Source organism: Silene latifolia, chromosome 6 (assembly GCF_048544455.1).
Source record: "Silene latifolia isolate original U9 population chromosome 6, ASM4854445v1, whole genome shotgun sequence".
Classification (NCBI taxonomy): domain Eukaryota; kingdom Viridiplantae; phylum Streptophyta; class Magnoliopsida; order Caryophyllales; family Caryophyllaceae; genus Silene; species Silene latifolia.
The window spans coordinates 10,736,997-10,805,125 of NC_133531.1; the positions used below are offsets into that span (position 1 = coordinate 10,736,997).

A 68,129-nucleotide genomic window follows, 5' to 3' on the forward strand; every position below is an offset into this window, starting at 1 on the left:
GACCAATTTGACCAACTACACTCAATCAACCTTAATTAATCAATTGTTTTCCTCTTACGAGGGCACTCTTTCCTTGCATTCGCGTCGAGCATTCACTAGTCGATTCTTAGTTCATCTCGTTTCGTCAACATGTAAGTCTGAGGGTGTATAATCCTCTTTTATTTATTGTATTTTTGTACTTTTAATTATCGTATCATTAATGTAAGATTTACGTCGAAAGTACCATTAAAACCGATTTCTAAAACCGTCTTTCAAACTCTTTTTTACGGATTTTCAGTAGACTGACAGTCGAGAAAAGACGCAGCAACTGCTGCGCCTCTTCGAAGGAGCGCAGTTCCTGCTGCGCCTCTTCGTGAGGCTGCCGCAGTTCCTGCTTCTTTTCTTCTTCCTCCGTCCTCTGTAATTCGTCCCTGTTTTACTTATTTCCGTATGTTTCTCTTTAATTCGTTCACCATGATAGTTTAATAATTCACATGTATATTATTCATCATTAATATGTTTAATTCGTTTAAGTCCGACTTAAATCCCAAGTAATTCATATTTGCGGGTTTTCGTCATTAATATTCAATTCGGGTTTTAGAGATTCAATTCGTTCATATTGAGTTTCTGGGATTCATCGTTGATATAGTTTTCATCTGTTTAGTCATTAATTCGTCATGTTTCATCATGCTTAGTCTAATTAATTCGTTCGGTTAGTTTGTTAAGTCATTCATTAACATCGACCCTTCACATAATTAATTCGTTATATTTCCGTCTTACTCATGTTTATTGTTTTCATGACCATCATTCATGTGTAAATAACCTATTAAGCACTTTCATCTGAGTAATTGTATCAATCGATCCGTAAATTACCAATTAACATTAACGATTTGCAGTTCCGGCTTTACCCGAACTCACCCTTGAAGACGCAGAAGCTGTCGCGCTCTCTTCCAAAGGGCGCAAGTTCTTGCATTGCTGTTCGAGATGAATTCGCCTCGAACTCCGTTGTTGCTTGACCTAGTTTAATTAGCTACGTATTAACTGACTATTATCCGTAATATCACCTTCTGTTCTGTTCGTAATTCCTTCCTTTATTCCTTTTTCTCAAATCATCCGTTTTAAAGGTATTTTCGACATAAATCGCCTATTCCAATGTAATTATTGTAGTTTATATTTCATATTATTATTGTATTTTGTATCATTTGTATGTCTTCACATGTAAATGAACCTTAAATCCCAACTTCGACATTAATTGTTTGCTAATTATGTGTCAACCGACTTAGTCTAATTCTCACATGCTAGGATTAATCTACGGATGTTGCATTGCATGCATATAGCCGACGATATATCAAGTATAGACAACTTCCCTAATCATTAGTAGAGGCCGCTATCGAGGCGGGCGGGATTAGGTGTTCGATCAAAAGAGCTTCCTAATACGCACCCTCACCCCTTACCCGGATCTCCGAGAGCACCCGTGTTCATTGGCATCCACGAGAGTCATTCTAGACATAGAATGCTAAGGGTAACGATTGCTTAGTGTTCATGTCACTACTTTGTGTCTTGACATGACACGAGGTATTCGAACGGTTCCAATTTCCCATAAAAATTGGTGGCGACTCCATACAAAATGCAAACGCTTGTCCCGTTTCTCACCAAGCGCCCCCGTGGGCGGCCCGCTGTCCACAAATACATTATGCCAAACTATCTGTTCTCAACTGAAATGTAAATAAATACTAAACTACAGCGGAAGACTCTATCGTCATGTCGTGGCCATCCACTATCCCAAATATCATCTCTATACTGTTCAATATCCGCTCACCATCCCCGAATGGATCACCGCAGGTTTACAAAACAACACCGGGTCGCATACTAATCACACAATCAATATAGATAACAACAATAAGACAAACAGACAAATTTGAATGTCACACACACACACACACACACACCACCAACTCCCATCGTCCCAATATCGACCGTCCACCTTTGGACCGGCCCGCCGCTGGGGGACCGCAGCCGTTCCCACCTAAGCCCCGCTCATCGTACGAGCGATAACCCCGTCCATTAATGTGCACATCCCCTTTCGTGGCGGGTTCCACGAAGGGCGAAACTAGGGCGTGAGATCACTCCCGCAAGTGACCCCACTCAGCCGAGAACGCATCTCGAGAACCATCAACAAACACAACCACAATCACAATCACAATCACAATCATCATATCAAACAACTAAATACAGCACATCACCAATATCCCATTATGGGACTAATACTGAGTAGGAAATCCTACCTGGAAAGCACAACACGCAGACGGTATCTACAAGTTTGTCTCAAAACGCCTCTTCTACGAATTCTCCTCCTAACATATAACACATAAAGACTACCAATTACTTACTATTCATAAAACCCCCAAATCCTAAATTAGGGTTTGACCAAACCTAGCAAAACATTATATAAATTATATTAAAAGCTTACCCTCGACGCAAGGAATCCAACGACACGAACTACGATACGAATCGACCGTCGAACTCCGGAATTGTTAAGGATGCGATTAGGAAGATGACTGACTGCTTTCTCTCTTAAACAGGTTTTAGGTTTTGGTAAAAGTGAATTAAAACAACGACGATTATGTTTAAATACCCTAATCGCATAATTAACAAAACCCGCGAAAAACTCCCCGTAAACCGGACACTCGATCGAGTACCCAAGGTACTCGATCGAGTACCCCCCTACTCGATCGAGTACCCTGACTACTCGATCGAGTACCCAACAGGTCGAAACTATTTTATTCCGCAATTTGCCCATACTGACAGAGTAAGGGCTACTCGATAGAGTACCCCAAGACATATAAATACTGAGTATTACAGTCTTCCCTCCTTAAAAGGAACTTCGTCCCCGAAGTTCAAACCACCACTAAACAAAGGTACTCCCATAAGCCTCCCGACTCGAAGGTCAAACAAAACACAACGTAAAACATGATACTAACCCCAACCTATCCCGACAACCTACCGACGCAACATATAAGAAGGTGTATATAGAACTCTTAAAAACTCTCGCGATCATCTCCTACCCCCCTAAAAGAAACAAGGTTACGTCCCCGTAACCATACATACCTGATAAAAAAGGAAAGGGTAACGCTCTTTCATTATATCCTCTGCCTCCCATGTAGCTTCCTCAGTCTCGTGGTTAGACCAAAGGATCTTAAGCAAAACTGTCTCACCACCCCTAGTCTTTCTAACCTTTCGGTCTCAGGATCTCGCTTAGGTACCTCAAGATATGATAAAGACTCATCAAGCTCTAAGTTCTCTGCCTCCAACACATGTGACGGGTCACTCACATACTTCCGCAGCTGCGATACATGAAACACATTATGCACTCTCTCCAACGCAGCCGGTAAAGCCAAACGATAAGCCACTTCCCCAACCCGCTCTAAGATCTCATAAGGCCCTATAAACTTCTGACTTAGCTTGCCTTTCTTCCCAAACCTCATAACCCCACGCATAGGAGACACTTTCAGAAGAACCTTGTCCCCAACCTGAAACTCTATGTCCCGACGATGTAGATCGCATAACTCTTACGTCGATCCCGGGTCGCTCTCATCCGTTCTCCGATCATCTTAACTGTTCCACCATCTCATGTACCATCTCTGGTCCTAAAACCACTTTGCCTCAAAGACTATCGTCCCAACAGATCGGACTCCTACATCTCCTCCCATACAAAGCCTCAAACGGTGCCATACCAATACTAGTGTGATAGCTGTTGTTGTAAGAAAACTCTATCAAGTCCAACCTCTGCTCCCGGCTACCACCAAAATCCATCACACAAGCTCGCAACATATCCTCAAGAGTCTTGATTGTTCTCTCGTCTGCCCGTCTGTTCATTGCGGCATGAAATCTTTTGTACTCATCTTCAAAGTTGTTCCCAACGATTCCTGCAACTCCTTCCAAAACCTTGATATAAACCTCGCATCTCTGTCAGACACTATGTCCTTAGGGACTCCATGTAACTTAAGCACGTTCTTTCGATAGGCCATAGCCAGTTGTGCCTTAGTCCATGTATCTTTCATTGGAACAAAGTGAGTGACTTGGTCGACGATCCACTATCACCCAAATCATATTGTTACCTTGTTGACTCTTCAGCAAACCCACAATGAAATCCATGGAAATGGATTCCCACTTCCACTCGGGCACCTCCAAAGACTGAACCTTACCTTGTGGTCTTCTCTGTTCCCCTTTAACTCTTTGGCATGTCAAACAACGGGACACAAACTCAATTTGTCTCTTTCTTCATCCCGAGGCCACCAAAACGTTTTCTTCAAATCCTTGTATAGCTTGTCTCCACCTGGATGAACTGAATATGGTGTGCAATGCGCTTCTGTCATGATTGTCTTTTTCAACTCCTCGTCATTAGGAACACACCACCTACCATCAAACCTCAATCTACCATCTGTATGAATGGAAACCAGGGACACTGTCCCTTTCTCTACTCCGACTCTCCACTCCACTATCTTAGGATCCAAAGCACGCTTATCCCGAATGTCATCATAAAACTCCATGTGTCTTTGTCATATCACCCATAGCATCTCCTTTCTGCATCATATGAATCCCAAAGCTCGCTACCTCATCCCTCAGCCTCATTAAAGATAGAGCTGTACACAAGGAATGTACACTCTTTCTACTCAAAGCATCAGCAACAACATTGGCCTTCCCTTCATGGTAGATGATTTCCATGTCGTAATCACCAATCAGCTCCATCCACCTCCTCTGTCTCATGTTCAACTCCTTCTGCGTGAAGATGTACTTGAGACTCTTGTGATCAGAAAATACCTTAAAGATTGCTCCATAAAGGTAGTGCCTCCAAATCTTAAGAGCAAACACCACTGCACCCAACTCCAGATCATGAGTAGGGTAGTTCTCCTCATAAGGCTTCAACTGCCTAGAAGCATAGGCAATCACTTTACCATTCTGCATCAACACACATCCCAACCCATTCTTCGAGGCATCTGTATAAACCTCGAAATTCTCGCTCCCTTCAGGCAATGCTAGGACAGGAGCTGTGGTCAAACGCTCCTTTAATGTTTGGAACGCCGTCTCACAACTCTCATCCCAACGAAACCTGTTCTCTTTCCTCATCAACGCCGTCATTGGTCTAGCTATCTTGGAGAAATCCTTCACGAACCGCCTGTAGTATCCAGCTAAACCAAGAAACTCCTCACCTCGGCAACATTCTTTGGTGCTTCCCACTTTGTCACTGCCTCAATCTTCGCCGGATCCACAGCTACCCCATCTTTAGAGATTACATGCCCCAGAAAGGCAACTTTCTCCAACCAGAACTCACACTTGGACAGCTTAGCATACAATTCATGATCCCTCAAAGTCTGCAACACGATCCTCAGATGCTCCTCATGCTCCTCCTTAGTCTTAGAGTAGACCAAGATGTCATCGATAAACACTACTACAAACTGATCCAAGAACTGTCTGAAGATCCTATTCATCAAATCCATAAACACCGCCAGGGCGCATTAGACAACCTAAATGGCATCACCACATACTCATAATGGCCATACCTCGACGTGAAAGCTGTCTTCGGTATGTCCACATCTCTAATCTTCACCGGATGGTACCCCGACCTCAAATCAATCTTAGAAAAGATCGTTGCACCGCTCAATCGATCAAACAGGTCATCTATCCTTGGCAAAGGATACTTGTTCTTTATCGTCACAGTTCGACTCCGGTAATCTATGCACGACCTCAAACTCCCATCTTTCTTCTTCACGAAAAGAACTGGTGCTCCCCAAGGCGATACACTTGGTCTAATGTATCCCTTCTCTATCAAATCATCCAACTGTCTCCTAAGTTCCTCCATCTCCTTAGGACCCATACGGTACGGTGCCTTAGAGATTGGCCCCGTCCCTGGCTTCAACTCAACGGTGAAATCTATCTCCCTCTTCGGTGGCAACCCGGAATCTCCTCGGAAAAACATCGCAAACTCTCCCCACCTTTGGTATCTCCTCAATCAGGGCTCTCTATCTGGTCATCTCTTACATGGCACGGGATCAAAGGACATCCTTCCTCGATACGACTTCAAAGTGACAGCTGCAATCAACTTAACTTTGGGTTTGACTAGAAACCCACGATAAGACACACTTACACCCTTAGGACCTCTAAGGGACACTCTCTTTTGATGACAGTCTATCTTAGCCTTATACTTTCCTAACCAATCCATCCCAACTATCATCTCAAAACCATTAAAAGGAAACTCTAGCAAGTCTACAGGGAAATCGACTTGCCCAACTATCAAAGATACATCTCTAAACAACCTCCCACACGATACAGACTCACCTGAAGGTATGAAAACTTGCTCCCTAACAGACTCATATACTCTCAAACCCAACTGTTTTACATGACTCGAAGACACAAACGACTGAGAAGCCCCCGAATCAAACAAAACAAACGTAGGAATACCATTAACAAGGAATGTACCGGTGATAATGTGCGCATCTTCCTCAGCTGCCTTCTTGTCCATCATGAACAACTTGCCACTAGTCTTCTGCCCACCTCCCTGGACAGTACTAGCTGATGCCGTCGGCTTAGCACCCGACCCTTGATTGTTATTGTTGTTCATCGGTGTCTTCTGATAAGAATTACCGCCGTTGCGGTTGCCTCCACTCTGGTAGCTCTGACCTCCCCGGTTTGGCCATGATCCAGCTGGTCTATTGCTCGCGAAGCTCTGCGCAGGTCTCTGAAAGGATCCTGGTGCACTTGTGCACTCATGTCTCTTGTGGCCTACGCCACCACAACCAAAGCAGGTCACTCCCCAACTATTGCTCGCACTCCCACGGCCTCGCCCAAAGGAAGTTCCAGCACTAAACCCAGACCCAGAAGAAAATCCCTTAGATTGATTGTGGTTGCCCTTCTTGAAAATAGATTATCGAGTGGGTTAGAGATCAGAAGGTCTGTTTGGTTCTGGAGTTTGGGTACTCGATCGAGTACATGGGGGCACTCTATCGAGTAGCCCGTTACTCGATCGAGTGGGTTTGGATACTCGATCGAGTAGGTTCTGGGCAGCGCGTTTTCGTGTTTTGAGGTTTAGTACGCGTGTTTATGTTTATCCCTTTCTTATATAGCTTCAAGATGCCGCCCAAGAGAAATGCTTTGTATGCGAGAGCTAAGCTTATGACTACGGACGACATCGTCAAGATGTTAGAGCACCAGGACGCTCATCGAGACCCCGAAGAGAGTGAATGAGGACAAGGATAAGAGTAAGGAGAAGGAGGTTGACCATGCTAAAGTCAGCCTCTATATTGCGAGGTTTAACCCGAAGGAGTACAAGGGAGTTGAGGAGCCTAACCATCTTGATAGTTGGCTGAGGGAGATGGAGAACATACTAGATTTAGTTCGCTGTCCTGATGAGATGAGAGTGGATCAGGCTGCATTCTATCTGAGGGAGGCAGCTGGCAAATGGTGGGATTCAGTGAAAGTGAGTGCCAAGGAGATATATACCAACTAGGGGTTACCTGCTATACCTTGGGAGGAGTTTCGTAGGGCTGTGAGGAAGGAGTTCGTACCAGAACATGTGAGGAGTAAGTTGAGAGAGGAGTTCGACAAGTTTAAGATGACGGCTGAGATGTCTGTGGCTGAGTACTACAGGCAGTTCAATGAGAAATCTAGATATGCTGAGGATATGGGTTTGAGTGAGGAGAATCTGGCTTTGAGGTTTGAGAGAGGGCTAACCACGAAAATTATGGATAAGTTACCCGTGGGAGTCCTTACTGTTGTGAAGGAAGCGTATGAGAGGGCTGGGAGAGCTGAGAGACTAGTGGAGATGGCTCAGGAGAGGTCAGGTGGAGAGAAGAGGAAGTCTGAGAGCGAGGGTGGTGGCCAATCTAATTTCAAGAAAGGCAACCACAATCAATCTAAGGGATTTTCTTCTGGGTCTGGGTTTAGTGGAACCGGAACTTTGGGCGAGGCCGTGGGAGTGTGAGCAATAGTTGGGGAGTGACCTGCTTTGGTTGTGGTGGCGTAGGCCACAAGAGACATGAGTGCACGAGTGCACCAGGATCCTTTCAGAGACCTGCGCAGAGCTTTGCGAGCAACAGACCAGCTGGATCATGGCCAAACCGGGGAGGTCAGAGCTACCAGAGTGGAGGCAACCGCAACGGCGGTAATTCTTATCAGAAGACACCGATGAACAACTACAACAATCAAGGGTCGGGTGCTAAGCCGACCGCATCAGCTAGTACTGTCCAGGGAGGTGGGCAGAAGACTAGTGGCAAGTTGTTCATGATGGACAAGAAGGCAGCTGAGGAAGATGCGCACGTTATCACCGGTACATTCCTTGTTAATGGTATTCCTACGTTTGTTTTGTTTGATTCGGGGGCTTCTCAGTCGTTTGTGTCTTCGAGTCATGTAAAACAGTTGGGTTTGAGAGTGTATGAGTCTGTTAGGGAGCAAGTTTTCATACCTTCAGGTGAGTCTGTATCGTGTGGGAGGTTGTTTAGAGATGTATCTTTGATAGTTGGGCAAGTCGATTTCCCTGTAGACTTGCTAGAGTTTCCTTTTAATGGTTTTGAGATGATAGTTGGGATGGATTGGTTAGGAAAGTATAAGGCTAAGATAGACTGTCATCAAAAGAAAGTGTCCCTAAGAGGTCCTAAGGGTGTAAGTGTGTCTTATCGTGGGTTTCTAGTCAAACCCAAAGTTAAGTTGATTGCAGCTGTCACTTTGAAGTCGTATCTGAGGAAGGGATGTCCTTTGATCCTGTGCCATGTGAGAGATGACCGGATAGAGAGCCCGGCAGTTGAGGAGATACCAGTGGTGGGAGAGTTTGCAGATGTTTTTCCAGAGGAGATTCCGGGGTTGCCACCGAAGAGGGAGATAGATTTCACCGTTGAGTTGAAGCCAGGGACGGGGCCAATCTCTAAGGCACGCATCGTATGGGTCCCAAGGAGATGGAGGAACTTAGGAGACAGTTGGATGATTTGATAGAGAAGGGATACATTAGACCAAGTGTATCGCCTTGGGGAGCACCAGTTCTTTTCGTGAAGAAGAAAGATGGGAGTTTGAGGCTGTGCATAGATTACCGGGAGCTGAACCGTGTGACGATAAAGAACAAGTATCCTTTGCCAAGGATAGATGACCTGTTTGATCAGTTGAGTGGTGCAACAGTCTTTTCTAAGATTGATTTGAGGTCGGGGTACCATCAGGTGAAGATTAGAGATGTGAACATACCGAAGACAGCTTTCACGTCGAGGTATGGCCATTATGAGTATGTGGTGATGCCATTTGGGTTGTCTAATGCGCCGGCAGTGTTTATGGATTTGATGAATAGGATCTTACGTTCTTGGATCGTTTGTAGTAGTGTTTATCGATGACATTTTGGTCTACTCTAAGACTAAGGAGGAGCATGAGGAGCATCTGAGGATCGTGTTGCAGACTTTGAGGGATCATGAGTTGTATGCTAAGCTGTCCAAGTGTGAGTTCTGGTTGGAGAAAGTTGCCTTTCTGGGGCATGTAATCTCTAAAGATGGGGTAGCTGTGGATCCGGCGAAGATTGAGGCAGTGACAAAGTGGGAAGCACCAAAGAATGTTGCCGAGGTGAGGAGTTTCTTGGGTTTAGCTGGATACTACAGGCGGTTCGTGAAGGATTTCTCCAAGATAGCTAGACCAATGACGGCGTTGATGAGGAAAGAGAACAGGTTTCGTTGGGATGAGAGTTGTGAGACGGCGTTCCAAACATTAAAGGAGCGTTTGACCACGACTCTGTCCTAGCATTGTGAAGGGAGCGAGAATTTCGAGGTTTATACAGATGCCTCGAAGAATGGGTTGGGATGTGTGTTGATGCAGAATGGTAAAGTGATTGCCTATGCTTCTAGGCAGTTGAAGCCTTATGAGGAGAACTACCCTACTCATGATCTGGAGTTGGGTGCAGTGGTGTTTGCTCTCAAGATTTGGAGGCACTACCTTTATGGAGCAATCTTTAAGGTATTTTCTGATCACAAGAGTCTCAAGTACATCTTCACGCAGAAGGAGTTGAACATGAGACAGAGGAGGTGGATGGAGCTGATTGGTGATTACGACATGGAAATCATCTACCATGAAGGGAAGGCCAATGTTGTTGCTGATGCTTTGAGTAGGAAGAGTGTACATTCTTGTGTACTGACTCTATCTTTGATGAGGCTGAGGGATGAGGTAGCGAGCTTTGGGATTCATATGATGCAGAAAGGAGATGCTATGGGTGATATGACAGTACACATGGAGTTTTATGATGACATTCGGGATAAGCAGGCTTTGGATCCTAAGATAGTGGAGTGGAGAGTCGGAGTAGAGAAAGGGACAAAGTGTCCCGGTTTTCCATTCATACAGATGGTAGCTTGAGGTTTGATGGTAGGTGGTGTGTTCCTAATGACGAGGAGTTGAAAAAGACAATCATGACAGAAGCGCATTGCACACCATATTCAGTTCATCCGGGTGTTGACAAGCTTTACAAGGATTTGAAGAAAACGTTTTGGTGGCCTGGGATGAAGAAAGAGACAGCTGAGTTTGTGTCCCGTTGTTTGACATGCCAGAGAGTTAAAGGGGAACAAAGAAGACCACAAGATAAGGTTCAGTCTTTGGAAGTGCCTGAGTGGAAGTGGGAATCCATTTCCATGGATTTCATTGTGGGTTTGCCGAAGAGTCAACAAGGTAACAATATGATTTGGGTGATAGTGGATCGTCTGACCAAGTCAGCTCACTTTGTTCCAATGAAAGATACATGGACTAAGGCACAATTGGCTATGGCCTATCGAAAGAACGTGCTTAAGTTACATGGAGTCCCTAAGGACATAGTGTCTGACAGAGATGCGAGGTTTATATCGAGGTTTTGGAAGGAGTTGCAGAATCGTTGGGAATGACTTTGAAGATGAGTACAAGATTTCATCCCCGCGATGACGGGCAGATCGAGAGAACTATCAAGACTCTTGAGGATATGTTGCGAGCTTGTGTGATGGATTTTGGTGGTAGCTGGGAGCAGAGGTTGGACTTGATAGAGTTTTCTTACAACAACAGCTATCACACCAGTATTGGTATGGCACCGTTTGAGGCTTTGTATGGGAGGAGATGTAGGAGTCCGATCTGTTGGGACGATAGTGCTGAGGCAGTGGTTTTAGGACCAGAGATGGTACATGAGATGGTGGAACAGATTAAGATGATCAGAGAACGGATGAGAGCAGCCCAGGATCGATAGAAGAGTTATGCAGATCTACATCGTCGGGACATAGAGTTTGAAGTTGGGGACAAGGTTCTTTCGAAAGTGTCTCCTATGCGTGGGGTTATGAGGTTTGGGAAGAAAGGCAAGCTAAGTCAGAAGTTTATAGGGCCTTATGAGATCTTAGAGCGAGTTGGGGAAGTGGCTTATCGTTTGGCTTTACCGGCTGCGTTGGAGAGAGTGCATAATGTGTTTCATGTATCGCAGCTGCGGAAGTATGTGAGTGACCCGTCACATGTGTTGGAGGCAGAGAACTTAGAGCTTGATGAGTCTTTATCATATCTTGAGGTACCTAAGCAGATCCTAGACCGAAAGGTTAGAAAGACTAGGGGTGGTGAGACAGTTTTGCTTAAGATCCTTTGGTCTAACCACGAGACTGAGGAAGCTACATGGGAGGCAGAGGATATCATGAAAGAGCGTTACCCTTTCCTTTTTGATCAGGTATGTATGGTTACGGGGACGTAACCTTGTTTCTTTTAGGGGGGTAGGAGATGATCGCGAGAGTTTTTAAGAGTTCTATATACACCTTCTTATATGTTGCGTCGGTAGGTTGTCGGGATAGGTTGGGGTTAGTATCATGTTTTACGTTGTGTTTTGTTTGACCTTCGAGTCGGGAGGCTTATGGGAGTACCTTTGTTTAGTGGTGGTTTGAACTTCGGGGACGAAGTTCCTTTTAAGGAGGGAAGACGGTAATACTCCGTATTTATATGTCTTGGGGTACTCTATCGAGTAGCCCTTACTCTGTCGAGTATGGGCAAGTTGCGGAATAAAATAGTTTCTGACCTGTTGGGTACTCGATCGAGTAGCTGGGGTACTCGATCGAGTAAGGGGGTACTCGATCGAGTACCTTGGGTACTCGATCGAGTGTCCGGTTTACGGGGAGTTTTTCGCGGGTTTTGTTAATTATGCGATTAGGGTATTTAAACATAATCGTCGTTGTTTTAATTCACTTTTACCAAAACCTAAAACCTTTTTAAGAGAGAAAGCGTCAAGTCATCTTCCTAATCGCATCCTTAACAATTCCGGAGTTCGGACGGTCGGTTCGTATCGTAGTTCGTGTCGTTGGATTCCTTGCGTCGAGGGTAAGCTTTTAATATAATTTATATAATGTTTTGCTAGGTTTGGTCAAACCCTAATTTAGGATTTGGGGTTTTGTGAATAGTAAGTAATTGGTAGTCTTTATGTGTTATATGTTAGGAGGAGAATTCGTAGAAGAGGCGTTTTGAGACAGCTGTAGATACCGTCTGCGTGTTGTGCTTTCCAGGTAGGATTTCCTACTCAGTATTAGTCCCATAATGGGATATTGGTGATGTCTTGTATTTGGTTGTTTGATATAATGATTGTGATTGTGATTGTGATTGTGGTTGTGTTTGTTGATGGTTCTCGAGATGCGTTCTCATTTGAGTGGGGTCACTTGCGGGAGTGATCTCACGCCCTAGTTTCGCCCTTCGTGGAACCCGCCACGAAAGGGGATGTGCACATTAATGGACGGGGTTATCGCTCGTACGATGAGCGGGGCTTAGGTGGGAACGGGCTGCGGTCCCCCATCGGGTGTGGTACGGGTCCAAAGTGGACGATCGATTGGGACGATGGGAGTTGGTGGTGTGTGTGTGTGTGTGATTCAATTTTGTCTGTTTGTCTTATTGTTGTTATCTATATTGATTGTGTGATTAGTACGACCGGTGTTGTTTTGTAAAACTGCGGTGATCCATTCGGGGATGGTGAGCAGATATTGAACAGGTATAGAGATGATACTGGGATATCTGGGATGGCCACGACATGACGATAGAGTCTTCCGCTGTAGTTTAGTATTTATTTACATTTGATTGAGAACAGATAGTTTGGCATAATGTATTGTACTTTGGTTTGGTTTCGAGGATTGTACTTATTCATTAAATTACTTATAATAAATGTTGTTTCTGTTTTGTCTATTTGATTATCATACCTCGGGCAACCGAGATGGTGATGTCTTCATACCTGAGTGGTCCTGGTAAGGCACTCGGAGTATGGGGGTGTTACAAACTTTGTAACACCCCCATATTCAGAGGAGCCTTAACTAGGCCTTCCTTAGCATATAAGGGCGTTACCATCTCGGTTGCCCGAGGAAAGTAATTATCAAACGCCAATAAAAGAACTATTAAGTTGTGTTACAAGTGATTTAAACCAAAATACAACACAAAGGTACAACTCAAGGACTACTCGCTATGACCATCATAACTCGTGAAGACTCATCCCGCAGGAAACCACTATCAAAGATCATCAACACATGCTAAGACCGACTGCTCACCATAAAGGATCACGGCAGACACATAACAAACAACCACACAAGGTCAGTACTGAGATAAGACAAGACAACTACAAACAACAATACAAACAGTGACACTAGTCCCAACTGCAATCACAACAATCCATCCAAACTGCCACATCGACCGTCCACTGGACCGATCCGCCGATGGGGACCGCAGCCGTTCCCACCTAAGCCCCGCTCCTCAAACGAGCGACAACCCTGTCCCATTAATGTGCACATCCCCTTTCGTGGCGGGTTCTACGAAGGGCGAAACTAGGGCGTGAAGTCACTCCCGCAAGTGACCCCACTCAGCCGAGAACGCATCTCGAGAACCATCACCAGTAATCACGACCACCAACACAGCACAATCAATTACCATGCCAAACAATCACAATACTAACATAACGACCGACACACTAGACCATCTACAGAAATTGAGTAGGCGAACCTACCTTTAAGCGACCGCAACCAATCCATGCCGACAGATAACACATCCAGCAACCAAGCAACGCCTATTACCATCATGCAAATATCTATTACTAACAATCAAACCCTAACTATAGAGACAAGGATACGGATGATGATTGTGACATACCTATAGGGAGAGACAAGGCAAAAGACCGCTACCCGACTCAAGAGACGCTCTTCTAAGGCACAAGGATCTTCACAAAGGCTTCCATGGAGGTTTTGAGGTGAAGGGAAGGGAAAGAGGCGACTGAAGGATATGAGGAAAGTGGCGGAAGTGATTTGCGGATTTAACAAAACGCGATATAAAACCCTCAAAAACCAGGCACTCGATCGAGTACCCAACCTACTCGATCGAGTGGCCCCCTACTCGATCGAGTACCCTAGCTACTCGATCGAGTAGCCTCTACTCTATCGAGTACCACTCTTAAAACGCACCCCAAGATGGTCTTGGCACACTTCCCTAAGGTTACTCCCGCTCCCAAGGACAGTCAACGCTGGTCAAAGGATCCCTAAAAGGGCGGGTATTACAACCCCTCCTTGAAACGATGTGACCGAGGACAACCCCTTCCTCAACCATGAAATGGCACTTTTCCCAATTAAGGACGAGGTTATGCTCCTCACACCGTTTCAACACACAAGCCAAGTTCTCAAGACCAAGCTCAAACGAGTCTCCATGGACACTAAAGTCGTCCATGAAGACTTCCATGCTTTTTTCAAGGAAATCGGAAAATATTGCCATCATGCACCTTTGAAAGGTGCCGGGCGCATTACAAAGCCCGAATGGCATCCTACGGTAGGCATAGACCCCTATTGGACAAGTGAAGGTCGTCTTCTCTTGGTCATCCGGGTGGATGAGAATTTGGAAAAACCCGGAATAACCGTCTAAGAAGCAATAATATGCATGGCCCGCGAGCCTTTCTAGCATTTGGTCAATGAAGGGAATTGGGAAGTGGTCTTTGAGGGTGGCGGCATTGAGCTTGCGGTAGTCAATACACATTCGCCACCCGGTCACGGGTCTAGTGGGTAGGGTGGTGCCATCCTCTTGTTCAACCATTTGTATCCCCCCCTTTTTGGGTACCACGTGGACCGGACTAACCCATTTGCTATCGGTAATTTGGTATATAATACCGGCCTCTAGGAGTTTCAACACTTCATTTTTCACCACCTCGGCCATCTTTGGGTTAATCCTCCTAAGACCGTCAACCTTGGGTTGACTCCCCTCTTCCAAAACTATTCTATGCATGCACAAACTCGGACTTAAGCCTTTGATGTCATCAATGCTATACCCAAGTGCTCCTCTATGAGTTTTCAAGATTTCCAAAAGCTTCTTTTCTTGGGACTCACTTAGGTTAGCATTAACGATCACCGGATAGGCCTCTCCCTCATCAAGGAAAGCATATTTGAGTGAGGGAGGCAAGGGTTTGAGTTGTACCTTTGGAGGGAGAAAGCCCTCCACTTTCTTTAATAGTTCCTCATCAACTTCGTGATCCTCTTTCATTGCCTCATCATGCAAAGAGATTTGAAAAACCTCTTCCATCTCCGCCTCTTCACGGGCTACTTCGTGCACTACTTCATCAATTACCTCGATTGTGCTCAATCTTTCTACACTTGGACCTTTCATCAAATTTGGCAAGTTAAATTCGATTTTGTTGCCCTCAATTTGGAAGGTTAGCCGCCCATTCTTCACATCAATGAGTACTCCTCCGGTAGCCAAAAATGGCCTACCTAGGATGATGGGAGTGTGGCTATCCTCCGGAATATCAAGGACAACAAAATCGGTGGGAATCAAAAACTTTCCAACCTTGACGGGCACGTCCTCAAGCACCCCCATAGGGTGTTTGACGGACCTATCCGCCAATTGGAGAGTCATGGTAGTGGGAGCCAAGTTTTGAATGCCAATCCTTTTTGCAACCTTCAAAGGAATAACACTAACACTTGCTCCCAAGTCACAAAGAGCTCTAGAGATAGGAACACCACCAACTACACAAGGAATGGAAAAGCTTCCCGGGTCACCAAGTTTAGTGGGCAATTTGTTAAGGATATGAGCACTACATGCTTCTTCCATAGCCACTATTTCTTGGTCACCCAAGACTCTTTTCCTTGTCAAAATGTCTTTTAAAAATTTTGAGTAGGTTGGCATGTTCATTATCACCTCCGTAAAGGGTAGGGTAACCTCAAGTTTCTCAAGCATATCACAAAATTTGGCATACTTGAGGTTTTCCCTACTCTTTATGGCTCTTGAAGGGTAAGGAATTTTAGAAACAAGTTGGGAATTGGAAGATACCTTTGGAGGAGCCGAACTTTTTGTTACCTTTTTAGAATGTTGCAAGGGTATTTCTTCAATAGCTTCCTCCTCATAAGGGAGGTCTTCCACATATCCATCAACATCCTTGTCCACTTGAATTCCTCTTCTAGTCAAATCTTCACAAGCTTTCTTTCCTTTCTTGTCTTCATTAGCTTTACCCGAAGCCTCAATGGGTGAGCTTTCCTCTTCATCATCCATTTCTACCTCATTCCCTTGGGATCTTCATCAACTTCCAACTCAAGGTCTTTGTAAGGGTCCTCAAGCTCTAAACCACTCCTTAGCACTACCGCATGAGCATGGTGGCTATTTGAGGCATCTTTGGAGCTTTGTCCTTGAGCCAACAAACCACCGGGCGGCCTTTGAGGGTTAGCCATAGCATGAGAAGCCATCCTAGATTCCATTTCCCTCATGTCCTTAAGAAATGTAGCTCTCAAGTTTGCTTGTTCTTGTTGAGTAGCTTTTGCAAAATTAGCTATCTCTTGGCTATGTTGAAGTTGCATGTTCTTAATCATCTTCAAAAGCTCCACTTGAGAGAGCTCACCTTGGGGTTCTTGATGAGGTTGGTTGGCTATGGGTAAAGGGAACCCATAGTCATATCTAGCATTGGGACCTTGGTTGTTGTTTTGCCCCACTTGGAAGTTACCTCTCGGACCATAGTTGTTGAAGTTTGATCCTTGACCTTGTTCTTGAGACCCTTGAACATACCCTTGCCCAAATCCTTGATTTGCTTGATTTACTTGATTCCCTTGGTAAAACCCTTGGTTGCTTTGGTTTCCACCAAACTCTTGGTGCCCTTGTTGTTGGTTGCCATAGTTTTGGGGTAGATTGTTGCTTGACCATTGGTTTTGATTTCCAAAATTATTTCTTGGGTTTGGGAGAATTCCCCTTGGTTGAGCAAAACCGGGTGGATTGGTTTGGGTTTGTGGTTGGAGATGTTGGGGGTTTTGAACATTGGTGCTTTTGTAACTAAAGTTGGGGTGGTTCCTTAACCCGGGGTGGTAGAAATTGGTATTTGGATTGTAGGTGTTTGGGTTGTTGTAAGGAGGCCTTGGTGGTCTAGGATTGTTGTTGTAACTTTGAAAAGCATTCACCTCTTGAGCATTCTCTTCATAGGCACCATTGTAATTGTTGCCACACAAGTCATATGTATGACCACTTCCTCCGCAAAGTTCACAACTCGCGACTTAAGCAACTTCTTCCATGGGCGGCCCATATGAGGTCGCGGCTTGGTTCACTTGATTCTTTGAAAACTTCTCAAATTGCTTTGTGAGCAAGTCGAGCTTGGCATTTGTCTCGGAGTTGGAGGCATTTTCCTTAGGAAATTTCCCGTTCCTTCGTAGCATGTTCCCTCTAGAACCATAGTTTGCCTCCGAGTCTACCATTTTTTTGATCAATGCCGTGCCCTCTTCATCATTCAAGTGGTCAAAACCTCCCCCCGCGGAGGCATTTACCATCTCCTTAGTTCTTGGTAGTAAAGTTTGGAAGAATGTTTGAGTAATGTACCATTCCGGTATTCCATGGTGGGGGCAACTTGCTATCAAATCTTGATAACGGTCCCAAGCCTCACCTAAGGACTCCCCATCCTCTTGTTGGAACGTATGGATCTCGTTGCGGAGCATCGCGGTCTTTGAGGAAGGGTAGTACTTGGCCATAAATGCTTGGGCTAAGTCATCCCAAGTAGTGAAAGTATCCGGTGGGTGAATGTTCAACCACCGGTCCGCTTTGCCCGTCAATGAAAACGGAAACAACATCATTCTCAAGGTGTCTTCGGACACCCCATTCTTCTTCATCATTGAAACTTTCCTCTTAAACTTCCGGAGATGAGCATGGGCATCCTCCTCAATATGACCTCCAAACAAGTCCTTCTCAACTAACCCGACTTGGGCGGGATGCATTTCAAAGTTGTTTGGGGCCAAGGTGCCAAAATTGATGGGATTACATGAATCATTATGGTTAGGCCGGTTGTGATCTCTAAGAGCCATTTGTGGTGGGTGGTTTGGTTCTTGATGTGGTGGTGTTTGAGGTGGACTATTGTAATTAAGGAAGTTATGAAAGGGGTTCTCTACTAAAGTCTCAATTGTGGTATTTGGTTGAATCGTAGTTGTTGTATCAAAATTTTGTGGGATGTGTGAGTTTGGTCGATCAATGTTTGCATGGGTGGAATTGTTCCTTACTCTTTCAAGAGTCCTAGTCCTCAAGGTTCTAAAAAGCCTTTCGGGGTCGGAGTTGAATAGAAGAGCTTGGTGATTCCTTCTAGGCATACACTTAACAAATCGTAAGTCTCCTAGTGTTTTTACACACTAAGGAAAGGCAAAAATCACACACACTCTACAAACAACAATCAACTACTAAAGCAAACTAATAATTGAGACAAGATTAAAGCAAAGACTCTAAATAAAACTAAGCATAACCTAACGCCATCCCCGGCAACGGCGCCATTTGATAGTAGGAAATTTGTCGTCTACTTCCTACACCAAAACTATTTGTAAAACCCGAAAAAGCGTAGTATTTAGTCGGGGTCGAACTCAAGGACGGCGGGGGTTGCTACAAAGTTCGATTAAGAGTCAAGTTTAATCAAAATTAAAAGAAAGGGTTTTGGTTATAATCACTAGAGCAAAGGACAAACAAGTTGATGATAATGAATACGGTTAATTAAAAGCTAGGGCTTTCGGGGTCATCAATATGATTTAGGGGTAAACATGAAGATCAAAAAGGGTCAATGGTGAGAGATTAACCTAAGATGAAGAACCAATGTCTTGGCTATCTTAAAGGTGGCTACTAATTTTCATTAAGTATCACACCCCTCCTAGACATACATCAAGACCCCCAAAAACTTTCATTCCAAGGGAGAATTAAGCAATAATGAAAGAAAGGCAAAAGCTTTCACTTGAGCAAATCAACAAACACCTTGAGTGCATGAATAGGAAAGATAAACAATTTCACCAAAGACCAAAATATTCAAAGAATCATGCCCATAAATTCCATAAAGAATCACCCTAAACCCTAGAAGGAATCTACTCACTCATGTTAAGGGAAATTATGCTAAATAGAGAAGAAAAGCAAACAACACAAGGAGGAGACATGATGAATGTTATAGCAATATCAAAAGACAAGGAAAATGTAAACAAATGATAAACAAGTAAAAGAAAGGAGAGGAATTATACCAACAAAAGGAAAGATGAATGCTTGATTGATTAATAAGAAGGAAAACCCTTCAAAATCCCCAATACAAACTTCAACAAACAAGTGTAAACAATTGACTATTACTAGAACTAACTAATTCTTGCTAAATATTAATAATAATTATTGAAAGATTAGAACTTGATTAAGGAGGTATTACAATAAATATGGAATGTTTCTCAGATCTAGGGTTGTGTGTCGAAATGAATTAAGGAGGGGGTATTTATAGCTTACAATTGTTTAGGTCGAAAATTACAAAAGAGTTCAAAATGCGGAGAAGGGAGTCTGAGCCGGTGGACCGGCCGCCGGTCATTTGACCGGCACAAAACCCTCTGGAACTTTTGAGTTCCAATTAAATCATCAGGTATGGCAAGCCGGTGGGCCGGCCGCCGGCTGTTGACCGGCTCCAGGGGGGGTCTTCAGCCGGCTGACCGGCTGCCGCCTAGCCGGCTGGGACTCCTTCTTCAGGTCTTCAATAGTCCACTTAAGCATAGTAGGGCTCTCAGCCGGTGGACCGGCTGCCGGCCGACCGGCCGGGAGTCCTTCCTCTCTTCGATTCACTCTTCTTCTCTTCACTTCACTCTTCTCTTCTAAGCATCTCTTGAAGGTCCAATATCTAGCTCCCTTAGCCCTCTTCCTTATGCAAAAATCTGCAGTGAGGCATACAAATCTCATAGTACGGGCTAAAGCTACAAAAATGGGGCTAAAAAGGGTCAAAACCCGCATGTGATCGGGAAATATGCAAAGAAAAGAAAGGTGAAATAGACACAAAATGGGGACTCATCAGTGTCCACATAGGCTCGGGATTTCTGGACCTAAAACACGCCACTACCAATGGCGTGTTCATAATGAGTACGGAAAGAAACTTCAATAAAAAATGGACTAAAACAAACACGCCATTGGGAATGGCTGGTTTCGGAGGGGAAACACGCCACCCCTAATGGCGTGTCTTATGTAATTTTTTTTTTTTTTTTTTAAAGTTCAGTCAGTTAAGGAAAAAAAATTGTTGTAAAGACACGCCACTACTAATGGCGTGTTTCCTTCACAAAACACGCCATTAGTAGTGGCGTGTTTCAGGTCTAGAAATCCCGAGCCTACGTGGACACCATTTTAACAAATATTTTCAAAACCGACCCAAAACGACAAATATTTTATTTTTGACCATTATTTCAAAAATGGACTCATAGTTATGATACTTCTTATTTATCCTCACTACAAGAAAAACTAAAACAGGCGACCGAAATTTGGCGAGTGATATATTTAGTCGCCAAATTGGTGACTGATTTTCAAATTGGCGACTGAAATCAGTCGCCAATTTGGCGACTGTCTTTTTTAAAAAGGGAATCAAACTTGGCGACCGAGATTTTAAATTTGGCGACTGATTTATGTGTAGTCGCCAATTTGGCGACTGAAATTCAGTCGCCAAAATGAATTTCAGTCGCCAATTTTTTTAGTAGAAACCAGGCTGTCATTTTTAAAAAGGGAATAAATTTGGCGACCGAGTGTTTAAATTGGGCGACTGATATATGTGTAGTCGCCAAATTTGGCGACTGAATTTTAGTCGCCAAAATTTTTAATAGAAACCACCCTCTCTCATACTTTACTCTTTACGAAACAAAAAAAAAAGTCGGGAGAGCGAAACAGCGGCGACGACGACACAACCAACCAACAACACCACACAACCACCCTTCCACCGCCATTTCCACCGCCACATCCACCCTCTTTAATTAGGTTAGTTGTTTTTGTTTAATTTCAGTTTAATTAGTTTAATTTGTTAGATTAATTTGTAGTTAGTTTGATTAATTTGTGGTTAGTTGGTTAGATTTATTTGTAGTTAGTATGTTTGATTAATTTGTAGTTAGATTTAGTTTAATTTGTAGTTAAATTTAGTTTAATTTGTGTTTGAATTAAAAGGGAATGATTAAAGGGGTTTTTGTCTTGGTTTAGGGTTATGGGTGGGGGTGGTTCGGTGGGTGGTGGTCGGCCGGTGGCCGGCCGTGGTTGGGGTGGATCGTGGGGTGGTGTTTGGTGGTGGTAGCTAAGTGAAACCGTCTCATTATCATTAGTATTAAGCTAAGTGGAACCGTCTTAATTAATAATAATATTATTATTATTACTAAGTTAAGTGAAATCGTCGTATTATTATTAATATTAAGCTAAGTGAAATCGTCTTTTGCATTAATGGAATTAGCTAAGTGGAACCGTCTTTTGGATTAAGAGAAATTAGCTATTAGCTAAGTGGAACCTTCTTTAGGACTTGATTTTGATAAATTTAGTTTGATAATTCTTGTTATTGATGAATTGAGGTTGAATAACCTTGTTTTTTTTGTTTTTTCTTCTCTTTTCAGGGTTGTCACATACCGCTAGGCACCACCGTCTGTGAGTAGCTGTTGCTTCTTGTTTTCTTTTCATTTTTGCTTTTACTTGATTAGGTAACCTCCTCTTACCAGTTACCTTTTAAATTTACTAATTTTAGTTCAAATTATGCTACGGACTTTAGGATTGAAACCTTTATTATGTGGTTGAATTGTGCTCTTGATTGACTTAATTAATTTAGTACTTGATTGTGTTGTTGTTTGATTTGATGTTGACTTAGTACCCGTTCAAGAATTACTCATTAGGAGTAATTCTTGAATAGTCCCCATTTTGGGATTTGTCTTTTGCACGTTTCAAGTCATTTAGGTAGTAAACACGTACTTGTGATTTATTAATGAGGAATGAGTTTGGTGGCGATCCCTTTAATGTTCTCCGAATACATGTATATGTGGAGTAATTAGTTATTCTACATAGATGTGTATTTGGAGAATCAAGGGAATTTCGCTTAATTTTTTCCTCATTAATAAATTACAAGTGTGTTTGCTAGTGACTTGAAACGTACATTGACGGGTTTAGGTTGGAGTGATAAGGACCCCATTCGAAGATGGATTACTTATTGACAATATTTATATATTGTTTTCATATGTTTATTGTATAATGTGGAGTATAATGTTTAAATTTTGTATGTAATATTATTGTTATTTTTTAAAAATGTTTAAATTATTGTGGGGTCTTCTTTAGATTAAAATGAAGAGATTGGAACGTTCATGGATGTATGAAGGAAGATTAGAACATTCCAATAAGAAAAGACGTCCTACCGCTAGATTTATAAAGGGTGTTAGCGAGTTTATTGAATTTGCTAAACAACAAGATGAATATGACTTGGTAGACAAAAAACTTAGGTGTCCTTGTGCCAAATGCAAAAACCTGAAATACCAACTTGACATTGTAGTAGAAGAACATCTCATTATAAACGGGTTTAAGCCAAATTATTACAATTGGATTTCACATGGCGTTATATGCAGGTTGACTAGCATTGAAAACGAAAAAACCACAAAAAACATACAAAGAACTTTGGCGATCGAAAGGGCTTTGGCGATGAATTTTGATCGCCAAATTGGCGATCGATTTAATGTAGTCGCCAAAATGGCGATCAATTTCGCCGCCAAAGCTCTTAATCATCGCCAAAGTTTTTCAAATGAAAGTGGCTACGTCACCCAAATTTGGCGACTAATACCAAATTTAGCGATCGAATTGATCGCCAAATTGGCGACTACCTAAAATCGTCATAATTTGGCGACTATTTTTCACGCCATTTTTGTTATTTGGCGACTGATTTTTCAGTCGCCAAATTTGGCGACCGACTTTAGTCGCCAAAGTTAGAAAAGGCAACTAAGGTCCGCGACTGACGTTTGGCGACTGATTTCAGTCGCCAAATTGGTTTTAGCGACTGATTTCAGTCGCCAAAATCGGTCGCCTGTTTTAATTCTTTTTGTAGTGCCTCAATGATAAAAATTTCATACTTTATTAATTGGTTGTCCTCTCTTTTCTTCTCTTTTTTATGTATATGAAACACCACAAAATGTTCTTATTGCTATTGTTTTTAAAATAGAGGTATTCGTCTGAATATTTAAACGGGTCAAATATCATTCTAGTGAACATTTAAAACAAGTTTATTGTCTTTCCTTCATGTATTCTGCTTTTATCTTATGATAGACCTGATAAAACTCCTGACACGAATAACTTGACCCGACACCAAAATTTGAGGACCTGAATTTGACCCGTACAAAATAAAGACGATTTTGACCCGATCAAATATAACATGACTCAAATTTTTATTGTTGCACAGTCCATCATCCTTGAATACCTTTAAAATAGTTGACTCAAACCCGACTCAAATTCACGGCAGTCCAAAAATGACTTGAATCAATCCGAACCCGGCCCAATTAACCCGTTTACCGGGTTTATTTGGTCTTTCTTAAACACCTCCTACGATTTGTCAAAATTATGAGGCCGTTGACGAAATGAGGTGGTCAACATCGGAGAAGTCGTTGACAGGGAAACCCGTAAGCGCTAAACAGTTTGGTGTTCGTCTAGAGAGAGAAAGTTCGGCGTTTTCTCTCGAAAATGATATCTCAATTCTTCGTTCTTTCTCAAAGAGGCGATAATATCGTCTTTCGCGACTGTAATTCTCTATCTCTTTCGTCATCTATGTCACATTCTTCCGCATTTCAATTATCTATGAATTATTTGATTCTATCTTCGATTTTCATATTGAATTCGATTAATACGCTTTTTGAAGTATGAATTTTAGTTACTTTGATTGCTGCTGTTATCGATTTGTGTCGATGAAATTTGATTTATGCTTGTTTGTGTTATATGATTCACTGATCATTTGATTATGAAAATATGTTTATTGATTATGAAATTATGCGTGTTTATGTTATATGTTACACTGTTCATTGATTATGAAAATATGCTTATTGATTGTGGAAATTAGCTTTAAGTCAATTAGTTGTTCGTCGTAATATTGATGATCTGTTGATCATTTGATAGTGAAATTATACTGACTTGTGGAAATTAGCTCTAGGTTGATTAGTAGTTAGTGATTCGTTTTTCGCCGTGAATTGTCTTTCGTTCCGTCTATTATGCAGTGGTTTTATGAGTAGTGCTGTGGATATAGTGGTGTTTACAGAAAAATATGTTTACGGCGTCCTCGTACAATTTTGTCTGTCAATGTTATATAAAACACGAATTACTCCCTCCGTCCCGGTCAATTGTTGTCCTTTGGTTTTGGCACAAAGACCAAGGAGGGAGGAAGGGACCAATTAACAAATGACAAGTGGAACAAATTGAGTGTGAATGATTAAATTGTTCATCAAGTTTATTCTTAAAATAGAAAGGACAACAACTGAACAACTCAATCAGACACCCCAATATAGACAAGGACAACAAATGACCGGGACAGAGGGAGTATAACTTTTGTTCGAGCATTGTCTTTCCTTCCATATAATTTATGTAGTGAATTAGTTTGTCATGTTGTAGACACTGATGGATACAGGAAAATACGTTTATGGTGTCGTTTTAACAATTTGCATGTCGATGTATAGGAATAATTTTCTTTTTCTACGACACAGAAAATGAGCTAAATAAACCAGAAAATATTGTTTATGGTCTCCAGGGATCCTGTATTCCAACCTATGGATCCGCCTATGTGTGAAGAGTATGAGCAGGATTGTTTGATGTTCTGTACAATTTGAAATGTATAGGGAACCATGAGTAAACTTCTTTGCTAATTTTTTGTATGTACTTCTGCATAAAATTTGATTTGGACTGAGTTTGCGTAGTAGTTTTCCTGTGTAGCGATGGCTTTCGAGATACTTGTTTGTTTTTTTACAAACAGACATTAATGTTCTGCTCTTTTGCTGACACAGATCGAGGAGATGTCCCAAAGGGGACTACGGAGGTATTTTTCCGTAAGGTGAAGTTCTGGAAGCAGGACGGAGAAGAGGAGGCACCTCCTGTCTTTGTAGGTATTCTTTTGCTCCGTTTTTTTTTTCCTACTCCTTTTGCACGTCATTAATCATCAAGATCATATTCATTTATTGAACCGTATATACTTTTTCGTAAGAGAACTACATTAGTACATGATATAATTGGTATAAGAAAGAGGATGTCAATTGTCATGTAGTTTTTTTCCTAGTGCCATTCATCTGAATTTAAGGCATTTGTTTTTGTATCTCAACTAAAAATCATCCATTTATCGAACTGTGTGAGTATGTTCGTATCAATGTATGAGACTCATGACAGTCGACCAATGACCAATTAAATCCGGTGTTTGTGTAGTATAGAATACGATGTTATTGTCCTTGGGTAGGTAAATTCCATCATTCATTCTTCTTTCTGACCTCTGAAGAGTTTGCTTGAGGATCAACATGCATAGGTTATCAGCGATTTGTGAAGTATTTTTGCTGTATATAACTATAAAGCTATATACATATCTATACTTTTCAGGGCTGCTAGGGGCTTTGAGCTGCTTCTGTTGTGAAATAAATGTGTGTTTTCAACCTGCAACATGCCATTTCATAGGCTGAGTTTATTTTAATTTGTCATGACGCTTTAATATTTACGTGGCTCTCATTCACTGTCTGCTTCTTAGTTACTCAGCTATTAAAAAGACTTGGTTGACCTTTGTTTCTATGTGATTGCTTTTGTGATGTTTCAAAAAATTTGGCAAACATTACATTTAGTTACCTTTTAATGTACTATTCCTATATAAGTTTGACTCTTATACTGGGTTTTTTTATCAACAGAATGTAGATGGAGTGAACTACTTTCATTTGAAGATTGTTGGGCTATTTTTTGTTGCAACCACAAGAGCAAATGTATCACCGTCACTGATACTGGAGCTCCTCCAGCGGATATCTCGTGTAATAAAGGATTATCTTGGAATTCTGAGTGAAGAGTCTCTAAGACGGAACTTTGTGCTTGTTTATGAGTTACTTGATGAAATGATAGTGAGTTTTTGTTATCTAAAAAATTCATGCTTCACTTTTACATTATTCTACTATTCACCCATGCAAACAACCGCTGAAGACACCAAAATAATACTCCGTACTTATTTTGTTCTTGTGTCATCTCAGTGTGTATGCAGACTATGCATTATCCAATTGATTGTGTATAAGTAGCCACTCTACTGTTGTTTGGAACCGCAGATATAGGATAAGTCTTCCCAAGTATGATGGGCTCTGTTATTTCACTTGCCTTTTCCTCACTATGTAGGATTTTGGTTATACGCAAGCAACTTCTACAGAGGTGTTGAAGTCATATGTATATAATGAGCCAATTGTGGTTGATGCTGCACGTATGCCTACCCTGGGCACTGCTGCTATGTTCATGGTAGGGAATGAACCACATCTTCCTCTCTCTCTTTTTGTTACGGCACCATCTTTCTCTTAGTTGCTCGTCAATTGCATACTTCCTGCTTTTGGTTGATATCATGTTGGTGCATGCAGCAAGGAAACAAAAGAATGCCAGGAACTGCGGTAACGAAGTCTGTAGTGGTTAATGAGCCTGGAGGTAGAAAAAGAGAGGAGATCTTTGTTGATATTATTGAGAAGATAAGTGTCACCTTCAGTTCCAGTGTAAGATCATATTTCTCAGAATATGATTTGTATTCAACATTATTTTATCTGGTTTGCTGAACATTGGTATTTCCTTGTGTCATTGTGTGTGTGTATGCCTTTAAGTCTTTAAGTCATCTTTTATCCTATTTTATGTCAGTGCTTAGTGTTGATTTAGCCTCTGCAACTTGTGCTTCACAGGGATATATTTTAACATCAGAAATTGATGGAACAATTCAGATGAAGAGTTACCTTACTGGTAATCCAGAAATAAAATTAGCTCTGAATGAGGATGTGACCATTGGAAGAGACAGAAGTTCCGGATTTGGTAATTTGTTAGTAGTTTTATTTTTAATAGCCTGGTTCTTTGTTGTTACTGTTTTCTCTAACAGCAGGTTGATACCTCCTTTAACTTTCTTTCAGGCTATAGTAGCTCTGGATCTGGTGTGGTGATACTTGATGATTGTAATTTTCATGAATCTGTGAACCTTGATAACTTTGATATAGACCGAACTTTAAGCTTGGTTAGTGCATTTGGATAATAGCTATGCCATTTGTCAGAGTTTGTGGTGTTTTTGTATCCCACTTAACCAGGATGCCTTCGCTTCTCTCTTGAATGTGTAGGTACCTCCAGATGGGGAGTTCCCAGTCATGAACTATCGCATGACACAGGAGTTCAAATCTCCTTTTCGCATTACTGCTCTAATTGAAGAAGCTGGAGCACTTAAGGTGATCTATGATAATATAATATGGCTTGGTTCCTTGAGACAATTGTTTTATTCTTACTCTATGTTATGATAGTATTGTTTAGTACAAATTCCTATTTAAGTTGGAGTGCCCTTGTATGAATAGATTGGTGGACTAGCTCGCCAGCAAGTCAACCAGGTTTGTAGTTTAAACAGTGGAAGTTAGTGCTGCTAGGCGTATTGATGGAAGTGTTTTACAAATTCCTGTTCAAGTTATTGATAAATATCTTGAAAAGTGAATACTGACATATTAGTTGCAGTGTTCTTTCATATCTGGGAGGTGAATCTGATAGTGTGAGATTTTTTAAAAATGTTTGCTCAATTTTTTTTTTTTTTTTTTTTTTTTTTTAATTTCTTTATCAGATTATGAGCAAAGGCAACTAATACGTTCCTAAGATGAAATATTTGTCTGAATTATAGTAATCCTTTTGTTATCATTTGGTAGGATAATTTTGAAGTTATCTTCTTGTCTTGATGTCTAATTGGTAGTGTCTAACAGGCATAACAAATAACGTTCAATGTTTGACTACTTAGTGGCCTTCATACACGTTAAGATTACGTTTTATTTTGCCTTTAATTTTTGGCTGAGCTGATATTTGCAGTCTATATAGCTTTCACTCAATCTCTTCTGAGTTTCTGACCTTTAAAGCATTGGCTTTATTTCTCGTCTGAATTATCACTTGTGCTTGTAAGCATCGGTCATAGCTCTTTTTAAAAGAATGATGTTATTAATTTAATTTACTTTTTTTTTTTTTTCATGCGAGTTGTGTCTTTCTTGCTATGTAGGCTGAAGTGATCCTCAAAATACGTGCTGAATTTGCAGCAAGTGTTACTGCCAACACTATTGTTGTTCAAATGCCATTGCCAACTTACACTTCAAGGTAACACATTGATATGTTGAAGGTGGATAATGCTGGATTCATGCGCATCTTCATTTATATGTTATCCTGTAGTTTCATAAGTTTAGTTAGTATACTTGCAAATTGCAATACTATACTGCTCTGAAATAAACTGTGACAACTGATAACTGACAGGTTAGGAATAATTTGTGGCTCCTTACACTTTGGGATGTGTTTATTGTGTCTTTTTTTTTTGGATATTCCTCAATTCTTGCCCGTTTGATAATTTCCTAGAGTTAGCTTCGAGTTGGAACCGGGTGCTGTTGGACAGACAACTGATTTCAAGGAAGCTAACAAGAGACTTGAATGGAGTTTAAAGAAGGTGATGTGTTTCCTGAACTCCCTCAAGTATCTAAAGACTTTATTAGCTGCAGCTTAGGAGTCCTGTAATATCTGGACAGGTGTGTGTTCTATAGTTTGACTATTGCTGATTACACAAGTTTTAACAGATAGTAGGTGGAGCTGAACATACTTTAAGAGCAAAACTCACATTTTCACAAGAATCACACGGTAAGAACTCTTCTCTTAAGTTACTTCATCGTTGTAAACAAACAATTTTAGGGAGTTTTGGTTCCTTGAATTGGAAATCGAAGCTAAGTATGATGAGATTTTATGCATCAGGGAATCTCACTAAGGAAGCTGGACCCGTTACAATGAACTTTACAATACCTATGTTCAATGCCTCCAGGCTTCAGGTATGTCTCCCATGTGTTTGTGCTTTGGTATAAAGCTTGTCTAATAACGTGTCAAAGTTCACTACTGACTTTTGTTACAGCTCTCTGTTGTACAATGTGCATGTAGGTTTTAGTCATGTAACTAGTGGCAACAAGCTTTCTTTGGCTATCTTGCATAGGACTGACCCTGCATATACGCTTCCACGTCTCTACATGTTCTTTCCTGCTTGTTCACCACACATGTGGAAATGTAGATGTTGAATTGCAATGACTTGATACTTCATATTACTTGATTAAGCTACTCTGTCTTTTTATAGCTTATTTCATACGGAATATTACAGTTAGTTTCTTAAGAGACGTTCTTTTTTTAACATAATATGAGGTCCACCCATTTAACTAAAAACTCTACCCATATAATACCAATTAAGCAAAAAAATCACAAAGTGTGAAGTTAAGAAACCTCAGGTGCATTACTTGAGTTAAAGTGACAATATTATGATGATACTGTCTCCTTCTAGCCTTTGTGCACATAAAATTGACCGAATATGAGTCATGACCCTTGTTTGGTAGACACATGTCCATGGTTTTAAATCTCGGTATCGGTCGTAGTCGCGGTATCGGTATAATCGGTCCTTAATCGGTCGTCACGGACGGATCGCGGAGAATCTCGGTGATTTCTCGGGCGATATCTCGTATCGGTAGAGTGAAAATCCGATACAACTCGGCCGATACGATACAACTCGGCCGAGATTTTGAACCCTGCACGTCTTTCGCTTCCCTAGTTAGCTTTATCTGACATAGAAGTGCCGTTTTTGCAGGTTAAGTATCTGCAGATTGCAAATAAATCAAAGACCTATAATCCATATCGTTGGGTAAGGTACGTTACCCAAGCGAATTCTTATGTTGCTCGTTTATGAAGCTCTGCCTTTTAAATGTTCGATGATCAACAATGCAACACCCTCTCCCTTTAGCTGCTCACTTCCCCGCATTGTCGTGTCTGCTGCCTTTTTTTATTGGCAAATTTCATCCCGTATTCGATGACTGCAACTTTTTTGTGAAAAAAATCTTCTTGTAAGACTCCAAAAGTATATTTGTTACTGTATTTTTGTGTACAAGTTTTGGACTCAGACTAGATTGTGAATCTTTCTATCCTGGAGGAAAGCATCAACGCATTCTCAATCTGTCTAAGAAGTATCGAGTTGGAGGCGTCAACGGACTCGACGTATGTTATTGAATACCGTCTTTAGTCTTGTTTACGGTTATGAATTAAAATTGGGTAGTAAGTAGTTATCATCTCAAAAATGTTGTCGCGGTAATCTTCAAACGAGCCGTGATACCGTGTCACTACCCAGTTTAATATAGTAATATGATCTTTAAATTGTATCCTTGTGACCTTGTGCTTGAAGCATTGCTCTTGTTATCAAAGTATTACTGTAAACGATGTAACATCAAAAGTAAAAGTTTTAAGGCTTATGGAGGAAGTAACGAGAGCAATGCTTCAAACTTTTACTTTTACTCTTCTACCGTAGTAAAAGTAGTTACCTTGATCCAAATTTGGCATAAATTGATGCCATTCTTGTTATCAAAGTATTACTGTAAACGATGTAACATCAAATTTGGCAGAATGCTTTTAAATGGCAATTGGGGTGTCTTTAAAGCACATCAAAGTCTATTCTTGCCTCCATACAAAGCTTAGACCCCCTCTTAGTAGTTGCTCTATCCAAGTCTTTTTTTTTTTTTTTTTTTTTTTTTTTTTTTTTTGGTGATGCCACAACGGTGAATCACCGTTGAAAGTTTTGAAACAAGTCATGAGTATTACTACCATGAGTAATTAGTTGAGTCAGCTGACATCTGCATCCGAATCATTCATTTATGTTTTCGTTGTTGCTTGTCAATTGGCATGAAGGAAAGCCCAAATGAAAAATTCTATAAAAAGAAGAGATTGTATGTTCGTGATATTTTGTGATCACTTTCTTTGTACTACGATTACAATAAGCATAAATACGAAGTATGAGGTAATTAGATACTAAAGTTTCCACAAACAAGCGATCAATATCATCGCATTCTTCATCTTTATTGTAACTCAAACAAGTCGGTATGACAACTTATTGTAGCCAAGATAATGCCGCGTGTGTTTTGTATTACTACACGAAAATTTGCTCAAACATGCAAATGCGGGGGCCACTATCCAGGCTAATTTTCCCTGGCTTAATACAATAAGCTCGTGAAAACATCATTTCCCTATCTTTATCAGTTAAGCTAGCTTTAATTTGACCATCAAGACCATGGATATTACTCCTTCTGTACCAAACCAATGGTAACACACTAAGACCCTGTTCTTTTGGACTTAAAGTCACTTAATTTCAATTCACTTCAGATCCTATAAGTTAGTTCAGTTCAGATCCAATAAGTTCAGTTCAGTTCAGATCCTATAAGTTAAGTTAAGTTCAGTTCAGATCCAATAAGTTCAGTTCAGAAAATTCAGATCCTATAAATTTAGTTCAGAAAAGCTATATACAGAGTATTATTTTTAAAGACCGATACAAAAATATTTGACATTAATTATTCGATACATACATTATTATTTTAAAAAAAAATCACTCCTCTCATTAATAATTTCAGCGTCACAATAGATTTGGGCATGTTTGATAAAAAGTGGAATAAGGCCATGTATTAGGTACGAAACAACATAGTCAAAAACATTTAGTCAGGCAATGGATCCGTTGTTGAGAGTGATAGTGAAGATGAAAGTGATGAGAATTATGATAATAAGGAAATAAATGGTTAGAAAAAAAAAGATATAATATGTGATTTATTTGTTATCGTAATGTAATCGTAGTATAATGTATGAACAAACCAATGAATACAAAGCGGAAAAAATGTTATTATTTTACCTTATGTTTTAGACTATATTTTTTTTTTATCAATGTTCTCTCTTGGCAAGTAGTAATAATAATAATAATAATAATAATAATAATAATAATAATAATAATAATAATAATAATAATAATAATAATAATAATAATAATAATAATAATAATAATAATAATAATAATAATAATAATAATAATAATAATAATAATAATAATAATAATAATAATAATAATAATAATAATAATAATAATAATAATAATAATAATAATAATAATAATAATAATAATAATAATAATAATAATAATAATAATAATAATAATAATAATAATAATAATAATAATAATAATAATAATAATAATAATAATAATAATAATAATAATAATAATAATAATAATAATAATAATAATAATAATAATAATAATAATAATAATAATAATAATAATAATAATAATAATAATAATAATAATAATAATAATAATAATAATAATAATAATAATAATAATAATAATAATAATAATAATAATAATAATAATAATAATAATAATAATAATAATAATAATAATAATAATAATAATAATAATAATAATAATAATAATAATAATAATAATAATAATAATAATAATAATAATAATAATAATAATAATAATAATAATAATAATAATAATAATAATAATAATAATAATAATAATAATAATAATAATAATAATAATAATAATAATAATAATAATAATAATAATAATAATAATAATAATAATAATAATAATAATAATAATAATAATAATAATAATAATAATAATAATATAATAATAATAATAATAATAATAATAATAATAATAATAATAATAATAATAATAATAATAATAATAATAATAATAATAATAATAATAATAATAATAATAATAATAATAATAATAATAATAATAATAATAATAATAATAATAATAATAATAATAATAATAATAATAATAATAATAATAATAATAATAATAATAATAATAATAATAATAATAATAATAATAATAATAATAATAATAATAATAATAATAATAATAATAATAATAATAATAATAATAATAATAATAATAATAATAATAATAATAATAATAATAATAATAATAGTTAAGTTAAATAAAATAAAATTAAGTTCAGTTCGGCTCCTATAAATTCAGTTCAGAAAAGTTCAGATCTTATAAATTCAGTTCAGTTAAGATCCTTCAGTTAAGATCCTATAAGTTCAGTTCAGTTCAGATCTGTTCAGATCCTATAAGTTCAGTTCAGTTTAGATCCTATAAGTCCAGTTCAGTTCAGATCAGATTTGTTTCAGTCCAAAAGAACAGGGCCTAACACTTACCTAATACGGTCGTACCACACCAATAATAACATTCCTTATTTGGCCCACAACATTACCAAATTATCCTTATACCCATTTGATATTTACATAAAATGTCACTACATACCTCACCTAACAACTTACAATTAAACCCACAATTACATATATCACCTATTTTCTTCCCTCTTTACTCTTCTTTTACCCTCTTTTCTTAAAAACCCCATTTTTTACCATGTTATCATTTGTATGGTATAGCCGTATAGATGGAGTAGATAATTCAACCTATATTTGGGAAATTTTGGATTTCTCTGTCTACAAGCTTCCGTAATGGGACCCACTAGTAGAAATCTGGAGCAAATTTACTGGTGCCAAAAATGGAAATATCTTGGGAGGGTATGGATTAGATGGTTGATTTATGAGATAATAAAGCCTCGATGTCATATGGCTAACCAGTTAGTCTTGTTGAAGACGGGTTAGAGTAAGTGACGGGTAATGCCACCTACAAAACGAATAGGAGGGACAAGGTGGGAGCACCCCATGTGCTTTTCTCTCTTCTCTATTTGGGTCATTTGTGAGGGGAAATGGTATCCATCACTTCAAAGTGACGAATACCTGCCGTCTTCAATGAGATTTTGTGATGGCTAATAGTGTTATGACTATTTGTGTTATTGTGTATAGAAGTCTTAATATGCCAATCTCATCTGAGCTGGGCCAGCCTTCAACTTGATGATTTAACTTTCTTTGTGATTTAGCCCAAATTCGTTGGTCACACGTAAGCAATTTCATTTTCCATTCAATGGTTTGGTTTTCACTGTTTTCTCCATCACCTCAAAGCCAAGAACTTTACTCGGGCTTGACACGCCGTGAATCCTCTTGAAAGCGAGGGATGCCTTCAAGAATGTGGACACAAGTGATGAATGACTATTAATCCATACTATACCGGTGGATTATAAGAGCGGCGAAAGCCTAACAATTAAGGTCACACACCACCGCATTTCGCATTTCGAGATTGAACATGGGTTAGATAGATTCAGATCTTAAATTGAACTCAATTATCAAATACCTAGTTATACAACAGATAATCTTGCTTGTGACCGTCACAAGCTTGTAAACTCTCACAGTCTCTTTCCCACCTGCCATCCCACTTATTTTGTTCTGTTGCGCTCTTTGTAAAAGGTCACAAGCTTGTGACGGAATTGTGTTATCACAATTAAGAATATGTGGTTATGCAAAATGAAAGCCCGAATCCAGAGGCCAATGCCAACACCAAAAGGTCCACCGAACATTACTCCGTATTTATTTATTTCGGTCCGTTTTTCTTAAGACCATTGTTTTTTGTCTGAAATAAGACGGATAACATGTCATCATTTTACAATAAAATGTTATTTTTTGATAACATGTTACCATTATTATTCACATCATTTTCAGGGTAAAAAATGACACCTCTAATCATGACATTTTGTGAATTAATTGGTTACATTTTCTTAAAAAATGGCAACATTTTATCCGTCTGACAAATAAGACCAAAAGTGTCCGTCTGAAACAATAATTTGTGTATTTATTTTTAACATGAAAGAAATTAATTCGTTATTTAAAAGTCAATATAGCTATTACAATTATCACAACCTAACAATCTCTATCATTAATATCTCAACGTTTGACATTTATGCATCTTTTTGTGTCAGCATTTTTAAACGAGATAAAACTGCATTAATGTAGCAGCCAGTGAGATACAACTGACTTTAATTCGAGAAAAAGGAACATACATCGGATGTACTACCTCCAACTTTTTTGTTTTTTGAGCATATATGTATTTTTTTTGAGCTTATTTACTCAAACTTTATTTGTTTTTGAGCATATTTGTATTTTTTTCGAGCATATTAAATTTTTTAAGTTAGAGTTTAATATTTTTTCCGTCAAAACTCAAATTTAACTAAACTTATAGTAATGTTTTTGAGTTTTATTGCAATTTTTTAGAGTTTAATGTTTAAGTAAATAAACTCAGAAACTTCATAGTAAAACTCAGAAACTTTAAAATAAAACTCAAAAACTTTATTAGAATGCTCATAAACTATAAAGTTGGAGGTAGTACATCAGATGTATAATCCTCTTACTGCTTTAATTCCTTAATTTATGGTAGGTAACAAACCGAACCAACCCGAAAATGAGTTTGACATTCCTCCGATTATGCTCGTGAAGCAAAATTCAAACCAAAACTTACCCAAGATAAGTTTTGACCGAGCCAAACTCGAACTATTCATATTATCACCCCCAACTTCTTTGTAATCAAGGAATGGGCCTCCCTCAATATTCCATGATGATCCTATACACACACTAGTAGAATACAACCAAAATACTATCCACATCCACAAACCAATTCAAAAACGTTCATGTGTCCTCCTGTAAAAGTGTCTTGCTTGTAACGGGCTAATCCCGTCACAATCTGAATACCTCTCACAAAAAGGGAGAGGGAATAAGGTGGGACACCCCCCATATGTTTCCTCACTCACCTCTCATGGGTATTTTGTGAGAGAAAATGGTATCCGTCACAAGCCGTCTTCCTGTCATAAACGGAAACCGTAATCCTAATCGTACTTCCAATATTTGTTCAGCCTTCTAGACCCTACACATCCCCCTCTCCCTCTCTCTCTCTCTCTCTCTCTAAATCTGCGGCGCCTCTCTTCTTTTCTTCCCTTCCCTTCTACGCTCCGCCCACCTTCTTCTTTTCCCTCCTTATATAACTATTCGTCTCCCCCTCTCTCTATCTCTTCCCTCCCTATTATTAAAATATCATTAAACCTCCATTAAAATATCCTCCCAATATTATAATCTGCTCCAAATTTATTATTATTAATTAATATTATTAGATAAATAATAATGATGAAAGGTGAATATCAAGAAGAAGAAGACCATGAACAACAACAACAAGGTGACATCTCTAATTCCACACCACAATCCACTTCTTCCACTCACTTATTCTCAAACTTCCAATCCCACCCTAAATTCCTCTCTCCACCACCTCACTTCCTCCCTCCTCACCCTTACCCTCACCCTCACCCTCACCACCCACAACAACAATTCCAATCTACCGAAATTACCCCTGTCAAACCTTCTAAAAAACCCAAAACTACCCCTACTCCAACAACAAGCAGCGAAGACGGAACCGGAGGAACAATTGAATTATCTCATTCCCGTCGTCCACGTGGCAGACCACCCGGTTCAAAGAACAGACCTAAACCCGCTATTATCATTACCCGAGAACCCGACCCGAGTACTTCCATGTCACCTTACATACTCGAACTCCCGTCCGGGTCTGACCTGGTTGACTCGCTGACTCGGTTCACTCGTCGCCGTAACATTGGTCTATGCGTGTTAACCGCGACGGGGGTGGTGGAAAACGTGACGTTGAAGCAACCGAGTACTGGTGTACAAGGCGGAACGGTGACGTTTCATGGGAGGTTTGACGTGTTGTCGTTACAAGCGTGCTTATTGGTGGAGGGTAGTAAAACGGTGTCGTTTGGAAGTAATTGTGGTATGGGTGTGTTTACGATATCGTTGGGGGGACCACAAGGGCAGATTGTTGGTGGAAAAGTGGTGGGACCGTTGGTTTGTTGTGGGACCGTGTATGTTGTTGCGACGTCGTTTAATAACCCTAGTTATTGTAGGCTGCCTCTTGAGGGTGACGGTGATAGGGTTACAGTTACTGCTGGTGATGGTGACGGTGTTGATGGTGAAGGGAGTGGGACCCAGGTGAGTTTGTATAGTGGTGGTGGAGGTGGACATGAGGTTATGTGGGGCCCAGCTGTTTCTGGTGGTGGTGGTGGTGGTGGGAGTAGTAGACCGCAATCGTCGCAGCAGCAGCAGCAACCGCGTTATTGAGTTTTTTCACAAATACTTGCGTAAGACGGTTTTACCAACTGATCGAGATTAGGTTAGTGTGTTTTTTAATTAATTGATTGTTGTAGACTTGTAGTTACGGAGTATGGATTAGTGTGCTAGAAGATTGTGTTTAGTTTAATTAATTAATTAATTAATTAATCACGGATTTATGTTTAGTTAGTTGATTAATTAATGTTTGCAAAACCCTAGTTATATGGATTGAGGGCATGAGGCTGTGTATTTTGTTAGGATATTTGAATGTCTGTCTTTATTTCTTGTTCATGTTGATATATTACGACTCAGTAATTATTGCGTAAGACTGTATTGCAGTTTTATATTGATATTAGTAGTAAAAATGCGGTTTACTAACAAATAGTAGGCGGTTTGATTTATGTTGTAAGAAGGCCTTATTCTATAACATGTTGACGATTTTGTAAATTAATAGCTGCATGAGAAGATGTTTGTGGGTGGGGTTGTGAATTTGTGTATTTTCATAATTCGAAAAGGCGTAGAAAATACGGTATGTATACAGAAGTTGCAGTGCTTTGAAGGAAGGGAAACAGGTGTGTACAGTGAAATGTGATCATTCTTGTGTGTTTTCTGCGCATGCTTCTTTCTTACGTAACTCTCTCCTTCTTCCCTTGAGAATCGTGCACTGTTGCACACCCAAAATACCCCTAATCTTTGGGTGTAATCGGATAATGAGATAATGTTACCGGGTCCGGCCGTATCGATACGGAGTCTTACTAACTCGTGTACGTACATGTATTGATTGGGTTTTCTGCATGTAGGGCTGCGGCCAATCTCTTCCAAATAAGCAAGTAATTTTGAAAAATTAGAGTGTGCAGTTTTTTTTAGAGAAAAACAATTACTCCGTATTTGTTTGCTATTTATTAAATAATCAAATGAAAACTGTTTTTTTACTACTGTCAAAATAAACCCATAATGTCACTTACAAATGACTGCAATTTATGTATGAATGAAACATACCTCATGCTTACAGAGAGAACTGACTTTCTCGAAATGTTAATGTGTTCATATTCTTCAAATTTTTTTAAAAGAAGTGGTGAAAAATCAATTTCATTGTTTGAAGTTGGATTAATCACTTTTCGTCACAACTAAGAATAGCGGGTCCGAGTGAAGTTACTAGGTGTTTTCAACTTTGGCAGTAGTCTCTCGTATTGTGTATCAGAATTACAGGAAACTTTATTCATGTCATGTTTGAAATTTTACATTTACGCAAGGCAGGCTTGGTTTTGAGAGATGTGCTTTTAAATTTGATAGAGATTTCTGGGTAATTTTGATTTGATGTGTCGTTGAAAATATCAGAACTTTAATTGCAGGAGTTTTATTCATACGTCTTTCTCCTTTACCTTTTTTTGGTTTCTTCTTCTGTGCTTATTTTGTACTTTGCCTCGTTTTTTTCTTTCTTTTTCTTGGTTTCTTCAAATTGGAAATATTGTTTCAGATCTTTCTTTACCTCTTACCACAGTTGCACTCCCTTCCCTACTTCCCTTGACAATGATCTTCGGTATTTCAAGAGTCAGAATTTAAATTCAGGCACTCAACGGGCTGAAGCATCAGGTGTGCGGATGCAGGATTTGGTAAAGGCACAACCAAAAAAAAAAAATTACGGACAACTTTTATACATTAAAATTTTTTCATCATCAATACATAATAATATAATCGTAAAGAAAAAATATATCAACAAATCCTAAACGGCTAAACCAAACACCAACAAGCCCAAGTGCATTATTTTAGAGGGAATATCCATTTTCGGTGGTAGAATTGGGGGTCCTGTGTAAAAAAAATTCGAGAGACCCCTTCAATTTCATATATTATCGTCATGAAAATAGTAAAAAAATTAACCAAAGAGTACCATAATCTTTATTTATAAGACAGTGGGAAATTTTACATGGGAACTACTTTAAAAGTGTATAATTCTATAGATATAAAAATATATATGTTTAACAAACAATATTAGTATGCAATTGGTGTGTTGGACAATCATTGAATATACTAGCCTAACGTCCCAGGTTCGAACCCTTGTAGCATCATTTTGAAATTCAATTAATTAAATCTAACTTTGAACATACAAAAAAAATAAGCCAAACCTAACCATAGTGAGATTCGAACACGAGACCATCGGGGAACTTTACAAGCCTCTTACCACTGGACCAAGAGCATCATCATGCTAAAAATAGGCGCTCTAAATATGTAAACATAGATTTTCAATTTTTTTTTTTCTTTTTTTTTTCGTCACGTGAGGGCACGTGCCCAAATCCGCCGCTGCTGAGTACCCTCGAAAAAAGGGTGGAATGTTTAACAAAAAAGTTTAAAATGTCCAATCGCCAGCGGGGGCGAGTACCCTTGGGCACTGTTTGGTAAGGCATTTCAGGTACCTGATTTGGTCAAAGTAGCTTATTTGACCAAAATTTTAGGTACCTTATTTTTTTGTAAGCGTTTGACAAGTAGCTTATTTAACTAAATAAGCTACCTGAAATGAAATGCTACCTAGAGTAGCATTTGAGATTTCAGGTACTGATTTGATTTAATTTTCCCTTTTTACCCCTTAAATTTATACAATTAAATAATTATCATATCTTTTTACGTCATTTCATCAAAATCAGTTACCTTTTCAGTTAGTTTGCCAAACATTTGTTTTATATAATCAGCTATCTTATCAGGTCTTAATTTTCAGCTACCTTATCAGTTACCTTTTCAAGTTTCAGTTAGCTTTTCTGTTTTCAGCTACCTTTTCAGTTACTTTTGCCAAACAGAGCCTTGGTAGTCCCTCCCTAGCTCTACCACTGCTCCAACATCGTAGTTTGACTACAGTTTTGAGTAAGTCTCATGTAAAACTGTGTCGTCTGACTAAAACAAACTAACAAAATAATACTACCTCTTATTTCATATGTTGTTCCACTTTTTCTAATATATGTGAGTAATATTTTATTGAAAAGGGAACAACATATGAAATAGAAGGGAGTAGAAAATTAATGGGATTTTTTTTTACAATGAAATTATCATGATGCCCTCTTATAAAATTACAAGAGTTTGAGTGGATATTTTTGAAAAAAAAAAAAAGGAGAGGGGACACCAATATATATGATGGAGATGACCCCATCAACCATTCTTATCCTATCCTTATACAACACAATTAGTTTACACATTTCAAGAAGCATCTGTTTTTTTGTGTATGGAATTTATGTGGATGGGGTGATGTGGGATCACTTTTTAAAGGTTCAATTTAGGAAGTTCAATTGATTAATGCTCTTGCCTCTTTGGGTAACTTATTTTTGGTCACCTTATGTAATAAGGTGCACTCATACTATGGATAATAAGATGCCATATCGTTTAAAGGATGTGGATCAAGTAACCTTGTGAGGGACCTTTAGTTTGCAAGTATCCTACTTTAGCAGTCTAGCTCATGTGTCGCAATTAGGGATGGCAGTGGGTCGGGGACCCGACCCAGACCCTGAGGGTCGGACCCTAATGGGTCGGGTATGGGTTTCATTTTTTCAGACCCAATGGGTATGGGTCGGGTATGGGTCTTAAGAAAATATTTCGGGTCCGGATCCGGGTCTAAGTTATGAGACCCATACCCGACCCTTAGACCCTTTATTAAAGAAAAAAAAAATCAAAATTACAACTTTTCTGAATTCATACTGGCAGACTGTAGAAACCCAACTAAACTCTCTTTCTCTTCCCTCATCCCATAAAGTGATAAAACCCAACCAAACTCTTCTAACAATACCACCAGTCCACCACTAACACAAGAAAACCACCACCACAGCACTGATACGCGACTGACAACCACCTCTCTAATAGCCGACGACCGACAATCACCATTAACGGCAGATTAATAAACTCATAATGTTAAAGTAGTATGGATTTATTTTTAATATTATAGACCCCATAAATTGTCTTGTTACTTAAAGTGGTAAAACTCGGACCGCGGGTAGACCCAGACCTACCCTTACCCATAGGGTCCGGGTATGGGTCCTCAAATTTTAGACCCTTGCGGGTCTGGGTCGGGCACGGGTCCAAAGGGAAAATCTCGGGTCGGGTCCGGTCAGGGCGGACCTACCTGCATCTCTACCCATTGCCATCCCTAGTCGCGATTAGGTAGATAGTTGGGACACTTTGTCTTTGAGTAATGAGTTAATGACTAATGAGTATATTGAGCCATTGAGGTCCATAGCCGGAGGTCAAGGCCCATGAGTTTACCGTCACGATTCGCGAATAACTTTGTGTAGCGTAATTAAGTAATATGTAATGGACGTGTGTAAAGGTAAAACCTCTTTACGCCAGATAACGAATAGTTTTGATACTCCCTCCTATTTTATATGATCTTTCACATTGATTTTGAACAAATATTTAATGGAGTGGTAATATGTGGAGAAAAATGTACTTGGGAGAGAGAATGTGGAAGATGATGTTATAGGAGGGAGTATTATGTAGGACAATTTTATATCTGTATGTCAAAAGTCCGATTTGGCAAACAGCAGAAGTAGATTCATGATAGCGGATAACGTTAGCAGAATCCAGTTAGTAGATTTCGATAGCGAGGTTTGATTATCAAACAAATCAAAGCAAAATTAAAAAAATTGTATTTAGTAATTAGCGATTTTAAGATAATTAGAATGGTTTGATAAATAAAGTGAATATGCTAATGCAATTATGCAATGGCCCTGTTTGTAATCCAGATTGATATTAGCGAAGCGATTGGTCAAGTAGATTATAAAAATGATTGGATTCACGGGTTTGACTAGTATATTTCAATTAGCAGATTTAGTAGAAGTGTTTGGTAATTAGCAGATTTTGGTTAATAGATTGTTGTATCTATCTGTAGATTGATGACGGATTCATATTTCACAATCTACTAATGTGAATATGCTGGGTAGAGCTCCAATCTACTCTGATACCCCTTAATTGTTGTATCTATCTGTAGATTGCTAACGGCTTCATATTTCACAATCTACTAATAGATTGTTGTATCTATCTGTAGATTGATGACGGATTTATATTGGAAAAGAGTAGATTGAGCTCCAATCTACTCTTTCAATATGTCATTTACCAAACACTCAAAATAGTAGATTGGTGAGTCAAACATGCTAAAAGTCTTGAATATGCTGAAAATTTCTCAATCCGCCGTTTAACAAACACCCCAAATATGCCGTTATTACGAGCATATTCAAAAACAGTAGATTTTGACCAATATAATATCAGAATACGCCGTTTACCAAACACATGAAAATAGTAGATTGTTTGGTCAAACTACAAATTAGGCGAAATCTACTAATTTCGTTTAATATATTGTTTACCAAACAGAGAAACCTTCGTTGGTTGAAAGTTCTTCACATATATGCAAGAAAATTACGTGGAAGTTTCTCAAAAGAACAAAAAAAGAACGGAAATTTCTCATGATACCCCTTAATTTTGTCAGATTTTCCATGATACCCCTGTTTTTAAGAATTTGCTTATGGTATCCTTGAGGTTCCATTTTTGTGCCCATGGTACCCTAATGTAACGGTCGTTAAGTGGGGGTTAAGTTTTGATAATGTAGCCATAAATTAGTAATTAAAAATTACGGAAATTTTCGATGGTACTCTTTAATTTTGTCAGATTTCTCATGATACCCCTGCTTTTCATTTTTATTTCATATTTATTAATAATTTTTAATTACTTTATTGCCACAACATCAAAAATTAACGGCCATTACATTAGGGGTAACATGTGCACAAAAATGAAACCTCAAGTGTATCATAGCAGATTCTTAAACGCATGGTATCATGGAAAATGACAAAATTAAGAGGTAGCCTGAGAAATTTTCGAAAAAAGAATATTACAAAGATAACAAGGCGGTAAAGGATCGAAAAAGTGATGAAAAGAGACGCCAAAATCCTAACACGAACAAAACAAATAGGGTGCGAAATTGGATTGTTTAACAAGGTAATGTTGGTGCTTTTAACTCCATAGTTCGACAAGAACCGTCCTTAATTTCGGCTTTAAATTATGCCATTGTTATTATGATGTGTGTTGCTTATTTACTTGACCTTAAAGTTTGTATTCAAACAACCATCATTATAAAAAGTTAGAAAATGTTGGATGTCAACTTTGGACGGTGCACTGTTTACTGTTTAAGGTGGGTGGAATCATGGAGTAACTATTTTGTTGTTGATGTTCAAGTGAAATTTGGCCACTAGGCCAGCTACTTTGAATGACTAAAACACATAGGAATTCAATGAATCTCTCTAAAATTACATGCAAATCTAGGTAGCACAGACACGGACATGTGACACGGCATTCCATGAAATTTAGGACACGGGACACGTTATTTAAATTTAATAAAATATATATTTTGTAGTTATATATGTGTGATTTTATTTTTGAAAAAGTATTTGATATTAAATTTAAATAAATGAAGGTAAAATTTGACGTTAAATATAACTTATTCTCATTTCTAAAACCAAAAACCAACTTATAATCAATCTATTTCGACATCTCATTACTTGTCTAAAGAACATCATTTGCCCGGCCACCAAATTCAACGATATAACAATTCACGCCATTTACCTTAAATTCAACTTTCCGTTTGAAGGTGTGTCCAAATACCATGGACACGGCTCAAAATACCATGGACACGCGTCGGACACGTGCCCAAATAAAAGATGAAAGTTAGACACGGCTTTACAGATGTCCGACACGTTTTGACGTGTGTCCGACGAGTGTCGTGTCCGACACGGGTGTCCGACACGAGTGCATCGATTATGAGGAGTGCCCGTGCAACCTAGATGCAAATTGATTCGACATTGACTTAACTTGAATCCTTTTTTGTGTGTGTAAATCGAAGTGTCCACCATCGACAATGTGATGTATAATCCTCTTGTCGCTGATGCTCTGACGAAAAGGTAAACGGCTGGCCAAAGAGTTTGCTCTATTCTCATGGCATAGATCGAACCCCTGACCTCGTGGTTAAGGGATGAGGTGAGCAATTACTACACCCAATGTTGTTAGGATCGGGATCCTACTTTGGATCGATGAGTTTACTAGGATCGAATCGATAAAATCGGATCGTAAAATCGTAAGATCCTACAAATTAACTAAAATACATAATTATGGTATCAAAATATGATAAAGATGTCGTGTTTAAATCTCAAAACACTATTTTCTTATCATGGGCCCACCTATTGTTCTATTTTATAGAATTTGCTATCTTAAAGTCGTATATAGACGTTTAGTAACCGAAGAAATTGACATGTTAATAATGTAGGATCGGATCGTATAATCGTAGGATCGTAGAATCGGGTTAAGATTCTACTTTTAAAAAAATTGAGACAAGTTGAATCGTAAGATCTTACAAAATTAAGATCTTACCTAGGATCGGGATCGGTTGGCACTTTATGGATTGTAGAATTGTAAGATCCTACGATCCGGATCGGGAGTTTAACAACAATGACTACACCAAAATCATTTAGTTAACCTAAACCCTTGTAGTTAAGTGTATAACTCTATGGAGCGAGGTGTGCCATGCCATGCCATGTGATGTGCTACAAAAATACACTTTACAAAGGTGGTTTTGTAGGTTATACATACTAACATATTACTAACAATTAACTTAGAATTTTAATTCTTTAATGCACCCAAACAAATTATTTAAATTTATATGGAAATATATAATGTTATACTCCCTCCAATTCACAATAAACCTCTCTATTTCTTTTTTCGTTTATTCACAATAACCTCTCTATTTCTTTTTTTGACAAGTGTTTGTGTGGTCCAAATTTAATTGTATGGTGAGGTAGTGTATTTGTGTGGTCCAAATTTAATTATATGGTGGGGTAGTGTGTTTCCTTAACTTTTGTGCCAAAATGAAATGAGAGGTTTATTGTGAATTGGAAGGAGTATTAGGTACAAATTTCTAGCCATTACGAGTTTCCGATGTGAATTAGACAATTATTATTATAGCTATTTTATTACTCCATGTCTCTATGTTATTATAGATGCCATGAAGCTAACTAGCAATACTCAAAAGAAAAACCTTTAGTAATTTTCAAAAAAAAAAAAAAAAAAAAAAAAAAAAAAAGTTGAAGAAACTAATAAAAAATCAAGTCAAGCATAAACTCATGAGTCATGACTTATCATAAATTGAGGTGGGCATACCTAGAGCTGGACTGTGGACCGGTTTAGCACGGGCCGGGTTGGGGAGTAGGGAGCCTGAGCCCACAATGCGGGCTCTGAGGGTGCGGGCAGTGAGGTGATGGCCCTGAATTGGCCCGATTGGGAAAAATGGGCAGAAAAGGGGGCGGGCTGGGCGGGTTTGGGCAGTGTAAGCCGAGGTAGAGGGAGCCCGGGACCATCCCGGTTATAGGGACGGGCTTGACAGGCCATATGAGCGGGTCATCGGGCCTTGGAATTGTTGGCCCGGTTGGGCGGGCCGCACTCTTGTCCAGCTCTAGGCATACTCAATAATGAAAGATAGAAAAGAACATGAAAGAAAGTACATGTGCACAAAATGTAAGCATTCATAAGTGTGTGTCCTTTATTTTGTTGGTCCATACATAGAATATGGAAGCATGGAGGAGGTGGGTTTTATTATGTGCAATCATACGACAAGATTTGCTTCTCATCCATATGAAATATTTAACCATATGAGACGGTCGCAAATTGTGAGACGACCCCACTACAGACTATAAGTACTTTTTTATTAGCGTTGAACGATAAATTTTACTATAAAAATGGACCGTTTCATAATGTGAAAGCGTGTTATGGCTTGTGACGACCCCAAAATTTAAAAGTCCGACTGTTTTAGGTATAGTTGTTTACTGTTTTTTTTATGGCTTGTGGGGTTAAGATTTATTGTATTCAATGGACAAGTATTGCAAGACGTTGCTGAAATGTCTTTGTTGGCCCAAGTGGCGTAGGGGACATATTTGACTGTAGGAGTGTAGGACCTTTTTTCTTTGTAGTGTTTTCCACATTTCATTTTTTGTACACTTGTACGTAGATTTGGCAATTACATAGCCTGAGTTGGGTCGGGCTAGGTTGTATATTTATGGGTTTTTAGTTAGGTTATTTTGTGTTCGAGTTAATCATTGATGCTGTTAACGTGTTACTGGGTACCACCGTTTAGTACATTGTGGGTGATCATTGTAGGTGACTATGGGTAGCGCAATGCCGCCATCCACATCACTTGAACTCCTGTTTATAAATCCTTTGTTATTTGGTACTCCGTAGTAGAGGTGTACAGTGGGTCGGGCCAGTACGGGCTGGGCTGGGCCAAGGGGCGAGTTGGGCTGGGTGGGTGCGGCACTGACCCGACACTAAATAAGGGTCCTGACCCGACACTAAATGAGGGTCGGGCCAGTTTTGCCTCGCACTAAACCGGCCTACTCAGTAACGGGCTAGTGCCGGGCCGGGCTGAGCCTCTATTTTTTTTATTGTGTTTGGACCGGGCCGGGCCGAGGAAGTCATGTAATTAGCCCGGCACTAGGGGATGACCGGGCTGGGCCGTGTGCTGACCGGGCCACCTTTTTTCGGCCCACATATCCGGGCTGGGCTGGCTAGCCCGCTATCTTGTACACCTCTACTCCGTAGTAGAGCTGGCCATCAGCACGGGTTGACCCGACCCGACCCGATCTTATCTTGGCCCGGATCCTAAATTTCCAGCCTGGACCACCATTTCAGTAAAAAGAAAAAAAAAATACACACGCCCGCCAGCGCAGCCCGCCCGCCACCCATCACGTGTCTCGCCCGGGTCAAACATACTCCCAGCCCGGCCAAACCCAGCCCTCCCCCTGGCCGGTTCAGGGCCTGACCAGAAGAGCCCAGCCCGACTCGAATCTGGCCCGAAGACGGGTCTACTCCGTAGTACATTGCAAATCAGGTGCAATTATAACTTTAATCGTCTTGGGCGATATTAGGTTGGATCATTTTGGTGTCGGTTGTTTCGGATCGATCAAATGATTGGTCATTCAGGAATCAGGTTTTATGTTTAGACACAACTACATGTGCTGTACAGATGAACAAGCTTACATGATATTTAATTGAGAACTTGGGCAACTAAGAAATGGCACAGAGAATATAAAACGACGCATGGGCGTGTAGTCAAGATATGTGAGCCCAACTGCTTTGATAATAAAAATGAAACCATAACTACAGGACGACGACACCTGCGAAGCAAAACCATGGTTGATACCGTGGCTACTTCAATCAAAAAAGGGCGACAACCTCATTCCACACGTTATAGACCAAATTTAATGATCGGAAGATTAACAATATTGTCACAGCTGTTTAAGAATCTGGAGAAGTTGATTACTGCCATTATGAAAACAATGTGCGAAAGACGAAAAGTAGCAATTCAGAAAAGTGCCCAAAATTTCATTTTTCATTGTATCCTCTCATTAAATACAAAGGCAATAGTAAAACATACTAGTACATACAAATATTTCCGAACACATTTCCCCCAAACGAGGGAAAGGCACACTATTGAGAAAATACTTAATCTGGTTTTCTTCTGGATGATCGTCTTAGATGTACACCTGATTTACCGTTATCCAAGGGGTTAGCCATTCCTAATCTTTTGGCGTCAATCTCACTACCACTAATATTTACTACTCGTGCATTCCTAACTTGACTACTACTGTTAGAATTCAAAAATGTGACACCACAAGGCTCGTTGTGTGCTTTGCCGTTGTCAGTCTGGAGAACATTATGTTCAGGAAAGGCTGAAGCGTACCTCTTGGAATTGGAAAGAGGAGAACGCTTCATGTATAGGGGAGAAGACGAAGAAGATGAGGAAGATGAGGTGTCTAAATCTGATGACCTGGAAAACCCATTGTTACCAAAGAAAAACTCGGAAAATTCATCTGTGCTATTTGATTCTCGAGAGCTGTCGGTGCTAGTTGATACATCTGAATGACTAAACACCGAAGAGTTGTCACTTGAAGAGTCGGCCTCAAGAATGTTGGGTAGCGGGTGCCTGGTTTCATCTCGAGGAATATAAGCAAGATTTACCTTGTTTGTAATCTTGCTTGATAAATCACGGGAAATCATGCTTCTAATGGATTTAGGAGCACGCGGTGAGCACCTGCAACGAGCGTACACATCAGCTGATCAGCACCAAATGGACGTGAAAGAACGTCCTAATAAAAAGGTTAATGTTTTATTGAACACTGGTTTATATTGAACTCCAGGTTAATGGATTTCTTGGTAACGAAGTAACGAAATGCCGGAGTTCAAACTCAGATAGTATAAGATTATATACAACACAGCGCCAGATGATGACCATGTTTATACTGAGAAATATATACCAAACTTTCCAAAATCTGTGAGGTAAACGAGATTAATGTTCCAAGATAATTGAGACCAGAAAACTATTACTAATATAAGTGTCTCAAATCTAATATTGCCAAAATCTAATGCTAGATTAAGTTGATAATACCTCGAGTAAAAGAGCATGTATGCGCCCATATTCAGCACTTCATCCAAATCCACAGGCTTCACCTGTTCCAACAAACAACACATCGTAATAAGCTTCATGGTGCATGAATTGTCACGAGCCATGAGACCAATTATAATAATTGTCATCTTTTCCGACACTTATAAGGTGTTGTAAAACGCTTCAATTGGTAAATCAGGTTTACAGAAAAACTAACATTATAACTAATTTTTTAGAAAAAAATAAAATAAAGAAAAACAGCAAATACATCTTGAAAACATTTCCACTCATAAAACATAAGAATGCGCAGAATTCATACCGTGCTGTCATCAATCTTGAACCACTTGTTCTGGGCATTTCGAACGTAACAAACATAATGACCCGTGAAGGATGCGTTCATAGTATCCAAGTGAACCACGGCTCCATAAAGTCTATAAACTGGTGCTTTGTCGCTTCCTATCCTCATATATGGGGCAAGGTTTAGTATCTCCGGGAATCGGATTGACTTATTGAGTTTCCCAAATCTACCTGACTGGAAAATAGAAAAAAATGGTAATGTAATAAGGAATTGATTACAAACATGAGATAGAAAAACCTTGCAAGGTATGTAAACAAATTATCAGAACTTACTTGAAACCGTTTCAATGCAATTGTAAGAATATTGGGAGCCTCCAATATGTCCAATTTCTTCTTTGCTTTCTCATAAGATTGACACCTATATGAAATAAATAGTTCAGATGTGACTTTTCTGCAAAAATAAATTAGGAAATTCATGTCCATCTTTCCCTGTCATGAGATTTACTCACACTTGACCGAAAGACTAGCATTTGTCGACATATTACAAGGCTTGTAAAATGATACTGTATGAAATACAACAATCAGAAAATTTAAAATGTACACATTCTGTAATGATTTGTCTAAATGATCACTTTCTATACTTAATAAGGTAACAAAATAGAGGGCAAGATTTACAGTACTTTCCTTGTTTCCTTCCAGTGAGCCTTAACCGTAAGTGATTTACCTTAACTATCAGGGTGTCATATATTAAGTGTCATATATTAATACTCTATCTGCCTCGAGTTAAAAACACATGGATTAAAAGAAAAAAAAATGCCTTGTAGCCGTCAACTAAGGACTAACATGTTAAAAGAATACGCACAAAGCTAAGTTTCTCCATATTTTCAAACCACACTAACACAGTAACACATAGAGATGCCCAAAATTTAGACCAAAGAACAGTCAAAAGGCAAAACCACCAACCTGCCACAGTGATACTTGTTTTCTCCATCAAGACTCTCAGTTCGTGTGAACTGTCGCAAAGCATCTTCCAAGGTCTCTATATCTCCTTCAATCTCCACGGTCAAATCCATCATTCTTTCCTGCTTCACAGATTTTCCGTTGCACCTTGTGCATTTGATCTGCAACAAGAGAGAGAAAAAAAAAGACGAGGAGAAGTGTTAAAAGGGTATTTTGCCAGCAAAGTAAAACTAGTAGGTTGCACCACTCCTTGTACAACATTGCTACCTTTGAGCGAAGATAACCTCCAAAAGTGAGCCCTGTTAATGTTGTTTCTTCTTCCAGCGAGCTAAAATCCTTCACCTCTGCTTCTCGGAGGCAGATAGATTGCATTGTTTCAATAGCATACCTATAAAGAAATATCCAGTCAGTCACATTTTATACATTCTTACCTCTCCGATTATGAAAGTGCAAATGTAATAGCTTACCTTAGAAACTCATGAGCATCTTCTTCCCTTCCATTAGTAAGACGGCTACCAAGCTTGTGTATTTGAGATAATATGCCTATAGGAGATTGTGGATACCCGAACTCCTTTGCCTTCAAAACCAACCTTTCAAACTCACAAGTGAAGCACCATTCTTTTCTCACACCTGTCAAAACGGATTCAAATTTGAGAGGGGTCCAATCAAATAAGGTAGGAAAAGTGAAAGGCGAGCATGAACTGTAAAAGATAGAATCGTGTCGGACACTTACATGCTTTGGAATGAAGTCCTTGAAGAAAATACGCAGTGAGCGGAGGAGTAAATGTCAAACATTGTAGTACAGCATTGGCATAGCAGCTAGAGGGAAAAAAAATTTAGATCAGAATAGGTGATAATTCACAAAATAAATGAATACAGTAATGAACTATACCCATAGCTCCGGACATTTTCAATTAAGATACAAACTAACGGGTTTGACATTCTATCCTATGTGAAGCACCCAGGGGTGTCGGGACCCAAGGGGCATTACACAATTATAGGAAATTGGGAAAACAAAAAGGATTATTTCATGGGAATAATCCATCCTATGGGTGCCCTGCAAATATCACTCCATCCTATCAGTAATTCTAATTAAATCCATCCTATCCACCATTCTTTACATATCAGTCTCAGGAGACGGGCAACCTGAACAACAGGTCACCCTTGTTATTTTTAGGTTAAAAGCACTGAATTGTGTTCAATACACTTTAAACACGCTAAACACACTTCTCCATCATCTTCCTTCTTTACCAGTCTTCAAACCACTAACCTTAATATTCAAACTATCAAAACTCAATGGACCCATATATACCAACATTCCCATAATATACAAAAAGCACCTTTTTTTCTCGGAAGAAAACTCTGCAATCACCATGTACACCACCTGTTTGACGAAATGCCTCTTACAACTCTATATTTTATGGTGAAAATCGAGTAATGGGTAAGTTAGTGTTTGAGGAAATAATTAATGGTTTTCTGATTGAATTGAGAAATTCAGAAAATAATTAAGAGTGAGTGTGAAAGTAGTGTAAAGAGTAGAATAAAGGTGTGTTGTAAGAGGCAAAAGATGAATATAAAAAGTGTGTATTGAAGAATTACACTAGTAAAATTGGCAACATAAACGTCCACCAATTTCAAGAAAACCCAAAGAGTAGGTGAGGAAGAATGATGGATAAATCAAAAACAATCAGAGCATGTGGATTGACCACCACCAGATGACGATCCATTGATAAAATCCGGAAATCTATATGCAAACGAGAGCAATCCGAAAAGCAATTTCAATATGCAAGCTACAGATTATTAATGGTGTGCAATAATTTCCAATTTATTAGTATGTGATACTATGGAATCTTCAAGGAGGAGTACAGCGAGAAGCTTTCAATGGGAAAAGAAAATGGAAATTCAGGGCTTGTAATTAAGAAATGGTACCCAATATTAAAGTAAAAAAAAAGCTATTTGCTTATTGAAATTGCTTGTAATTAAGAAATGGTACCCAATATTAAGAAATGCAGAGGAAGAATAAGGGAGTAGGAGAATCAAGAGAACAAAAAGGAGAACACAAATGTTGAAGAAAGATGGAGAAGATGTACAGAAATGAAGTAAATCAGTCGAATAAGGAGGAGAGAGAATGTAACCTAAAGTAACCGGTTATATGTTTAAGTGAGTTTGTTATGGGAAGAATGGTAGATAGGATGGATTTAATTGGAATTACCTATAGGATGGAGTGTTATTTGCAGGGCACCCATAGGACGGATTATTCCCATGAAATAATCCAAACAAAAAAGCACCTTGGTGTACAAACTACAAATATTGGATCTGGTATCTACAATGCAAAGGTGAGCCTCGAAATCTATACAACACTAGATAAAGAGATAAGTTACAAGAAAGCACGAACAAAAAATCACCTGTTGCCACAATTTATTAGGCCACATGGAAGAAAATCCACCTTGTTCCAATGATAGAGCTTAACAAATGAATCATAAGCAACCACTGCCTGCCAAATCCACATTTTAATCAGTACCAGCAGAATCATATAAAGCAAAATGAAAAAAAGGTACATGCCCACAGCACCAACCTTCTTGCCATCGTTTACAGCACCATCACCCTGTTTTGATGACCTTGGAGCTCTAAGCTGCTCAACAACTTTCAGCATAGATGATTTCCGGCCAATAGAAGCACTTTCTGTAGATCTAGCTACTTGAGAGGGTAAAGCAGCGTTACCAACAGCTTTTTCAGGCTTTGTAGCCAGTGCAGAATGCCACTTCAAGTCAGATGATGAAAAAACATCTGACTGCTCTGGAGAAAACCCCGCCTTTTGGGATGCCAGCGACGGTTGAGTGTCGTGGTTATTGTTCTCCAAGTCATTTGCTCTAGGGGAACTAGATGGCAAGCTAATACCTACTGAAGTATCGGATACAAGATTAAACTTAACATGACGTTCATTAGCCCCTGTTGTCCTGGTGCCAGGCTCCTTCGAACTCAAGAATGTCGAGTTCTGACGTCTTATTGCGGCCGCAGACTCCTTGTTGGAAGTCCATGCTGCACGAGGATTATTATGTACTGTGTCAGACTGCACAGTGGACTTCAAGTTTGGAAGTTTTTCGGGACCAGCTCCAACAGGTTTATGCTTGACATTGTTATTAGGAACATATGTCGTGGTTCTGCTAGTGTCAAGAATTCCATCCCAGAAACCAGTTGTAGAAACCGTAGGCTCAACAACATTCGTGACAGAGTGACTAACCCTCAAACTTGAAGAATGTATCTTCCCACTGGGATTGTCATCCCTTAGATCATGTGAAGCATAAACACCACCAGCAGAATCCACCCTTGTATAAGACTTCATGTAGGACTTCTCTTCCAGGGGATTAATTTGCTCCATTTGCCCATCACTTGTAGCAGTCTCAAAGTTTTCAAATGTGGAAGATGAATCGCATGACTCAGAAATAAGATTGTGTACAGAGTCATCATCTGAGGAAGAATCGTTGATGCATGTGTCACGACCAGGGAAAGCAGGAGGCAGTCGAAATGATACTGCACTGTTGTGATGTACTGAGAATGGATGGGATTCCTCTACACATACATTACTGTCAATTGCAGCATCCCCATCCTTTGCAGATATGTATGGAGAAGAGAATGCAGCAGTTTCGCCGTGTTCATCACCTGGTAATCCATCAATGTCAATCTGGGTTCCATGTTCATCAGAGTAAGGCTGGTTTAAAGCATTTCCTGAGAAACTACTGGCTTCATCATTTATCTCAGAGTTGGCCGGCGATGGATAACATTCATCCTTGTGACCTTGTCTCCAATCAACGATTTGGCACTTGCCAGAACTGAAATTTTACAGATAATGCAAAAATAATGTTAATGTTTATCTTATAAGCTTAAACTACCCTCTTGTTTTTTTCTTTTCAGAGGAAACGGATTGTAAAGCTAAAACTGATCGAATGAACACGCAGGAAAGAACCTACTGATTTTATTAACAGAGCCAGCACATAAATATAACACTCTAAAAGTCAAGCATTAACAAGAGCCGTAACAAATCATGTGGAAAAAAACCGAAGACAGGGTCAAACCACATGAGACTGCATTCCTGATTTTTCATGGAAGATTCCACTTATTTATATCAAGGGTTTTTTGATAACTACTACCTTTGTATTACCCTGTTTTAAGAACTACTACCAAAATAATTTTCGTTTAAAAACTACTACCTGTAAGTTTGATTTTTTTAAAAAACACTACCAAATTTCATCCAAACTCAATAAAACACAATCTCAGCCATTTATTTTTGAATTTCCATCCTAAGTTGTTATTTTTATACCTTAAACTAGTTAATTTGATGACGTTTAAGCAACTTTTTTACCTTAATTACGTTAGATAGGTGAATTAGATGAAGCTAATTTAAAGTAAATTTGCCCCAAAATGATTGGCAAACAGTAGTATTAGTAGTGCTAAAGGGGTAAAGTTTACAACTTAAGATGAAAATTCAAAAATAAATGGTTAAAATTGTGTTTTATTGGGTTTAGATGAGATTTGGTAGTGTTTTTAAAAAAAATCAAACTTACAGGTAGTAGTTTTTAAACGAAAACTATTTTGGTAGTAGTTCTCAAAACCGTGTAATACAAAGGTAGTAGTTATCAAAAAACCCTTATATCAATTACACATTGGATCTCACTATCAAACTCAAATTTGTAGAGGTATTCAATACTACGAACAACCATGCTTATCACCACTATCAAGCTTTTGGCCGGATGAGTCAAACCAAGGTGCTAAGTATTACACAAAACAACAAGAAAGGTAAGTAACAAACAAAGGATAGTCAGCTAGTCAAACAGACCAGAAATATTTAGTATCCCGCATAAAAGCCACAAAGCTATATTACCGAGGATGATACATTTCATCTACTAAGGCTACAAATTTCCCAAATTGCAGTCAAATTTGGAAACTTCAGAATCAGTTTTCCTGACAGCTGATCCCTCAAATCACGAATCACACTAAAGCTCAAAATAACCTCAAATCCATTTCCTAGAACCGTCAACAGCCTCATGACACTACTTTTTCCTAACAACCACGAAAAAACACAAATTGCAGTTGACTTCAGCTTCAAGATTGTTCTTTCATTTACACACAGTGCTTCAAAACTGTTCTTAAGAAACCCAGACGATCATTAAATATAGAACCTTGAAAAACAACGTGATTTTTTCAGTGTAATATTTGTTGATGCCGAAAATCAACCTACTTAACTAGCACGAAATAGCACACCCTTAATCCCAACAAATAGGAATAAACCTTCAATGACAGTGACTCGCAACAACTCCAACACCTCACACTAAATCCCAACAATCACAGCAAAATTTCCAATTAAAGCAACAAAATTTCAGAATTTGACCTAAAATAGCAAAAAACTTCATAAATTCCTCATCTAAGAGCACACGAAATTCATAATCTCTCAAAACTACAATGGTTCAACTCAAATTTGTCTAGGAATTGAATAGTCCGAATGTGCTGCATTATCAAGCCTTTGGTCGGATGAGTCAAACCGAGGTGATAAGTAGGTAAACAACAAGAAAGGTAAGTAACAAACAAAGGATAGCCAGCGACAAGCAATACTTCATATCTCGAATAATTTGGAGGATGATACGTTTCATCTACTAAGGCTACAAAATTCCTGTATTGCAGTCAAATTTGGAAACATCAGAATTGGTTTTCCTCAACCAATGATCCCTCAAATCACAGATCACACTAATGTCAAAATAACACCAAATCCATTTCCTAGAATCCAATTAACAGCCTCGTAAAACTACTTTTTTCCTAACAGTCGCGATAAACACAAATTGCAGTTGTCTTCATCTCCAAGATTATTCCTTTACTTCCTCACGGTGCTTCAAAACTGCCCTTAAGAAACCGTTAGTCATTCTACTCTAATCTCTACGATCACTATACATAAACCTCGAAAAATTGCGAGATTTTCAGTGCATTATTTGTTGATGCCGAAAATCAACCTACTTAATTAGCAATCAATAGCACATCCTTAATCCTAACAATAGTAACAAATAGGAATAAACCTTCAACGACAATGACTCCCAACAACCCCATCAATTCCTCGCACTAAATCCTAAAAACTGCAACATAATTTCCAATTAAAGCAACAAAATTTCAGAATTTGACCTAAAATAGCAACTTCCTTCATAAATTTCTCGTCTAAAATCACACAAAATCCGAAATCTCTCAAAATTACAATAATTCATCTCTATCTCCAATCTCAACCTAACTAATCAACATCATCACATCTCCTATTTGACTAACAACAAACAGAATTCCTAGCAATCAATACAACAATACGTCAATTTGATTGTATACGTTTTTCAAAATACGCGACAAAATAACAACTAAATACCGAAAAACATACCAGTAATGAACCGACTTGCATCTAGAGCATCGATTCGATGTAGGAGTAAAACAAACAGCGCAAACACGGCTCCTCGGAACCACCGCGCGCGTAGGAGGCTTCAACGGCGCCGTTTCTGCAGCAAAAAAGCTGATATTGGTATCGATATAGGCTTGATCGTCTTCTTCGCCAGCTAAAACAATAAGTCGGTTGATCTCTCCTTTGGCGACCTCGAGCCGCCATTTACGCCGGAGAAATAACCCAAACACCGGAAAAACAACAAAAATTAAAACGACAGCTACACGAAACCCTAATTCCCCAGGTACAAGCATTTATTACTGACATCACAGCTCATAAAACCCTAATTTTGTCCCACAAATCAACTTCCATATAATTATGATTCGAATTGCAGTAATTTGAATTAAAATTGCTCAAATTAGACGATAAATTGCATGCAAAAGAGGGGTAAATTGTTGAACAAGTATGGAATTGAATTGAAATTGAGTGAAGGAAAGTGTAAGTGATTGGATTGTTTGTGTGCGGAAATTGTGAGATCGAAAATTTAGGAAATAATAATAATAATCGGAATAATAATAAGAATAATAATAAGAAAAATTTGTTAGTGAATACGTATGTTATAGAAGGGACGAAATTTGGAAAGGGAAATAATATTAATGCCGTGTGTATTGGATTTGGGGTTGAGAAAGAAAGAATATCAACTATTGGAGGCAAAGAATTTTGTTTGGATGTATACGTGTGACCTCATTTTTCTTTATTTTTTTTGTTACGACTTGGTATTGGACTTGTTTGACGGTTAGTTTTATTTTTGTTTAATTATGACAAAGGGGTTATGCACTTATGCGGCCATTGGTTTCAAGTTTTTAAAGTCGGTAAAAGTTGATCCGATTTGAGTCGTCTGAAATTTAACTTGATATAATCTGAAAAACGGGTGAGGCAAAACAATCCAAATCGGGATCAAAGCGACAATCGAAAACTATCTTATTTGTCTCAATCGAAACGACTCAACCGACACGTGATTCGATATCAAGTATTATCAACTAAACATGATTTTGACTCGGTAACAAAATTGGCCGATATCAACTCAACCTATAGCCTGATATCAACTCAACCCGATTTTTGATCCAATTTTGACGCGACAATAAAAAACATCCTTATTTAAATTGTTTTTAACATGAATTCTCAACTAAATTAAGATAAAATATATATTTGTAATCTGACGTAATAGTGACTGAATTGAACTGGTCCGAATTATCACCCGATTATGACTGACGACAATGAATGGACATGAACCAAGACCAACCCGAACTCGTGTGTTAATTAACCCGACACAACCGAGGAATCGATATGACTCGACGCATTAACCCGACCCATAATCGCCCGAGTGAGAACCGATCGCCACCTCTAGTTTTAACAAGCTCGAACTTTAGAAATCGTAGGTAGTAAATAAATAACTCGAAATTTATACCAACATAATGTATGAAGTGACTTAACTACTCCATTGGTCATTGGAAATTCATGTGAAATTTAATTCCTACATGGATATCAAACACTTTTCACAAATTTACTTGAATTGGATGAGAAAACTTAATTTTCATGAATTGTAAGTTTTTAGAAAAACCAAGTTTCTTCATCAAACCAAACGAACTAATAATCAAAAGCCTTTGATGCAACTCTCTACGAGTAATATATCTACACTCGTCTTCCAGAACTGCCACTTCATTTTACATCATGTCCTCATGATGGAAACAAAGAGAAATTACTAATTTACTACTTGAAATAGATGCGGACTTTAATTTAGGGAAAATATAATGTCACTCCGAAATTACTTATGCCACTCATGTTCGTGAGACGGTGAATAGGAACATGCCCTTAGACCTAATTTGTATTGTTGTGACATTAACAAAAAGCAATGAATTGACATTATCATCTTTCTTGACACAATAATAAGGGTGTTATGGACTAGACTACTATGAAAGTTACGTACCACACGTCTGCTCGGTGATATCATCTCATTATTATTATGAAATTAGTTACTCTACTATAGTACATACAATCAACCGTCCTGGTGACCTAATACAGACATGGAGCTATCAATATTATGCGTCATTAAATAGGCAAAATACTACCAAAAAGTTGGTGGTGTGAGTGGTAAGCGCCTCATCTCTTAAACAAGTGGTCGGGGGTTCGATTCTCGACTCTTGCGAATGAAAAAGCCAAACTTGGGAAGGGTCAACCCATTAAATTGCCTTTCGCACCGATCGAAGGAGACGGGTTTCGGAGGGATCTCTCCAACAAAAAAAAAAAAAATTAGGCAAAATACTAATCTCCAATGTTATTCCAAGTCTAATTCAATGCTATTCCATGAGTAGTCTATACGTGTGCTTTTTGTCCGACTTGCTATGTACGTATAACAGGCAGCAAGAGGGATGACTTGCTCTTGACAACATACAACATGCTCCCTGCACCACTCAATTAATTTTTTACATTTTCCCGAAATTATGCAAGGGGAACATAAATATTTAAAAGAAAACATATATTTTTTGACGTATACTTACTAATAATACTTGTATTGATGGATTAACTAATTTGCTATCATCAATCTTTTTTTCATTTGTATTTTGTACCTAATAATTGTCAACTTTGTAGTCAACACCTAACAAACTTAATTCTTAAGGCCATGAAAAGATTAGCTTTAATTTTACTCGTAAGAATATAATTTGTTCCTTCTCCATGCAACGCTTAAAGCTAAACCTCAATGTATGAAGGCTACCTTTAATTAAACACGTTATTTTTAGGGTTGACCCCATTTAAAATTCATATTTGTAGGGACATTACATTTTTCTCAACTTTCATATTATATTCCAAAAAATATAAATATATAATATGTCAATGCGGAGTACCCGTTTCTCTACTCAATCAATAATAATGGTATAAAATCATTTTACAGCACATAACAATAAAACCGTCGCCAAAAATCTTGTTTCAGATGGCCACTTTTCATCTGAAGTTTTATACGGACATACCTAACCATTTTTTTGTTAAATGTAGCCATAATGATATTATTCAGTGTTACAACTTATGGTAACTTGTGTTTTTTAATAGTGGTTACATTTGACCGTAAAATGGTTACAAAATCTCGTCTTTTCCGTCTGAAGCAAAACCAACTGAACCGTCTCATATTAATTAGATTCCCATACAAGGAAGACATTAAATTGAGGTGAGTAGCGCGAGGTTGACGGTTAACAAGGAGGATGAAAAGTCACACTCCAATTTCCTAAATGTACTAATGACACAGGTGGAATTTTGTCATCTTTATGCATTTCTGACTCACTTGACCTTAATTTTCAAGACTTTGACAGTAAATTTTAGGAAACGTACCGCTCCGTTTTGGGTAATTTTCATTTTGGTGGGACCATCTAGGTAACTTCAATCTAGATCAGCTGTAAATTTCAACATTTGGTTATCTGCTATTTTCAGCATGTGTAGTTGATCGTTGAATGTCATAATTATGTTGTTTACTTTTGTTTGGAATTTTAGAAGTGGCATCAAGAATTTAACCAATGACAATAGTGGGACTTTAAATTCTGAATTTGTTAACCAATGACAATTAGAAAGAGTTAAATTCTACACAAATTCTCATTATAGACGGACACTATCCGTCATACGTATAAGACGGATACCATTTTCCTCACAAAATACCCATTCGCCATAAAGTGTGAAGACATGAGGAAGTGCCCTTGTCCCCTACCCATTTTATTAGAGTGTCTTTCGCATCTATACGCCCCACCCGTCTATACCAAGACCTATTGTAAATTCTAAGACCATGTTATTTTTGGCTGAACCGAATTAAACGGAGTTGAGGTTTGAATCGAATTGAATGGAGATGGAGTGAACTAAATGCAAATGAAGTAAGAGTTAATCTTGTGAAAAGATGAGTTAAACAAAACCAATTCATGGACTATACAACCTTGGGTTGTGTATATGTTGTATGCAGTGTAGAATCTGAGCTTTTGTGATAAAGTATCCGAGCTTTATGTTAAAGAATATGAGCTTTATTATAAAGTATTGAGTTTATCCATTTACACATTAAAAACATGAACTTTAAATTAGCTCAGAAAGAATACACATAAGCTCGAAATTTTATACTTAGTTGCACCATGCTTATGGTACAACTAGATGTATAATCCTATTTGTGAAACAAAACTGATCAATTTGTTCAATGGCAGTAACTAAACTAAATAGAGATGAAATTTAATTCAAAAGAAATTTGAAATCGTTTGGGAAAACAGGCCAAAGACCTAAGTGACTAAATTGTTGAGACTAAAAGTCTAATAAAGTATATGCATTTGAAATTCAATGGTGTATGAATAGAAAATCTTAAAAAATGAAAAATGATCAAATTCAATTGATTCAGGGTGTGCGAAAATAAACTATGTTGATTTAACTCGTTTTTCAAATGTAAATTGTTATCGCTTATAACTGAAATTCTATTTTTTTTTTTCCCGAATATATTTCTTTCAAAAAAAATTTACGAATAAAAAGGAGGCAAATATAATGAGGGTTTGAATTGAAAAGTTCAATCATTTTTTTTTCAATCATAATATGCGCAAATTAGCAAAACTTGGATGATAATTTTTTTTCCCTAATGGCCTTAATTTTTTTGGATTGGCAAGATTTTTGATCTGATTTGTTGGAGCCTGGACCGCTAGACAGTCCACAGACATGTTTGGAGAACAAGTCTTGCGAAAGCCTATGTTGGAGGTATTTTGTGTTGACCGTTGGCAGTTTAATGGTCGACCATTAGGCCCAATTGCACGATTACTTAGAAAGCTCGTGTTTAACGACAAGTATTTACGGAGTAACTATTGACCTTATTCTTTTGAACTGAACTGAATTTAATGTAACTAAAGTGCTGAATTGAACTGAACGGAACTGAATGAAGCTAAACTGAACTGAACTGGACTGAATATAACTAAAATGAAATGAGTATAAATTAATTCCAAAAGAACAAGGCCTAAGGCCATTAAATGATTTAAGTCCACAACTCAAGTCAAGTTATTTGCGATGTAATTCCAACAATCATTTATTTACCTTTATTTTTGGTACAAAGATAAGAAACAACGAGAGTACTATTTGTGAGTGATGTTATTGAGTGAGAAATGGACATTAGATTATGTGGATGATTAATTACTTTTCAAATATATTTTCAATACTGAAAGATAAACAAATGAATTGAACACTCATAAATGAAATTGGTAAACAAATAACTGGAATAAAGGGAGTAGGTTGTTATCGCCTCGTAGATATGATTGTGGTAGTTTACCTACGACATAATTGTGCGTTTGTTGTTAATTTTTGTCGTTTGTTATGTTTTTTCATGGACACAATTTACTCTTTCATGTACAAAATTAACCACATTACCCCTCTCATCTCCAAGTTTATTCTCATTTATAATCTCTCTTCCAACTTCCACCCTCTACCTCACAAACACCACCCCCCCGCCACCGCCCCAACCACCACTCCTGTTTCACCGCGTCATCATCACTATCCAACCTCTCCTTCGCTCCACCGCCTCCCAGACCCGCCCCTTTCACCTGTACCCAGTCCAACCACCTCCCGCACTACCTCTCTCCCACCGCATTGCCCTTTCTTTGCCACCATTGCTCGCTGCTCGCCTACCACCCCTCTTTCGACCACCAGACCTTCGCCCACCGCCCTCTCCCTCTCTGCGTCCGCTACCAGCCCTCCCTATTCCTGCCACCCATTCCCAATTAAAACCTTAATTTTTATAAAATATCCCAAAATTACGTGTATGTTATTAAATTGATACAATAAATTGATGTTTACATATTTAAATGGAATTATTAACTGATCAAAATGTGAATTCTAAAGGAATGTATTGCTTGAATTATTATTGAGACAATCCTTGAAATATATACACATTTACAATGATGATATTCTAGTCTAAACATGACGATATTTTCCATAATCAGACACGTAAACTAGGTAACAAATAATTACAAACATAGAACATAATAAACGAATATATACAATATATTCTAACACTCCCCTGCAGTCGAATCGGGAGGAAGGCGAACATTAAGACTGGCTCGAAAATCGTGGAACAAAACGGATGGGAGCCCTTTAGTAAAAATGTCTGCAATTTGCGAACGCGTGGGAACATGATGAACTCGAGCGTCCCCTTTGGATACATTTTCTCGAACGAAAAGAATGTCGAGCTCAATATGTTTCGTTCTTTGATGTTGAACGGGATTTCCGGATAAGTAAATCGCACTCACATTATCACAATAGACGAAAGTAGCCTTACTAATTGGGTGATGAAGCTCGAGCAACAAATTCCGTAACCAACAAGATTCGGACACCACGTTTGCAACGCCACGATACTCAGCTTCAGCACTGGACCGTGAGATTGTGGGCTGGCGTTTAGATGCCCAAGAGACGAGAGTGTCGCCCAAATAGACACAGTAGCCACTAGTGGACCGTCTGGTGTCAGGGCACCCAGCCCAATCCGCATCAGTGTATAATGTAAGGGTCATGGGTGATCATTTACCCAACCATAAACCATGACTTTTCGTGCCTTGAATGTAGCAAATAATTCGTTTAAGTGCATTCATGTGCTCCTCCATGGGGTTATGCATAAACAAACAGACTTGTTGCACTGCATATGATATGTCGGGGCGTGTAAAAGTGAGATAATGTAACGCACCTGCGAGACTTCGATACAACATTGGATCACGAAAAGGAGTGCTAGAGGAAGCACTGAGCTTCGGTTTTACTTCAACGGGTGTGGATGATGGTTTGCACATAGACATTCCCGCTCTTTCGATGATTTCAGATGGTATTTGTGTTGAGATAAAAATAATCCATTATTATGTCGGGTCACGGCAATGCCCAGGAAGTAAGTGAGAGGACCGAGGTCCTTCATCGCAAATTCGTTGCCAAGACGAGACATAATAGATTAGCGGAACTTGTCGAGAAGTTATAAGCGTGTATATCGTCAACATAAAGAAGCAAATAAGCACAATTACCATCTTTGTCGCGGTAGATAAAAAAGGAATGATCACATAGACTATGTGTAAAACCAAGCTGCTCCACAAACGAAGCAAAACGGGTGTACCATGCTCGTGGTGCCTGCTTTAAACCGTAAAGAGATTTTTGAAAGAGGCAAACATGATTGGGAAATTCAGGATCACGATAGCCAAGAGGCTGGTATATATAGACGATTTCTTGAAGGTGTCCGTGGAGAAAGGCGTTTTTGACGTCTAATTGTCGGATAGACCATCCATGAGATAAAGCCAACGAGAGAACCGTTCGAATAGTAGTCGGTTTAACTACCGGGCTAAAAGTTTCACTACTGATCGATCCCAACTGTTGTGTTTTGCCATCACCTACAAGACGAGCTTTATACCTCTCAAAAGATCCGTCAGATTTAAATTTGTGACGAAAAATCCACATAGACCGAATAACATTCGCATTAGACGGACGCGGGACTAATGTCCACGTCTTATTGCTAATTAGAGCACCATATTCATCATCCATAGCCAATTTCCAATTAGGGTCCTTAAGAGCAGACACGGGGTTACGGGGTAACCGAGAGATGGCAAGGGTCGTATGAAGGTCGAAAAAAGTTTCGGTTTGCGAATGCCATGATCACCACGTGTGATAGCTTTAGTGACAATAAGACGATTTGGCGGAGGAGATGGGATGGTATGTGGGATAGGGTCGTTTTGTGGGGTATGAGGTGTAGCGGTTGTAGGAGTGGGAATGTCACGGATGAGAGGGTTCGACGGAGGTCGGCGTGGGGCCTGGTAAAGGTCGGGCGTGGTGTTAGCTAGACGAAGTTGGAGTATACTAGGATGAGGACCGTCATCAAGGAAATCATAATCAGGTGTGGGTGAGGAGTGAGTTTGAAAGAAAAGGAAAACGAGTCTCATCAAACACAACATGACGACATATAATGATTTTCTTTGTTGTCGGATCATAACATTTATACCCTCGATGATTATCCGGAAAACCTAGAAAAACACAAGGTAGAGACCGAGGTTGTAGTTTGTTAATCTTGGTGGACGGGATAAGTGGGAAGCACAGACATGTAGAAAATACGCAAGTGAGTATATGACGGAGTTTTGAAATAAAGAGCCGACATGGGTATGTGATAATTTAATTGTTTATTGGGAAGAATATTTAACAAATATGTGGCCGTTTGTAGCGCATGATGCCAAAAAGATGGAGGGATGAAGCTCGAAGTAGTAATGTTCGTACAATATTATTAATAGATCGAAGTTTGTGTTCTGCCTTGCCATTTTGAGACGATGAGTATGGATAAGTAAGACGGAAAACCGTCCCATGTTGTGCACACCAATCCCAGAATGGAGCATTATCAAACTCTTTTCCATTGTCACATTGTATAGACTTTATATTTCGTTGAAATTGGGTTTTAACTAGTTTTCGAAATTGAACAAAAACATTATAAACGTGAGACTTATGAGATAAAGGGTACGTCCAAACATAATTTGTAAAATCATCTAACAAAACTAGATAAAACCGATGGCCAGATAAACTAAGCACCGACGATGTCCAAAGATCGCAATGTATGATATCAAAAGGAAATATAGTGTGCGAATTTGATGCGTAAAACGGTTGTTTGACAATTTTCCCAAAGAGAACAACTAGAACACAAAGAAGGCAATTTATTTGAATGACAAGAAATAAAATTTTTAGTACGTAAGGAACTAAAAATCGGAGGCCCGGGATGTCCCAAATGGTCATGCCAAATGGATGAAGATAGAGCTGCAAACACGGCTGGACTCGAGGAGTTTGACATGGTAATGGGATAAAGCTCGCCCTGACTATTACACCTCATTAGACGCGTCCCCGTCTTGTAATCCTTCACACAAAAACCAAAAGGGTCAAATTCTACGGTGACTGAATTGTCGGTAGTAAATTTTCGTACGGAGACTAAATTTTTGACAATTGAAGGTACGTGAATGACATTTTTAAGTTGAAGGGGAGGGTGTGGTTTAGCAAGGGTAGCATGTCCGTGACCACTAATCGGAATAGATTGACCATTACCAACAAATGACACCATTTTTAATGCTCGAATTAACATAAGACATGAGATTACCTGCGTCCGATGTCAAATGAGAAGTCGCGCCGGTGTCCATGAGCCATCTAGGATCTGGTGGTATCAATCCGAGAGTATACATCGCTTGCTCGATGTCTGCTTGAGACGGTGGAGCCGCGGTAGTGTAGGCCTGTTGGCGAGGAGGGAAAGAACTCAAAGAAGGTCGTGGGACAGCAGGACGCTGCCAGCCGCCATAGCCTGGTGCCGTGGGGTATAGGCATGGTGGATAAGGCCAGGAAGAGGGTCCCCATGGCCAAGCACCATATCCCGTCCACGGAGCAGCAGGAGACCCACTAGGCTGATTTCCTGTAGAGTTGTAGCCCCCATTTCGTGGACAATGAGCGGGGGCCGAGGGCGCTGGGGAGAGAAGAGAAATAAGCGTTTGCATTTTTGTATGGAGTCGCCACCAATTTTTATGGGAAATTGGAACCGTTCGAATACCTCGTGCCATGTCAAGACACAAAGTAGAGACATGAACACTAAGCAATCGTTACCTTTAGCATTCTATGTCTAGAATGACTCTCGTGGATGCCAATGAACACGGGTGTTCACAGATATCTGGAGTAAGGGGTGAGGGTACGTATTAGGAAGTTCTTTTGATCGAACACCTAATCCCGCCCGCCTCGATAGCGGCCTCTACTAATGATTAGGGAAGTTATTCGTACTTGATATATCGTCGATTGTATGCATGCAATGCAACATCCAAGTTTTAATCCTAGCATGTGAGAATTAATACTAAGTCGGTGAACAATTAATTTAGCAAACAATTAGGTCGAAGTAGGATTTAATGTTCCATTACATGTGAAAGCATACAAATGATACAAGGAATATGATAAATACAATAGGAAAATTGCAATAATGAAAATTACATTAATTACATTGGATTAGGCGATTTATGTCGAAAATACCTTAAAAACGGATAATTTGAGAAAACGAAAGAATAAAAGAATAAACGAAGTCGGGAAGGTGATAATACGATTAATAATTAATTATACGTATGTTAAATAAACTAGGTCAAGCAACAACGGAGTTCAGAAGCAGAGTTCAACCCGGAACAGGCGCAGCAGAGCTGCGTCCTTTGGAATAGGCGCAGCAGACGCTGCGTCTGTTCCTGACCTGAATTCTGGCTGTGAAGCCGGAATTGCGTGTTGTTAATACTCGTTGGTGAATTTAATGATTGATTAAATTATTTACTCGGATGAAAGTGATTAATACGTTATTTACATGTGATTAATAGGTCATAAAAGCAATAAACTTGGATGAGATGGAATTAAGACGGATTATTATGCGAAAGAATGATTGATTAGTGACATGAGTGAATAAAATAGGTTAATTATAACGAATTAGTGACAAATATACGATGGTGACAATAATAAACAGGTGCAAATATGTCAAAGATGAATTCCAGAGACCCAATATTGATGAATTGAATTTCTACAACCCGGATTGAATTTAATGACGAAAACCCGCAAATATTGATTATAAGGGATTTAAGTCGGATTTAACAATGAATTATACGAACTAATGATGATGATTAATGACATACATGTGAAATTATTATGTGATTGTGTCGAAGAATTAACAAACAAACGAAAACAAATAACACTACGAATTACGAGAGGATTAACGAAGAAGAAAGGAAGCGAGAAGGCTGGCGGCCTCACGAAGAAGAGGCGCAACAGTATCTGCGCTCCTTCAAGAGCGCAACGATTCTTTGCGTCCTTTCTCGTGATTATCTGCCGGAAATCCGTAAAAGAGGTTTTAAAGACGGTTTTAGAAATCGGTTTTAAAAGGTATTTTCGACATAAACCTTAGAATTGTGATACAATAATTAAAATACAATAAATAAAAGAGAGATTTACACCTCGGACTTACATGTTGACTAAACGAGAAGGATTAAGATATCGATTAGTGATGCTCGACGCGAATACAAAGAAAGTGCCCTCGTAAGAGGAAAACGATTAGATTAATTAAGTTAATTGATGTGGAGTTGGTCAAATTGGTCGGTCATGCAAACGAGGCTGGTACTCAGAAGGATCCGAGCTTACGTGGTCGAATGTTCAAGCACGTAGACGCCAAAAGGTAAGAACAAAGGTCTAGAATGCAAAGGGAGAAGAGAAGGGCGGACACTCGCGTGAGAAATATGAGGAGCGAAGGCTCCTATTTATACTAATCACGTGAAGGAATTAGGGTTTCGGAGACCCTTTGGAAGTGAATCTCGGAAAGATATGAAAAAGATACGAAAATTACGCGAGAAAAGGACTGGGAAGAGGCGCGTAGATCATCGCGTCTCTTGGAAGAGGCGCAAACACTGGGCCGCGTCGTTCCCAAGGGGTTTCCTCCTGCGGAAGAAAGATTTCCGTGTTTAAGTTATGGTAGGACGGAATAATTCGGTTTTCCTTAATATTTTATGTGAATATTACGGGAAATTGTTTACCAAAAGATAAAGATTTGTGAAATATGGAATAGAAATATCCGGAACATTCCAGAACATTCTGACTCGGGATTTAACGGTTCTCAGGAAATGGAGACGGTTTTAGGCCCGGACTCCAAATGTACTCTAATTATCACAAAAC

At 38.9% G+C, this 68,129-nt stretch overlaps 3 protein-coding genes and 1 non-coding gene across 4 annotated transcripts; 3 read left to right on the plus strand and 1 right to left on the minus strand.

The window, feature by feature from the left end:
* Positions 1-17,793: 17,793 nt before the first annotated feature.
* On the plus strand, positions 17,794-17,900 carry LOC141589415 (small nucleolar RNA R71). Its single transcript, XR_012520354.1, has one exon. It is a non-coding gene; the product is annotated as a small nucleolar RNA R71 (small nucleolar RNA).
* A 5,886-nt stretch (positions 17,901-23,786) lies between these two features.
* LOC141586301 (AP-4 complex subunit mu-like) lies at positions 23,787-30,453 on the plus strand. The gene is made up of 13 exons (XM_074407485.1): positions 23,787-23,962; positions 25,212-25,306; positions 26,091-26,294; positions 26,560-26,676; positions 26,793-26,921; positions 27,102-27,228; positions 27,324-27,424; positions 27,525-27,629; positions 28,433-28,527; positions 28,780-28,867; positions 28,995-29,055; positions 29,167-29,240; positions 30,038-30,453. Exons 1-13 carry the CDS (start codon positions 23,905-23,907, stop codon positions 30,134-30,136), a joined length of 1,353 nt encoding a protein of 450 aa, XP_074263586.1. The 5' UTR covers positions 23,787-23,904; the 3' UTR covers positions 30,137-30,453.
* A 5,607-nt stretch (positions 30,454-36,060) lies between these two features.
* LOC141586302 (AT-hook motif nuclear-localized protein 20-like) lies at positions 36,061-37,521 on the plus strand. Its single transcript, XM_074407486.1, has one exon. It carries the CDS (start codon positions 36,301-36,303, stop codon positions 37,300-37,302), a length of 1,002 nt encoding a protein of 333 aa, XP_074263587.1. The 5' UTR covers positions 36,061-36,300; the 3' UTR covers positions 37,303-37,521.
* Positions 37,522-47,660: 10,139 nt separating this feature from the next.
* LOC141586303 (ubiquitin carboxyl-terminal hydrolase 16) lies at positions 47,661-57,131 on the minus strand. Its single transcript, XM_074407487.1, has 11 exons — positions 56,409-57,131; positions 52,578-53,832; positions 52,408-52,496; positions 50,736-50,821; positions 50,470-50,632; positions 50,270-50,390; positions 50,006-50,163; positions 49,376-49,460; positions 49,065-49,277; positions 48,749-48,810; positions 47,661-48,394 (listed from the first exon to the last, which is right to left on the minus strand). Exons 1-11 carry the CDS (start codon positions 56,717-56,719, stop codon positions 47,806-47,808), a joined length of 3,132 nt encoding a protein of 1,043 aa, XP_074263588.1. The 5' UTR covers positions 56,720-57,131; the 3' UTR covers positions 47,661-47,805.
* Positions 57,132-68,129: the final 10,998 nt, after the last annotated feature.

Excerpts from the sequence above, each read along its gene's own strand:
- LOC141586303 (XM_074407487.1), bottom strand. The coding sequence starts at position 56,719 with ATGCTTGTACCTGGGGAATTAGGGTTTCGTGTAGCTGTCGTTTTAATT. Across the intron at positions 50,822-52,407 it reads CTAATAAATTGTGGCAACAG|CTGCTATGCCAATGCTGTAC; the intron begins GTGATTTTTTGT and ends TTTTCCCTCTAG. Across the intron at positions 50,391-50,469 it reads GATGCTCATGAGTTTCTAAG|GTATGCTATTGAAACAATGC; the intron begins GTAAGCTATTAC and ends ATTTCTTTATAG.
- LOC141586301 (XM_074407485.1), top strand. The coding sequence starts at position 23,905 with ATGATATCTCAATTCTTCGTTCTTTCTCAAAGAGGCGATAATATCGTC. Across the intron at positions 23,963-25,211 it reads TAATATCGTCTTTCGCGACT|ATCGAGGAGATGTCCCAAAG; the intron begins GTAATTCTCTAT and ends TTGCTGACACAG. Across the intron at positions 29,056-29,166 it reads ATTTTCACAAGAATCACACG|GGAATCTCACTAAGGAAGCT; the intron begins GTAAGAACTCTT and ends TTTATGCATCAG.
- LOC141586302 (XM_074407486.1), top strand. The coding sequence starts at position 36,301 with ATGATGAAAGGTGAATATCAAGAAGAAGAAGACCATGAACAACAACAA.